The sequence below is a fragment of the Balaenoptera ricei genome, chromosome 3 (assembly GCF_028023285.1).
Source record: "Balaenoptera ricei isolate mBalRic1 chromosome 3, mBalRic1.hap2, whole genome shotgun sequence".
In the NCBI taxonomy this organism is placed as follows: Eukaryota; Metazoa; Chordata; class Mammalia; order Artiodactyla; family Balaenopteridae; genus Balaenoptera; species Balaenoptera ricei.
This window is the reverse complement of record NC_082641.1, coordinates 127,728,721-127,788,751: the sequence shown is the minus strand read 5'-3', so window position 1 is coordinate 127,788,751 and position 60,031 is coordinate 127,728,721. Positions and strand designations below refer to the sequence as shown.

The 60,031-nt window shown below is 53.0% G+C and overlaps 2 protein-coding genes across 5 annotated transcripts; both read right to left on the bottom strand.

Moving 5' to 3' along the window:
- Positions 1 to 2,609: 2,609 nt before the first annotated feature.
- On the bottom strand, positions 2,610 to 16,222 carry MYOZ3 (myozenin 3). Of its 2 annotated transcripts, none has more exons than XM_059917518.1 (7): positions 15,670 to 16,222; positions 14,176 to 14,251; positions 8,138 to 8,292; positions 7,113 to 7,166; positions 6,870 to 7,008; positions 6,251 to 6,413; positions 2,610 to 3,219 (listed from the first exon to the last, which is right to left on the bottom strand). In XM_059917518.1, the coding sequence occupies exons 2-7, from the start codon at positions 14,234 to 14,236 to the stop codon at positions 3,051 to 3,053; spliced, it is 741 nt and encodes a 246-aa protein (XP_059773501.1). In that variant the 5' UTR covers positions 14,237 to 14,251; positions 15,670 to 16,222; the 3' UTR covers positions 2,610 to 3,050. The 2 variants fall into 2 exon arrangements, with proteins under 2 accessions (XP_059773501.1, XP_059773500.1); XM_059917517.1 differs by having other exon boundaries at positions 14,176 to 14,237; positions 15,670 to 16,221.
- Positions 16,223 to 17,889: 1,667 nt separating this feature from the next.
- On the bottom strand, positions 17,890 to 54,366 carry SYNPO (synaptopodin). Of its 3 annotated transcripts, none has more exons than XM_059917513.1 (3): positions 53,955 to 54,366; positions 25,687 to 28,043; positions 17,890 to 20,664 (listed from the first exon to the last, which is right to left on the bottom strand). In XM_059917513.1, exons 1-3 carry the CDS (start codon positions 54,349 to 54,351, stop codon positions 19,954 to 19,956), a joined length of 3,465 nt encoding a protein of 1,154 aa, XP_059773496.1. In that variant the 5' UTR covers positions 54,352 to 54,366; the 3' UTR covers positions 17,890 to 19,953. The 3 variants fall into 3 exon arrangements, with proteins under 3 accessions (XP_059773496.1, XP_059773498.1, XP_059773497.1); XM_059917515.1 differs by lacking the exon at positions 53,955 to 54,366 and adding an exon at positions 48,413 to 48,515; XM_059917514.1 differs by lacking the exon at positions 53,955 to 54,366 and adding an exon at positions 33,679 to 33,842.
- Positions 54,367 to 60,031: the final 5,665 nt, after the last annotated feature.

Genomic DNA, 60,031 nt, shown 5'->3' with positions numbered 1-60,031 from the left:
GCAGATCTAGAAATAGAAATTGTCCAGCTTTCCCCAGAAGCATTTTATTAAGTCCCTTCACAATCACAAACCTTTCTTCCTCCAAAGCACCACCATCCTGACTTTTATATTCAACACTTCCTTGCATCAGTAAACATATGTTTGTATATGTGCCTTCCTTTGCTCACCATTTTGTTTCTGAGATGCATCCATATTGTTGTATGTAACTGTAGTTCATTCATGTTCACTGCTGCCATGTCTAGTGTCAGGTTTCCCAATGTTTGGGCTATTCTCAGCCCTTTTCATTTCCATGTCACGGTCTGATTTCATTCATGTAAAGAACAAAAACAGGCCAAAGCATAGAGTTTATATGAAGGGCCTACTAGGCCCCCAAATTACATGAATGGCTAATGACTTGCTTTTTCAGGATCAAAATTTTACTTGTTGAATAAAGAAGCAAAATACAGAACAACAAATACTGTATGATCCCATTAAAAGAAAGACGTATCTTTGTATTTATGCATCTATATACATGTAAATGTTTATTCAAATAAGTCTAGAATTCTAGAGCGACCAAACTATTACCACTGGTTACCTCTGGTATACGGGAATGGGGCAGAATGCAGGAGAGTGGGAAGGTCTATGTATGTGCATGGGAGGAGCTATGTGGGCAGATACCTTCACATTTTACTTCTTCATTTATTTATTTTTACAGTAGGCTTTTTTTTTTTTTTTTTTTTTAAACAACATCAGCAAAAGTCACATCAGAATAAGGAAGGAATGAGAATTTACTTTGGGGTGCAGCAGGCTCCTTACCAGTCTCTCCTCTTCTGTCCCTGGTGGCTGCCGTTACCCGCAGAGCGCAGCAGAGCCAACCTAAGGCGGACCAAATCCTCTCTTCTGTGTTTCAGACACTCTAATGGTTGGCTTTCAGCTCTCGGAAACATGACTTTAAATGGCAGCTCCCAAATTCAAGCCAACACATCAACTGCAAGCAAATCTGAGTCAGCTGTTGGCCCCTTGAAACTGTGTGGGGCAGAGTGAAACTCCAGAGCAAAAGGAAAATGCAACCACTATCCCGTGCACCTGGGAACCAGCTAGATTCCCGGCCTTCTCATCTCCCCAGGAGAGGGCGCCAGGGCGGAGACAGAGGGAAGCAGCGGGGAAGGAGGTGAGTCATGTCCAACAGAGCCCTGCAGTGATCAGAGGCTTTCCTTCAGGTTTCAGCTTTACTGACCCACAGTGACATTTCCATGAGCCTGCTTCTCAAGGTGCACTCACTGCAGGAACATCTTACCAGCCAAGAGTAGTAGCTGCATGGAATCTGATAATGATTGAGTGCTTATTAGGTATGTGTCCGTCACTATGCCCACAAAACTTTATGCAGGGGCTTCTACTCTCGTCCTCATCTTACAGGTGGAGAATTAGAGGCCCACAGGTGAGAAATGACTTGAGTTCCCACAGCCAGCAGTGGCATTAGAACCCACCCCATCCAGTCTGACCCCCAGCCTGTACTCTTGACCTCTAAACTCTAAAGCAGGGCACCATGACTAGGTGATTCCAGAGTGAATGGGCTTGGCCGCCCAGTGGGGTGATAGGAAACATCCACTGGAATCGGACAGATGCCCACTTGTCCCTGGACAAGTCACTTCCCCCTTTTGAGCCTGGATATCCACATCTGTAAAACGGGACAATACCTTTGTCTCAAGGTTGTACTGAAAATTAGAAATGGGATATGGAGAGAACCTACTACCAGCCCAAGCACTGAGGCACCCAATAAAAAGCAGCCATAATCATCATCATCACCACCACCTGCAGTGAGGCGTTCCTTTCCCTTCTCTTCCTAACGAGCCAGCATACAGGCCGGAAAACGCCCAGTGGGGACTAGGACAAGATCCACCCTGGCGCCTGCTCTAAACGGTGAGTGGAAGGGGCTGGAAAGGAGTCGTCCTTGTAAGCACCCTACTCTGCACCTGTCCTGTGAGGTGCCGAGCACTGCCCCTTCTTTCTGACCCCATGGCCGCCTCCCTAGTCCAGGCCTTGTTCCTTCAAGGATCCTGGCGTCCAGCTGTACTCCTCTCCAGTCTGTGCTCCACACAGCAACCAGCGAGACCCCTCGCTCTCCAGCCTAAGAACCTCCCCATCTCCTTAGTGCAGCCCACCCCACTCTGGCCCCCTGAGGAGTCACCAACTCCTCTGACATTGCCATCTCCCTTCTCCACAACACCTGCCCCCATGACAGTTCTGCACCTTTGCACTCGCTGTGCGCTTGCCAGGAATGCCCTCCCCATCACACTCTCCCCATCACGCCCCCTTCCCTTGTTGGACTGTCACTCCTCTGAGGCCCCACTCGAATCCTCTGGGAAGCTTCCCAGAATCCCACCCCACACCCAGGGTTAGAGAACCCCTCCTCTGCTTCACTGGCCCTTTGTTCCTCAGTTGTCAATTAGCGTGCTTTAGGGAAAATTAAGATGACTTCCTGCTTTACAAATCTGTCTTCTCTACTGTGTTTTCCTCCCTAGGCTAGGGCCTGGGCTTACTTAGCACACCCTCTCCCTGGAGCTGGCACAGCGGCTAGCACACAGTTGCTGCTTAGTAAATCTTAACAGCATAAATAAAGACCATCTGTGTCTCAGTAAAAGGAAAATCTAATTATCAGAGTGATTCACAGGTAAATAGGCGGCTAGTGAGCTCCCTGTCATTGGGGCAGTGTAAGCTAGACTACAGGAGCAGGAAAGAGTGGAGGCTTGGACGTGAACTCATTGGTGGTTTGAATTCCTAAAGATACAAACCGGGGACGAGTTTTCCTGGAATCAGCTGGGAGTACTAGTTACTAATAGAGACCCTCCACTCAGGAGATTCTGATGCTGCAGGTTTGGGACAGGCCAGAAATCTGTATTAAAACACCTCCAGGTAATTTTGAAGCACACCACATTTGGGAACTGCTGAACTTTGTGACCTTGGAGGCCATTTGTGTGTGATGGCCCTTCGTAAACTGTGAAGTGCTGTCCACAAGTCTTGGCTCCAGGTGTTACCCGCCCTCTGCGATGGGGGAATTGAAGGGGCTGGGGCTACAGCTCCTCAGACTCTGGGAGGTTGCAGACCCAGCCCTGGGCCACTCTGTTGAAGCTGGGTCTGAGGCGGAGGAGTTCCAAGCCACTGGTGAGCTCCGGGACGAAGAGGGTGCCTGCCCTCGAAATGGTTTCCCCCACCAGGCGTCCTCCAAAGGGCACTGGTGTCCTGGGGAGAGAAGAGCAGCAGGAGAGGAAGGCAGTGTGGGAAAGGGTGGCAGAACAGACCTGTGGGTCACCACGTGCAGCCCCCTCCCCTCCTCTCTCTGGGCCTCAGTTTCCCTGCTACTCAGCAAGGTTCTGTACTGTCTTTAACAGGTTTCTCCAGCTCTGCCCATTCTCAAATCTGCCCCTAGTGGGGATGGCTTCTTGCTTTGAAATAGGAGTGAGGTTTTCAGTGAGAACTGGCTTGTCCTGGCAAAACTCTACGTTCCTGTTAAGGAAGGTCTAGAAGGGAGTAGAATTGGAATAGAGTTTTTCCCTCCTCTTGTCATCTCCCCTTAAAACAATATATCAAGACTGGAGAGAGGAAGGAGGGTTAGAAAGAACACTGAGAATCAGAGACTACAGATTACCACAGAGACATGCCATTTCTCACTCATAAGACTGGCAAGGATAAATGATTTGGTAATGGGGCAAAGTTAGTGAGGCGGTGGGGCGAAGTCTCACTCATATACTGCTGGTTGGAGAGTAAATTGGTGTCGCTCCCTTAGAGGGCAATGTGGCAGGATCTTTTAAACCTGAAAATGTGCAAATTCTGTCAACCAGCAACTCTACCTGTAAGCATATGGCTTAGGGAAGTGCATGCACAAGGAAGCAGGTATGAGCAGCGATTAGTGACAGCCCAGAAACAAGCCATATGCCCACTGGCAGAGGAATGGATAAGATAAATATAGTATATTCACATGGCAGAGTACTATATAGCAACTTAAAAGGAATGAAAAGAGATATAGGTATTAGAAAGAGGAGACTGCAAAAGCATAATAACGTTGAGTGAAAAAAGCAAGCAAGTTACAGGATGAAATACAAAGTAGCAAAACACACACACACACATGCACACCAAACAATGCTACATCCCCATAGGTATGTAGCTGCTTGTAGAGAATATTCTCTTGTAGAGAATGTTCTGAAAACATACATACCAACCTGACAACAGTGTTACCTTTGGGAAGAGAGCTGGGATTGGAGGATGGGGAACAAAGGGGCCCTACCTTTATTTGAAGTCGCCTAGGGTTTTCTTTAAAGATAATATAAATACATGATTTTCAAACTATTTTTTAATTTTAAGAGAATAAAAAGCATTGCTCATGTAGTGTTTTCCCTGCAGCCTGGGACCAATGGAGAGAGGGGAACGCCTGCTCTGGGGTAAAAAGGCAAGGCCAGGGCCTGGGTTCCAGCCAGGACAGTGTTTCTGCCTGGACCACCACAGCTGCGATGGCAACAGCCAGGCCCCGCAGGAACAGGCTGGGCTGTTTCCAAGTCAAGCAGGCCTCACCGTTGGGCCCTTGATCAGGAGCCCAGAGTCCTGGATCCTGAGCACAGCTTGGCCACCAACGCTACAGTTCCTTCTCTCTCTGCCTCAGTTGCCTCTTCTGTCCCAGGAGGGGTCTGGGCTCAGGGGTCCCTAAGACCCTCCTCATTTTGGTGGGAACATGCCTCAGCCTGTCAGAGCTGAGGCATGAAATGGATGGGGCTGCGACCTGCAATGGCCAGCCTGGAAGCTGGCTGCTAGCACTGAATGTCAGCTGAGGGTTTTAAATAGCTGGACAGGCAGGGTCTGAGGGCCCCAGGAGGAGAAACAGCACAGTCCTGCCTGGCAGGAAACCCCAAAATGTCTGCCAGTGGCTTGTGATTCACATGAGGCCTGTTGGGCCCATTCTTCCCATCATGGTCCTGCCTGGCTCTCAGCTGTTTGAGGGCAGTCACATCCCTCCTGAGCAGTCTCTTCTCAAGGCCCATCACCCCCAGTTCCTTCAGCCCTTCCTCAGAGGGCTTGGTCTCCAGGCCTAGCAAGACAGACACAGTCTCCACGTGTGGTCTGAGCAGGTGCCAGAAGAGCTGGACTGTGGCCTCCTCTCTGTGGACCCTCCACTTTCTCACTTAATCCAGCCCAAGCCAGAGGAGCATTTTTCACAAATAGCAGCAGAGTAAGGAAGCCAACTGAAATGCAGTTGAAATGCATCCCCCAGCCCAAAGCCTTCCTTCCTGCCAAGCTCCTGTCCTGACTGCTGTGATTTGTTTTCAGGCCCCCAGGGCAGGATGTTAAATCTATCCCTTTTAAGTTCTCCCCTGTTGGCTTTTTCAGCCATCATTTCAACCTGTAAGTAATAATAATAATAATAATAATAATAATAATGGCAGCTACCATTTATTGAGAGCTTATCACTTGCCAGAAATTTTGCCTAAGGCCTCTCATGCCATCCTCACGACCATCTTATGAAGCAGGTACTATAACAGTCTCATTTTACAGGTGGGGAAAGGGAGGCCCAGCGAGGTTAAGCCACTTGCCCAAGGTCACACAGCCAGGGGTGGAGATTGCATTAAGCCCTTGTCGAGGGCCCACGTGCTAAACACTATGCGCCACTCCTTTGTGGCTCTCACCTCTGGTGTCCAACATTTCACTGCCACTCCCCACAGTGGTACAGCCTCAAGATCACTTTCTAGGCCTCTTCCAGACCACTGATGAAAGTGAGGAAAACGCTGAGCTGGCCTAGGACTGGTGAGATCTGGGGCCCCCACCCAGGGAAGGACTCGCACCTTGATGTCCATCAAGCAGATGGCACACAGCAGTGATGGAGAATAAGCAACTGGACTCCGGAGTCAGACAAAACCAGACTTGAATCCCAGCCCTGCCACTGCTTCCTTGCTTTGTGATTTTGGGCAGATTGTTGATAATCCTCTTCTCCAGCAGAATAGGAAAAACTGTAGCACCTGCCCCACCCTGTTGTGGAGGAGTATCCAGCAAGATGTGTGCCACATTCACCCATTTACTCCCTATACATTTATTGAGCACTAGTTAGTTGTGTTAAGGCAAGAGCTCTACTGAGTTTTAGCAGGGGCTCAATAAATGTATATACGGCGTTGGGGGTAGAGCCTGGCATGTAGCAAGTGCTCAGGAGATGCAGCTGCTGCCGTGGTTGTGACTGGCTCCAGTGCATCCTCCCTCCAGGTCTTTCCCCAAGCAGCCCGCCTGCTCTTACGTGTTGAAATTTCGATACTCCAACAGGCTGTCGGTGTGACTTCCGCCTTCGCCCAGGTCGTCCCGGTAGCTGACGAACTCCTTCCACGGGCAGCTGTAGCCCTTGGGGATGGCCGTGTGGTTGAACTTCTCGGGAGGGACGCCCTTCAGTGGCTCAGCATAGCCTAGGGGTGGAGCATGGCACGTGGGAGGTGGGAGAGCAGGACGCCTGGGTTCCTTTTAACCTTGCCCCCCACGCCCCGCTGCAGACACTGTTTTGGGGGGCTAGGAAAGGGGAGTTGGGGGAGGGGTGGAATGTGGTGCTAAAGTTGCTCCAGCAAAGAGGACCCTTCCCCATCCCTGGAAACAAGGAGGATGGAGCACTGGAATTGCGAGTTGGGGCGCAGACTCTAGTCTTGCCTCGGACGCTGACTCGCTCTGTGACCTTGGCACATTGCTGCGCTACTCTGGGCTTGTGTTGGGTCTTTGGAGTGGGGTGAGTGTGTGTGTGTGTGTGTGTGTGTGTGTGTGTTGGGAAGGAGGTGGAGATATAGGACACTCTCTGGATGCTCTTCCTGCCCCACCGTGGAGCTCGCCCATGCTACGGTCCCCTGGTCCTGGGACGCGGGCAGGCCACTTACCTGGTGCCAGGGCACTGGGGCTGTGGGCACTCACTGGCCGGGCGGCTGTGGGCTGGGCACCCTCAGGGCCCCCAGGCCCTGAGGTCGGGAAGATGTGGAGCTCAGAGTGGTAGTTCTGCCCCTCAGAGCTGTTAGCAACCTAGGCACAGGGGCGGGAGCTCAGAGGTGGTGGACCGGGGAATCTGAGCTGCCTGGCCCCTTCCCGCAGGCTTCCGCCACTTCGGGGTCTCTGTGCACGCTCACCGTCCCAGGTTCCGCTGTTCCAGTCACCTTCTCCTTGGCGCTTCCTGCCACGAGCTGGGGGGAGGCGAGGGGCAAATAAACTGCAGGAAGGCCCAACGGGGCAAGAGGCCAGGGTTCTCCCTCCACTACAAAAAGGCAGGGGGTGGTGGGAGGTCATAATCCTAGAGCCCGCCTCCCAGGGATGTTTCGGGGAGGGGAGGATGAGTTAATAGAGCGCTAAACCCTGGAACAGAGAAGTGCTCTTATATACGTTAGTTGCTATTATAGTATTGACCCTGGGCATATAATACTTAACCTCTCTGAGCCACAGTTTCCTTCTCTGTAAAGTGAAGATGATGATAATAATATCATTCTCTGATCATTAACTGAGAGGATGCATGCAAACTGCTTAGCTAGTACCGTCATAAGCACATAGCAAAGGTAGGTGTTTTGTCATTTTTATTATTCTGCCACATCGATCCCTCTCATCATCTCCTGTTTCATCCAGAAATTGAGTGGAGTAGGATGAAAGGCCCCTGAGTTCATTAGAAGTACCTGAAACTGCCTGCCACCTTTTTGAAGCTGGAGGACAAGCCATTCTTGCCTTCTTTCTCTACCAGCTGACTGTCTCGTGGCCTTTGCCTTCTTCCAGTGGGAAGAAGAGGACGGCATTCTGCATTTTCCATCTTAGATCAAGCTCAAGTCTAATCTAAATCCTACTTGCTGCAAATTCAGCCCAGAGCACCTGACTATTCTTCTGCACTTTTTGTAGGAGCCAGAGTCCCTTCACTCCATGGGTCATCCTGTCCAATCCACTTTATGTATTGTATCTGGGGAAAGGTGCCTAAAGAGCTAACCCTTTTCTAGGATCACCTAGCAAGGCAGAGGTCAATCTGATGGCGATATCACAGCCGTCCCCAGCTGGAACTTGAGGGACCCCCCCATAGAGGGCAGAGGTCCTATCTGGCTCATTGTTTGGCTCTAGGCTAACGATTGGCCCTCTCTGGCCCTCAGTTTCCCTGTGAACACAATGGAGGCTTACTCACCGCACGCGGGCTGGATGCAAACTCAAAGGTGAATTTCTGCACGCGGCGCTGTCTCTTATGGAAGAGGAGGGATCCTCGGTTGTTACGCAGTGATAGCTCTTCCAGCATCAAGTCCTGGGGCACCTTCAGCTTCTTGCCCAGGTCTAGCAAAGGCACTGCCCAGAGAGGCCAGAGGGAGCTCTTACTACCAAACCCTCAGGGCACTCTGGGTTGCTGCCTCTAAGGGGACCTCTACACAGCACCGTCTGCTGTGTATGAGAGTGCCGATTTCTCCCCCACTTGCTGACCCTGGGTGTCATTATTCTTAGGAATCTTTGCCCACCCAATGGGCAGAAATGACTCCTCCGAGTTTAATTAGCATGTGTTTGACACTCAGTGAAATTGAGCATCATTTCAGATGTTCTTTGGCCGGGTATATTTATTCCATGCGTTTCCCACGCAGCTCTTTGCCCATAATGGTGGAGGTAGTGAGTAATGATCAGATTCTAGGTATCTTTTAAAGGTAGGCCACGGGTGTGGGATGTGAGAGACAGAGAGAGAGAGAGAGACAGAGAGACAGAGAGACAGAGAGAGAGACAGAGAGAGAGAGACAGAGAGACAGAGAGACAGAGAGACAGAGAGAGAGAGAGAGAGAGAGAGAGAGGTGTGGGAGGTAAAGGCAAGGTTTCTGGCCTGAGCCGCTGGGAGGATGGAGTAGCCGCTCTCTGAGATGGGAAGGCTGGAGGAGGAGGAGGTGTGAGGAAAGACCAGGCATTCTGTTCTAGACATGTCTTCTTTTAATGTTAAAATAGCCTTTTATTATTATAAAAACAGCATATATGTGCATTGAAGAAAGTTAGAAAATATAGACATAAAAGAAAAGAAAAACACCATTTTCTACCATCCAGAGGTTGCCACTACTAACACCTTAGTGTATATCCTTTCCTGTCTTTTTCATTGACTGTGTATTCATATGTGACTTTTTAACCAAAATGAAATCACAGCACAGCTGCTTTGTAACTCGCTTTTATCAGTTAAAGATCCCCACCTTTCCAAGTGAATGAATTTTTTTTTTTTAATATAATGCCTAGTCCATATTCAAACTCCCCTAATTGTCTCCAAAACTGAGCATAACGTTTGAAGAGCCTTGTAGGCATCCCAGCGGAGATGCCGAGGAGGGCGCTGGATATATGAGTCTAGTGTTCATGGGAGAAAACTGACCTGGACATAAAAACTGGGGCATCAGGAAGTAGAAATGGTATTTGCTGTTGTTGTTTTTTAATGAAGGCTGTCCCATTTATTTCTTTTCTCATAGTTAGGACCAGTCATTATAGCCATGTAGACGGATTCCAGGGCTGATGACCGTCCTTAGTAGTTTGGTGGCCCATCCACATCCTTGGCACTTTCCCCGCCAGCAAAACACGTACTTTTATGTTGGCGCCGCAAGGGAAGACTTTTGGAAGAGAGGAGTGTCAGTGTGGTGAAGACGTTGGTAGGAGAGGGATACGTATGGGCAGCACAGGCAGAGTTGTCATCTCTACAATCAGACACACGTAGGTTCATATTCCAGCTCTCTAAATGGTATTTGGAGCCTGGAGGCTAGGTGAGATCACCAAGGATATGAGAATGGATAAAGAGATCCAAAGACCGAGCCCCGGCGCCTCCAACATTTAGACTGAGGAGATGAGCCCCAGCCCTGGAGCCTGGGAGAAAACACCCGGCAAGTTAGGAGGAAATCTAAAGACTGTGGTGTCCTAGAACCAAATGATGAAAGTGTATCAAGGAGAATGGACTGATCAACGGAGTCAAATGTTGCTGATGTGTCAAGTAAGAGGAGGGCTGAAAACTGACCATTGTATTTAGTAACATGGTGTTATTATTGGCAATCTCCTCAAAAGCAGTTCCTGTGGAGTATTTGGGTGTGAAAGCCTTATTGGACAGAGTTCAAGAGAAGAGGACAGAGTTAAACCACATCACGAGGAAGCAATGAGCCAAATCTAGGATGTGGGACGTTCTAGAGGGCAGGTGGCCTGGTGTCTTCAAAGGAGTGAATGACATGGAAAAAAAGGAGGGGGGCGGGCAGTGTTTTAGATTAAAGGAGATTTAAGAGACATAGCTACCAAATAAAAACAAGGGCCCTTGAGGGTACAGTTATTATGCTAAGTGAAATAAGTCAGATAGAGAAAGACAAATGCCATATGATTTCACTTATATGCAGAATATAAAAACAAACAAACATAAACCAAAATAAATGATCAAACCAAACCAAACATCAACAAACATGTAGATACAGAGAACAGAGTAGTGGTTCCCAGAAGGGAATGGGGGTCGCAGGGGAGGGTGAAATGGGTAAAGGGGATCAACTGTATGATGAAGGATAGAAACTAAATTTTTGGTGGTAAGCATGCTGTAGTGTATACAGAAGTAGAAACATAATTTTGTACACATGAAACTATCAATATATAACGTTAAATATGAACCAATGCTACCTCAGTTAAAAAGTGGCTCTTATTTGGATCCCCATTAACAAACTAGAAAATTGGAGGAATTATAGGAAATTTATAGGACTGGTTATTAGATAGTATTAAATCAACATTTAATTTTGTTCAGTGTGTTAATATCTTTGTGGCATGTAAGGAAATGTCCTTTTTATTACTTTCTGTGAAGTATTTGGGGGATGAAATGACATGCTCTTTGGGATTTGCTCCGGACCCCAAGAATAAAAGGAGGGCCACAGGGATTTGCACTCTCAACTTTTGTGTGTGTGTGTGTGTGTGTGTAAGTTGGTTTAATAAAATGTGAAAAAGAGAGAAAGAGAGGAAGTATAGACAGAGGCTTTGAGGAGGTGTGCTCTGAAGGACCATGGCTGGGGGCAGCTGTGGAAGCAAGAGCGGTTTGCTTGCTTGTTGGTTTGCTTACTTGCTTGCTTGTTTTTAAAGAGGGAGGAACAATAGCATGTTTGTTAGCTGATGAGAAAATCTGACGATGCAATAAGGAGAGGGGAGAATTACTGAAGGAATGGCTTGAGCAGGAGACAGGGCAGGGAGGGTGTTCAGTGCCCAGCAAGAAAGGTTGGCTTCACACAGGGCAAGGAGAGTTCATCTATCATATCAGGAAGGAAAACCAAGAACAGGGACACAGATGCAAACAAGTGGACAGATGTGGAGGCGGGAGCTTGCAGAAGTTCTCTTTTGGCCACTTCACTTTTCTCGGTGAAATAAGAAGCAAGGTCATTAGCTGAGAATGAAGGTGGGGGAGGAGGTATTGGAGGTTTGAGAAGAGAGGTTGCTAAAGTTATCTCAGAGAACAGCAGGGGAGAGTGAATGGGTCAGGGATGGGTGATGTGGTCACCAGGCAACACTGAGGGCCATTCAGGTGCTGTGATTCTTCCCATTCAATGGAATCCTAAACGGCCTTTTAAAAAAGGAGGCTGATGTTTCTTTCATTCTTTCAGCAAATATAGAGACAGCACCTTCTACATGTTAGGATCAGAAAGAAATCCACTGTAGATTAAAAGGGGGGAAAAAAGGAAATTTCAGAAGAATCTGTATTCTAAGATCCCACTCATATATTTTAAAAAATAAGCACATGTTTATGTATGCATTGAAAAATCTGCAAGGAGATATGCCAAATATTGGCAGTAACAATTTGGGGACCTCGGAAGGAGGAGGGCTGGAAATTGTTTGCTTTGTTTCTGTTTTTGAACAAGAAAATGTACTGCATACTTAAACAGATGAAAGACCATTTATACCTAAATACATAATAAAAGTCCCCTGGCATCATATTCTCAAATGCTGTTCAGATGAACTGAGCTTAATATTTAAAAAAAAAAAAAAAAAAAAAAGCTATAGGTAAAACCTATTTGACTAAGCAATTCCACTTCTAGGCATTCGTCCTCGGGCAGAAAAGTTGAATGAACATGCCTGAAGATATACATACAAGGATGTTTACTGCAGTGAGTTTTCGAATTGTGAAAACTGGGAATCAGTCTTGTGGTGCATGCTGCCCAGATGCCCTTTATCAGTGACTAACAGCTCACAACTGTCACCTCCACAGAGAACTGCCCCGGTGAGTAGAGGCTGCAACAGCCCCCTTGCTGAAGATGAGATGAATTCTGTAGGGCAATTAATTTATGCTTTGGAGCCCACGTCCTTACTTAGCAGTTTCCTCTGCTGGATTGTGCTTTTGTCAGTTCCCTTCTCCTAGGAGTGCGAGCTCAACAAGTCACTTGTTTGGGAATCCTCAGGCTCTACTCCTAAGGGTCCCAACCTGGGCTGAGGCTTCATGGCCTCCCTTAGGGGATGTGTGTGTATAAATATATATAATATCTTATATGCTGGGGGAGCGAGGGGAGGGGAGGGGTGAGATAAGTCATACTAGGATGGAAAGAAGCCTGTGGTGTGCCGCTAAGTGAAAAAACTTTAAGATGACGAACACAGTGTATAGTATTTCGCCCGTGTGTGTGTTTATATAAATACGTTTATATATGAACGGAAGAAGGATTTACACAAAACTGTTAACAATGGTTCTCTCCAGATGGTTTTGTTATGAGGAACTTTCACATTCAAAGTCATTCATGTCTGCTTTGTCTGAATATTCTATAAAATGAATGTTTTATTTATATAACCATGTGGTAAAGGAGCAGTTTTGGAGACAGAGCTCTGGGGTCAAATCTCAGTTCTACCACCTACTATATATGTGACTTCCTAGCTTCTCTGACCCCTGTTTTCTCATCTGCAAGATGGGTGTGATCGTATCTAATTTACAGAGTTGTTGTGAGGGTTATATATATAACGAAAGGTACAAATGCTCTTAGCACAGTATCTGAGACATAGTGAGCACACAATAACGGTAAGTGTTTTATTATTATTATTATTTTACAATGGCTATCTTTCGGTGGTGACACCATGAGATTTTTTCCTTTCTGCTTTTCTTTAGTTCCAAAATTGTCCTTAATTAATACCCTAGCAATCGTCAACAATTCATGTATTTCCAGTCTGGCATAAATGTTGTGCGTCAGTATTTGGGGGTCTGTAACTAATTAATTACTTAGACAAGAGAAAAGAAAATGCATTGCCTGATTCTTCTAGTTAGAGCATCGGTACCTCACAAAGCTTGTGTATTTCAGCACAGAAAATCATGGAATAAAAAAAAAAATGACACCAACAAAAGGAGGCAAGAACACACAAAACAAGTTAAAAGTACGACTTACACATAAAGTCATACACATGATTAAATACTTCCTAGAAAACTGAAGGAGGTAAAACTGCAGCAATGCCCTTAGACATGGGTTTATCAGAGCTTGGTTCACTTCCCATCTGCATCAGAATCACCTGGGTACTTGTCTAAAAGGCTAATGTATGGCCTCCTCCCCAGGTCCCCTGAATCAGAATTCCTGGGGGTTGATGCTGGGAATCTGTATTTTTAACCAACGCCATGTCACTGCGATTCACAGTAAAGTTTGAGAGTCCTGCCTTAGCTAAATTTGTTTTTAAAATATTTGAAATGCTCTAAAGTAGGCCAAATCAACAGACTCCAAAATTATGCCAAGAGGTCTTATAAAGTTGATAATCATGTATTTTAGATGATTTATGCATTGGATGAATGTGCTTTTAAGTGAAATGGTTTGAGGCAGATTGGGCAGCCTATTCCTGCCCCCCTGACCCGCTCTCCCCTGACCCCTTGTCTCTTGCCATGGGGGCTCGGGGACACCGCCCAGTTAAAACAAGCAGGGGCAATCTGTGGGACGCTTGGGCCATTGTTAGGGTTGAATCTGGGACCAGAGCTCTCAGAGCTCCATTTGGGGCTGAGGTAAGGACTTAGGTGGGGGCAGAGCCCAATCTAGGGCACTCAACCTCAGCTCTTGGGGGTGCAGGCATCAGGGCAAGGCCCCTGCCAGTGCTTTGGGAAGCTTCCAAGCCCAGGCAGCAGATTCCACAGGCTGGCCTCGAACTCACACCTGTTTGCCCAGACCTGGGACCAGCAGGCCTGAGTGGCTGCAGCCTGGGAGCAAGAAAGCATGGGATCTGAGGAATGCTCAAGGACTGGGTCAACCTTACCTGGTTCAGTGAGGTCCCCCATGGTAGTCATTACTGGCCCCTTCTGCTCCTTGGGGATCATCCTGTGGAGGAGAGACTGCCACAAATGGTCCAGGCTACCTCCGTTCCTCCCCAGACCTCCCAATCCTTGGTCTACCCAACCCCAGGCCTGCGCAGCCTTGGCCCACCCCAAAGCCTCAAGCAAGGGCTGTCTGAGCTGGAAAGAGGAGGCTGAGGTCCATGGAAGAAAAAGGAGATGCTCAAGGTCACACAAATCTGCTTCCTTGATGCTAGAGAAGCACACACTCATTGGGGGTAGTTTCTGGGACATTAGGAGATGGGGAGGCGAGGGTCTCTGACTGTTGTTGTCCACTGACTCAAGTGAGCGCCAATCAGAGGCTGAAAGAGGTTGGAGGTTGAAGTCAGGGGGAGAGGAGCGTGGGTGGTTAGGCTGAAGCTGCACTGGGGTCTGCAAGGTGCGCCCCTCCTGTCCTCAGGACTCGGCTCTGAGGCTTGAGGGCGCAGGCTGATCCAAGGACACTAAAAACAACCATCAGCCCCCTTCCTATCCCCCCCTCCTTCAGCTCACTTGCATGGTGTTCTTTTCTCCCTCGCTCCTTCTCTCCCTCTTCCTCCATCCCCCCATTTGCATCTTATGGCGTGTCCCAGGAATCTTGGAGGTGATTTACAAATAAAATGAGGTCCAAAGCCCCAGAGAAGCCCTGTGGGCCCCAAATCCAGATCCCCTAACTCGCCCCCCAGGAGAGAAGGCAAAGTCCTTGAGCCTCCTGACGGCCTTACCAACCCTTGTGCCCCTCTGCTTTGCTTCCAGGTTTTTCTATATTTCTTCTTTTAGAAAAACAATCTGCCTCCATCTGTGCCCCCCACGCCCATACCCAGCCCCGGGTCAGTGGGCGCTGAGCTGGGCGGCCTGGATTCTAATCGGTGTCCCTGACTCCCTCGGTAACTGTGAGCAAGTAGCTCTCCTGTAACCTAAGGAGACTGGGCTAGATCATGGGTATCCATGGATGTGCTTCAGGGCATACACGAACCCCCTAAAACTGCATGCGAACATGAGCACACATGCATGCATTTGGGGTGATGCCCACGAGCTGGTGGACAGCGCTCCAACTGGGACCACTTAGGATTCCACAGTCCCCGGAGCTGTTTCTTGACAAACACTCTCCTTATAGAAATTCACAGACATTGGGAAGGACCCCTCATTTTATAGACAGGGACCCTGCTTCCCTCTATTGCTGAAAGATCTTAGAGTCCTGAGCAGAGCCATTACCTACCCCAACCTTGAATCCTAGCCACCCCCTCTCCATTTAACCCAGAGTAACCCAGAGCTTAGAATCCCTCCCTTCCCAACTCAGGGTCCAGGCTTCCACGAGGCCCCACCCTCCCCGGACCCCCTTGGGCCCTTCCTCTGCTTGGGGGAAGGGGCTCTGGGAATTGGCTCCTCCCCACTGCCCACTCCCCACAGCGCCTCGAGCTCCCCTTGAATCCTGGTACCTGGGAGATGGAACCACAGTGGGCAGGAGGGAGTGTCAGACCCTCAGATTAACACCTCTGTCGGGAAGCTGAGAGTTGAGTGGTCGGTGTCTGTGCAGGCGGTCGTCAGTGAGCTGGGTATGCCTTGCCGCCAGCTCTGGCCTCAGCTGATGAGAGTTGTCCTTGCCTTGTCGTGGCTCACAGCCTTATTTTGGGCTGCAACAGGATCCAGGGACAGATGCTAGAAGCACCAGGCCCCAGGGAAGACAGGTGCATGGGCAGCAGGCCCTTGCAAACAGAAGGCCTTGCACATGTACAATACACATACATATGCACACACCAAAGTCACCTGGAAATGCTGAGTGAATCACTGGTCCCCTGAGCTTGCAAATTGTATCCTTAGGGCCTAGATCAGGGCCTGGTAGGAACTCAGTAGATATTTGTTGAATGAATGATTGAATGGGTAGATTGATGAATGAATGAATTGTCCCCCAGTAACTTTGCTTGACTTGTTCATTCCTCCTTTCCTTTCTTCCTCTGCTTCCTTCCTTCCTCCCTTCTTCCCTCTCTCCCTCCCTCCCTCCTTCCACCTTCTCACATTCTCTGAGCCTCTCTCTATGGACTGAAAATAAATAAGGCAGGGCTCTGTCCTCAAGGAGCTCAGCCAGGCCTGTGTCAGACCTGTAAACAGCCTTTGCGACGCATCATGGGAAATGCTCTGGGAGGGCCAGGGAAGGGGGCCACCAGATCGGCCTGGGGGTGGGGAAGGCCTCCCAGAGGAGGAGACATTTGAGCTGGGCCTTGAAGTCTGAGTGGGAGCTCACAGGCAGAGAGGGGCACGGGCATTGCAGGCTGAGGCCATGGCACACATAGGATGTGAGGGGTCAGCGAGGAGAGCTAGAACTGGGGGCTGGGGTGGTGCTGAGAGATGAGGCCAGACAGGTGGGCAAGGGCCAGATCACAGCAGGCTTTTCAAAAGTATAGTGTGTCTTATAAAGGGCTGTTGGAGTTTAAGGCAGTGGAATGGAGCAGTCACATGGTCATTTTCCAAAGATATCTCTGGCTGCCCTGTGGAAAGTGGGTTGGCAGGAGTTAGTCTGGAGGCAGGACGATTTCACTGTGGTCAGGTGAGACCTGGGGGTGGCTGGACCAGCGAGGTGACAGAGGGCATGGAGAGGAGGAGAGGGGCTTGAGGGGTATTTGAAGAATCACCAGGTCCCAGTTAGAGACTGGATGTGGGAGGTGAGGGAAGGGCCGCTCCCGTTTCTGGATTGAGTCATTCAAGGAAAATAATGGTGAGGAGTAGCGGGGGCAGCTTGGGGTTGGGGGCAGAGACTGAGTTCAGTTTGGAGTGAAACTGGTTTGGCGTGTCTGGGCACCAGGATCACCAGTAGGCAGGGGGATACTGTGCTCAGGAGAGGTTCCTGCTGAAGATAAAGATTGAGTCAGAGGTGCACTAAGCACTACCAGGGAAGGGTGGGACCAGCAGGGATGCGCCGGGTCCAGGGCAGGGAGCTCCTGTACCTGTGTGCTGGACAGACTGTCCAAGGGCATATCTCTTAAGAAGAAGCCTGGACTCTGCTGTGGACCACCTGAACTCAGCTTCCTGCCCGTCAGAGTCCTTTGCCCCGCCTCTGCTGGGCCTGAGCTTTTAGAGAGGAAGGTGAGGGATCTTGGTCTCACCTGGGAGTGGGGCCCCAATCCCCTTCTCTGGGCAAAGGACGCCCCCATCAGGAGAGGAGCACTCCTGATGGTCTGGATCCTGAGTTCTCTAGGGTTGCCTGGACTCTGACGTTACCTCTCATAGGGGCTCCTCCTCCTGTCTGAAGCCCCGACCTGCCATCAGGAAGCAGCCCCAGAGCACTGGGCCCTGATGCAGCTTGGCCCTGGCCACTCCAGTGACAGTGTTCTGTGGTCAGGGCCTGGGCAATACCACCTTGAGACATCATCTCACCAACTCACTCATTACACAGATAGGGAAGCTGAGGCCTGGAGAAGGAGTGGGTTTACCCAGGGTCACCCAGCTAGTAGATGATAGGACCAGAACTTCAACCCAGGGACTTCTTCTATGGCCCAGAGTGTTTTCGTTGTTCCCCATCTCTGCTCATGATTGCTACTTCCCAAGCTCCCATCCCATGTGTATCAAACATTCTCATCCACCCAGCATCCCATGGACTGTTCCATGGTTGGGGAAAAGGGAAGGGCTTTAGACATAGCTGAAAATGACACAGGAGACAGAAAGATGCAGGAAGCATTTATTGAGGGCCAGAGCTGAATTCTACAGGAGGCAAAAGGCAGGACACAGGAAATTTCTAGTGGGTTAGAGGAGAGGACTGGGGGAGAAGGCAGTTACAGGGAGAGAACAGCCAGACAGAACTGCAGCTTCCCAAGGCTGCCTCCTGCTGGCTCTTTGGGGGAAATGCAGGTAGAAGTGGATTTTCTCTGCCACTGCATCAACCAGTGGCCTGATAGTGTCTTTTCTCTGAAAGAAGCCCTTAGCCCCAGCCTCCCACACTACAAGGGTCCCTGAAGCAGGTGGGGACTTCAGTAATGTGATCACTCATCACTGACAAGTTGGAGCACCCTCTCATCTTCCTACCAACAGGGCCTATGTTCCCAATCTTTAGGCCCTGGGAATCCTTTGGGATCAGTCCTTTATTCCAAAGCACCCCACCCTCACCCTGACTCCCATCCTAACCCCAGCTTGCCCTAGCCTCACTTAGGGGTTCCAGGTCTAAATCACCCTGAGGGATGGGTAAGTCTCCTCTTAACCCCAAAATCACCCTCTGTCCCTCACCTTTAGCAACATCCTGGTATCCTTTCACTTACATACATACCTTTGATCCTCAGCCAATTCCAGCCCCCCCCACCCCCCCACCCCCTAACTTAGTTTCCTGAAACTGATATTCTGAACCTCTAGAGGGCACCACCAGCCAACTCTGGAAACTATAGGACTGAGGTACATTCCTCCCTATGTTCCTCCTGGGGATTGGAATCAGAGTCACTACAAGCCTAAGGGACAGGCTAGAGCCTGCAGCCAGGCTCCCCAAGGTCACTGGGCACCAGACACTGGCTAGGCCGGAGTGTGATGGGAAAGAGATGAGGCAGAACAGGGCCCCCTCGTCTGGGCACAGTATGGATGCTGGGGCCTGAAACTGAAGAGTGGAGTACTTCCTAAGGAACCAGAAACACAGGCAGACTCTGGTCTAACCCCTCACTCACCCACCCAAGCTCATCTCCCCAGCCAATCCTCCAGCACTACTCTCCCTCCCTCCCTAATACTGCGGAATGCATTTCAGGACTGGAAGAGCCCCCAGAGGTCATCTGAGCCAATCCATTCCCTACTAGAATCTCCTCTATGCATCCTGGCCACTGCTTGCATACCACCCATAACAAAGAACTCTTTGCCTCCCTCTTTCCAAATGGGCAACCTCAAACTCAGGGCTACCAGGTAAAGCCAGAGGATAGCAGATAGCTCCGTATCAACTCTTCTCTGCCCGGCTCAGCTTTGAGCGCAGAGCCTGCCGTGAAAGGGCCCGGAAGGGATAGATGGGTTGGAGACACCTATAGCCTAATTCCTGGAGACCCTGGGAAGCCTGAATTGGGATGGAGAAAAGCCTGAGAGGGATCTGAGAGGAGGAATCTTCCCTCCTCTTCTCTCCAGAGAGAGAGACTCTCCAGAGAAGCCAGCAGGGCACCTTTAGCTGGCCTGGGAGACCCTCTCTAAAGGTCACCATGGTAAAAACAGAGCTTGTCTGGGAAGGGATGGAAAACAGCTGCTCCTGCCTGGGACTTGGTGCCAGGGAGGCGGAGGGTCAAGCCAGGGCCTGGACAAGGAACTCAGGCGTAGGATCCTCTGAACACACCCCTCATTTACCAGACTCCAGAGATCAGAGCCGGGAAGGGGGGGAAAGAGTATGGAACCCTGCAATGCAGCAAGTCTAGGGGTCCATACATACAACACCCTGCCTCTTCCAAGGCACTAGTGTGTGTGTACTGATAGAAGGGGTAATTTCGAAGTTTGGAGATTGCCTTGGCCAAAGCTCTATTAAACAGATGGGAAAGCTGAGGAGCAGAGGAAGGGTCTTTCCCACAATGACTGAATGACAGAGAAAGGGCTAGAACCCAAGCTTGGATCACCACCCCACCCCCAAGCCCAGAGCTCTCCTCCCCTGACCCCTTATCTCTGGGGCTATCGAAGAGGTCAGACCCTTGGGGACATGGTGCTGGGATCTCCCAAGCCCAACGACACTTCTTCTGGCTCGGCTCTCCCGGGGCAGGGATGGGGTGTGGGCGGGGAAGCCTTTAGGTGGTGCAGGAGGCCTCCGTGGGTAGGCTGCCACGCTTGAGCCTCAGGCTGCCGTTCCACCCGCGGGGACAGATGTTGTAGCCGAGGATGCCGGGCGACTTAGCCCCAGAGTCCTCGGAGTCGAGGGACACATCGGAGTCCGTGGGCGAGCGGCGGTAGGGGAAGGGCCTGGGCGGCGCGGGCAGCGGGCTCCGGGGACTGGCGCAGGGCGAGGGCCCGGCGGGCAGTGGGCTCCGGGGGATGGGAGCGAACGTTGCCCCGGGGTCCGCGGCCTGGCCGGGTCGGACCGGCAGGGGCGAGCGCATGCGCGGCGGCGGCGGCGGCGGTGGCGGCGGTGGCGGCGGTGGCGGCGGTGGCAGCGCTCTTGGCGGGGAGAAGGGCCGAAGGCTCTCAGCTCCCGCCGGCCGCGGGGAGGCGCTCTTGCGCCGGGCCGCGTTGATGATGTTTCGCGCCAGGAGCGCCTGCAGCTGGCGGCTGGGGGTCCGCGCCTCGGTCTCAGGTCGCAGAGGGGATACGGAGCGCTCGCTCCAAGAGGGGGACATGGGCGGCGGCGGCGGCGGCGGCGGCGGCAGCGGCGGGGGGCTGCTCAAGCTGCTCCCGCGGCCCGGCTCCCACGGCCCCGGGCTCACCCAGCCGTCCAGGCTGCTGGGGGGCCGGGACGCGCCCGGCGTCCAGGGCGGGGAGGTGGGCAGGTTCTCTCGGCGGTCCTGGGGAGAGAACAGAGAGGGTGGGGGCAGGCGTTAGTGCTGGGCTCCTCTATACCGGGGTTTCAGAAGGGACCGAGTCGGCTGTGTCCATTGTACAGAGTCGGGAACCCAGCGACCAAAGTCAGGTAGTGCCTGCAGAAAAACGCAGGTGCCCCAACTTTCATCTTTCAGGTGCTTGAACGAGCCCACGCTGCCTGCCCCTGCGCTTAACAGGGAGGCAGATGACTGGCGGTTTAAGAACGCTCGCTTTGGAGACAGACCTCTTTGTTTACTGAATGAACTTGGGCAAGTTGCTTCAGCAACAGAAGCAACTCGAAGCCCCTGGGCTGCAGTTTCCTCCTCTGTGAAATGGGAGTATAATATCAGCATGTACCCTATAGGATTGTTGTGAGGAGTAAATGAGATAACTTATGTAAAAGACTTATCACAGTATGAGAAGTTTCCCTAGAAGAGAGTAGGTGTGCAATAGATGTTAGTTACCTTAAAGACATACTAGAAGGATACACATGAAACTAACCAGAGTGCTTCTCTGTGAGGATATGGGGTGAACAGGGCAGGGAACACAGCCACAGGAGTATAAGGCTTTTAATGTATTATATACTTTTTATATAAGTTTAAGGTTTTGAACCATATGGTTATAATATCTATTCAAAAAATTACAAGCAAAAATATTGATCATTATTACTAAAGTTGGACTTAGGGAAAGGCCCTCTCTGTCTCAATCCCCCTGCCATGTTGCCATGGTCACCTCCTAATTGTTCCTTGGACACCTTGAACAGGGAGGAGGTTCCCACCGACAGATGGAAACATAAAAGGAAGTTGGGTCGTTCCTCACTAGGCAGCACACTCCCCTCACTGGACTTCTTGCCAGCATGGGGTGGGGAGTGTGGGTTCCGTGAGGCCAAGTTGGTGAACCTCTTTGAAGTTCTAAAGCACTGCTCTGCTATACACTGTCATACCTGCTTCCTACCTCCTTAGGAACTTTCCAGTCTACAAAGTTGGGTCTCATCCTTACTCTCTCATCATATCCTCACAACAGCCTGGAGAAGTAGCTGGTATTATCACACCCATTTTACAGTGATGAAAATGAAGTTCAGACGTGTAAATAACTATCTGGTGTGTTCTGCCCCACCAGGAAGTGTGTGTGACTATCTGTTGCTTAAAGGTGGGAGGCAGGCTTAAGCAGTTTGAACTGATTTGAAAGTACAGGGCTTGGGGATCCATGCCCAGCATGTATCTGCTAAACCATCCAGCTGTTCAGCCAATCAGATTCCAGCAACAAGCCAGTCCACTCAGTCTTCAATCCAATCCAAATTCACCAGCAGTCATCCCTCAGAGTCCAGAACTAGCCAGTCCATTCAGTGCCTCCTACCCAATCAAAATCTAGAACCTCTCGTAAGATCCATTCTCTCATCCAATCAGTAACTAGCCACAGCCAAGCCAGTCAGCTTCTCATCCAATCAGAATCTAATTTCTCCCAATCAAAAGGAAGCAATAAAGTACATGTATTCTCCAAACAATGCAGCAGCTACCAGATGAGCCCAGACTCAGAAATGGAGCCCTTTAACCTACAGAGGAACATACAGCAGTCTGAACAGATTTTTCATGGGATTGGGAATGTTAGGAACCTCCCGGGGACATCCAAGGCCCCAATCATCAAGTAGGAAAGTTATAGCTCAGCATGGGCTCCGCCTCTTTTACTCCCAGGGTCAGAGTTCTGTCTATGTGAGCCAGAGACACTGGGAGCTGCTGTCTGTGAGCCATCTCAGGAATCTTTCAGTGAGCCTGGCTGGGGGGAGCAGGGCCAAGGGTTCATGATCCAAGTCCATCAACAAGCACTGAGGCAGAGGAACCAGGGCTTTCAGCCAGGAGCAAAGCAGGCTGGGGCAAGAGGAGCTATGATAACTGTCTGAAATCTCCAAGGATGGTCTGCCTTTAGTGGCCACAAGGGGAAGGCTAGGGCCAGCAAGTGGAAGGAGTAATAGGATTTACTTCTCAGAATGCCTGGGTTGGAATACTGGGGGCAGTGGTGAGCAGCTCCTCATCCTTTGGAGGTGGGCCAGGGCCTGACCTCATCGAGACTGCCATGTCTGGGTACTGACTGTGTGTGTGTGTGTGTGTTGGGGGGCGGGGGAGCAGTGAATAATATAAAAAGGCTGCAGGGAATCAGAATTATTCACTTTCTGAAAAAGTTCTCAATGTACCATATACACCAGAACTCCTTGGAAATGCACATGGGTGAAAATTCAGAAAGGGGCACCAACTTAACCCAGCAGCAGACCCAAAGCAGGACACATGTGTGGGGTGAAGGCATGAGTAGAGCAGAGTCAGACAGGAACTATCAGATATCAAAGAGAGCTAGCTCCCAGACAGCTTCTGTAATCCTCTGGTTGCATGGAAGGGGAGACTGAGGCCCACGGGTTGTCTAAGGTCACACAAGGAGTTAGATGCAGATCTGGGCCTAGCACCCATGTTTCTGGCTCTTGATGGCAGTTTGCTCCTCTCCACGAGGGCAGAAACTCATTTTACGCACGAGCCCGGCAGTGATGACTGTGGAAAGTGGCCAGATTTAGATAATGGGGGCGACGGGGGGCAGCTGCTGAGGGAACCAGAAAGTATATATGCTCTGGCTAAAGGCACTTAAATACTACTTTTAAAGAATTCGAACAAACCTGGACCATAAGGGGCATGGGTTTTCCCCCATGCTCTACAGACTTTTTGGCCAAACTCTTAAGGAAGGAGAAAACAGAACATGATTTCCACAGGATTCTGGTTCCCTCAGTGCTGACCCAGGGAAGAGAGAGGGCAGCCCTCACTTTCAAGCCAGCACACATCTGTACCCATGGCAGATCCAGACACTCAGCAGATGCAGGCAGCACGTGGACACACACCACAGGCTCACACGCCGTAACTAAGCAGTCCCACCCCACTTCCCAGGCCAGAATTGGGGAGGAGGGAGAGGGCCCTGACCACCAGCCAGTGAGCGTGGAAGAAAGAAAGAAGCAAGACAGATTTGAGGCAGAGTGTATTGAGAACAGGAGAGAAAACAAAGTTGAGGGAAGAGCTCAGCCAGCCTGATCACAGGAGCTGCAGGATGGAGGGTGGGCTCTTCCATTGCTGGCCCTCAGGGGTGGAAGGGAGCAGGGGTCCGGAACATGGGCTTCACTCTGTCTTGGGAGGGGTGTGACGTGAAGGAGCCGAGCTCCCTCGCGACTCTCCCATGCATGCCCCCACGTTCTGGGCAGAATGAACTCACTGGGAAGGCACCCCCTGTTGCCATGGAGATGAGCCGAGAGCTCACGAAAACTGCAGGCTCAGCCCAGCATGGGCACTGCCTCCACCACCCCTCGCCCCTCTGGGGAGCCCAGAAATAGGGCTGGGAAAGAGAAAGTGGGTGGTGCTCACCCCCGGTCTTGGGAAGCTTCCATCTGAATTCTGTCTCTTGCGTCTATATTCTCTAACCCCCACAAAGTGTGGTTTTGGGGGGCTGCAGCACATCAAAGATGTCAGAGGTGGTGAGGATCTCAGACTACCTGACTCAAAACCCTCACAGTATGATGGGGAAACTGAGACCCAAAGCTACACATGGAGTCCATCTTTGAGAATCCAGATCTCCTAAGTCCCAGCCTTTTTTTCAAAACCTTAAGGTCTCCTTTGTCCCTTCCTTGAGCTGCTGTGCTCCTGCCCCAGCCCTTGCCGTGTTCCCACTGTCTCCAGGCGATCCTGAGCCTGAGCAGTCCCAGCCTAAACTTCTGATCTCCTGGCCTCCTGCTGCAGCTCATTCCAGCCACACCCTCCCGAGGACACCCTTACATCTACTCCCCATCTGTCCTATGGCAACTGTCCCATTTCCTTCCCCTCTCTTCCCAGGGGACTGTCTTATCACTTACAGGGCCTTTCTTCCAAAGCACCAGCCTTTCCTCTCATTCCTCACAGATTGTCCAGCTAGGAGGGCCCTCATTGTATAAATGAGAAAACTGAGGCACAAAAAGGGAAAGTGACTTGGCCAAAGTCGCACAGCAAACGGGAAGCTGAGGTGCCTCTCTCCTTGCGGCCCCTTCCACTGCACGTAGATGGCTGCTTTCAGTCGTGCAGATCTTGGCTGAGGTTGAAGGCAAAACAGCTGATGGATACACTGCTAGGGGCCTCTCTCCTAGCTGCACACCAACCTCTGCACAGCCTCCTACAGGGCTCTCTGTCTCTCAGGGGTCCCCTGGGACCTCCCACATCCCAGAACAGTGAGGGCAAGCTAGGGAGAACCAGGACTGAGGTCTGGGATGAACTGCGTTAGCTGTCTCGAAAGCGGAGCTGGATGTTTGGAGAGGGCATGAAGGCAGCTGAGCAGAGGGCCAGGAAGAAGAGTGTCAGGCAGCAGTGGTGGGCTGAGTCCTCATCCAGCAGAACCCAGGAGAAGAGAAAATGTGGAGGCCGAGGCAAAGGTCTCTGAAGCAGCGGAGAGGAAACAGTGTCCAGAAGGCAGAGGTGGGTGGAAGAGACAGACCTGTGGAGGTGAGAATCCAGCAAGAGGCAGAAAGATGCCAGAGCTGGGGCCCCAGTGAGGACGGCCCCACCGGGGTGGCTGAGGAGGCAGACCCTTGGCTGGCTGGTCCCACAGGCAAGGGCAGGCTCTGTTTGCTGCAGAAGCCCCTCAGCAAGACGCTGGCATCACTACAGCTCACCAAGGCCAGGTGAAGCCCCCCAGCTTCATTAGGGCCTGCCAAGGGAGTTCTCTCTCCGTGACCCTCCTCCCCCCGCAGTGGCAGACTTCAGATCCCTCAGACATGGAGTCGAACCACTCTGTGGTAGGGAAGGGGCGGCTGCAGCTCAGAGAGGGGAGGTGACTTGCCCGACGTCACAAAGCTAGCTGGTGGCAGCGTCAGCCCTTGAGACCTGAGTCCCCATACTCCTGACTCAGCCCTGTGCCACTTCCTGCTCTCCATCCAGCCCTCGGAGAGCGGGCTCTGACAGGCAGCGGGATCCCTGTGGGGTCCATTACTTGAAGCAGAAGGAAGGCTTCCACACCTGAGCCTCGATCCCGGCATTCCGGGTGGAGAAGGAGGGCCTGGGGGCTTGCTTGGCTCGGGGAGACCACGCCCTGGAGGGAGACACAGGCGAGACATCACTGCTGTAGGTAGGGCTCACGGCAGTGGGCCGGAGGCCATCCTGGCCAGGGGAGGTGTAGAGGCCTGGGGAGGAGCGGGAGGGCCGAGGCAGGGCAGGCGACGGTGGGAGGGCCGCCTTGGGCAGGCTGGGCGCCAGGTCCAGGGAGCTCGGCTTGGCAGGCGGGGCGGCCGTGGGCGAGGACTTGGCAGGTTCCTTGATGGGTGAGAGGACAAAGAGCGAGGGCCGCAGCTGGCAGGGTGGCCGCCTGGAGGGCTCTGGGCGCAGGACCCCGTTCTCAGGCAGGTAGCCATGATAGAGGGAGGCAGGTGGGGTCCGAGCCGGGCTTCGGGACGCCACTCGGAAGCCGCCAGGCGCGTTGGTGGGGTACTTCCAGCACGAAGGCAGGGACATAGTGGGTGAAGGGCAGCGGGCCCGTTCCGCGTGGCCCGAAGACTCGATGACGTACTTCTCCATGCGGGACTGGCGGCGGGCGTAGAGCTCAGCCCCCTTCCCAGAGGCCTCGGAGAGGTTCTGGTTGGGTTTGGGCTTGGGCTTGGCCTGGATGCGCGGTGACTTGAGGCATGAGGCCCACTCGGGGACAATCTCCTCGGCACCTGCGGGGCTGGCCCTGTCCCGGGGGGCGGGCTCCTGCTGGAAGTTAGAGGCCTCGGCCCCCAGCGCGAAGGGCTCCTCCTCCACGCCCATCTCCCCCTGGTCCCTCTGCCTCCGCTTCTCGTCTGCTGTCTGTACCAGATCCAGCAGGTCTGGATTCGGGGTCACCTTGGGCTTCTCCACGAAGGTGAACATGGATTTCCGGCTGCCCCTGCGGGCTATCGACTCCTCCAAAATGCCCGTCTTGCTGGCAGGAACTGCCTGGCCCTTTAGATGAGAAGGCTTGGGGTCGGAGCTGGGGTACAGGGCAGAGTAAGAGGGGGGAGACCTAACCCGGGAAGCCAGGGGGGCCGTGGACAAGGTCTCGGCATAGGTTGGGGGTGGGGTGAAGTTCCCCAAGGGGCGTCTCTCCAAGGCGGGGCTTCGCTGTGCCACGGGCCTCCTCTCCAGCATGGGGCTATGGGACATGACGTGCCTCTGTGGCCGAGGGCTCCTGTCTGCCACGCTGGGGGGCCGGGGAGCGGTACCCTTCTCTCCAAGATGTCGTCTCTCTACCATGGGGCTTCGTTCCATCTGGCTGGTGCCGCCTGGCGCCTGAATCCCAAAGGGCCTGGCCGTCCTGTTGACCACAGATGGGGGCTTGGCCAGCGTGAGGTGGACCTCGCTGTACAGTTTGATGGGCGTGGTGGCAGCTGCCCGCCCGGACATCTCTTGTTCCGTGGACACCACTGGGGCACCAAGCTGGACATCAATGAGCAGGGAGCTGGACATGAAATCTGGGGCTGGGGGCCTGGAGCTGGAGATGGGAGTAACTTCTCTGGAGAAGGTGCTGGTGGTGGTAGGTGGAGCTGATACCTTATCAATTAGTAGGGTGCTGGATCTCACCTCCGCAGCTGGCTCCTGGGGTTGCCCACCAGCACACGGGGTGCTGGGTTTGAAATCTGGCACTGCACCCTTCGGCGGGAGCTGTGCCTCTGAAGAATTCTGTTGGACGCTGGACAGTGGCAGGCTCTGCGGGGTGACAGTTGCGGGTGGGTTCTGATCGACATCCGTGGCTGGCGGGTTGTGGTTGCTGTTGGAAGGTGGATTGATGACCGTGGCGCCGGGCGAGGGAAGGTTTTGGCTGGCATCTGTGGCTGGGCTGTGGACCTCCGCCAGAGGTGGAGTTGGGGGGCTCTGCTGGGCTTCTCGGTTCTGGGACAGGTGGAGCCCATTGGCCGTCAGCAGGGCCGCGTTCTCCTTTAAATAAACCACCAGTGGTACCTCCTCTTCCTCACTGGCCACTTTCTCCAGGTGCCGCAGCAAGCTGGCTTCCTCTGAGGAGCCCTCCATGCTGTGACCAGGGACCCCTGTGTCAGCGCTCTGGCAGGCGGGGTTTCTCAGAGGGCCTGGTTCAGGGAGTGAGGTGGGACTCAGGCTGAGCCCTGGGACATGGCCTGTGGGGCTGGCGGGGGGCACCCTGAGGGACTCCTGGCTGGGCTTCTGTCCCCTCTGGCCGCGGCTCTCCAAGGTGAACTCGTTCACCCTCTGCCGGCGCCTGTTGAAGAGCTGGACACCGCGGGAGTTGGAGCTGGGAGGGGTGGTCAGCTGGGCTGCGATCTGCTGGCTCCTCGCCTTGGCCTCTTTTAGATCCTTCTCGGTGAGGCTAGTGCTCCGGCCCAGCGCTGCAGGAGGGACAGAGGCCGAGTCAGCAAACGGGATTGCAGAGCCACAGGGGTACACAGACAGACAGACAGATGGTCACCCATGCCCCCACTACAGACGGCTTTTTCCTCCGGAATTTGATCTTTACTCACCGTGTCCTAGAATCTCCTCATAAAGATCCCTGACCCAACCATCATGGCCCAACTCAAATACCCATGTAAAACCTTCCCTGATTACCCTTTTAGTGTTAACTGCCCCCTTGTTTGGATTCCGCCTGAAGGTTGTTGATGTGGCACTTTACCAAACTCAGCAAGAACACCTCGCCCTAGCAGTCAAGGCCCCACTACATCTCGGACTCATCTTGTGCCACCTTTCTCTCTCACTGGCGTCTTCCTGGCTGGCTTTCTGTTCCTTGAAAATGCCAAGTTTGTTCCTGCCCCAGGGCCTTTGCACTTGCTGTTCTCTCTGCTTGGAATGATCTTTTCCCAGGTGGCATTCCATGTTGGTTCCTTATCGCTCAGGACTCACGTGAATGTCACCTCTCTGGAGGGGCCTTCCTCTATAATCAGCATACCCCCCCCCACCCATCTCTTTGTTTTGTTTTCTTCATAGCATTCAACACAATTCAGTATTATCTTCCTTACACGTTTCCTTGTCTATTATCTATCTCCCTCACCTAGAACGCAAGCTCTAAGGGGGAAATGAACTTGCTTGACTTGTTCATCCCTCTAACCCTAGCCCCTGGAACAGTGCCTGGCAAAAAGTGGGCACTCGGTAAGCATTACTGAGTGCATGAATGAACCTGCAGGATATTCACATGCCTAAGTGCATATCTTAGGGCCCTTTACACTTTCAAACTCATAGTGTAGTCATTTCTTAACACTGACACTTCCTCTTTTTAGAATAGGTAATACATTTACGTGGACTAAAATTTTTTTAAAAATTTAAAAACATAAAAAAGTATACAGTAAAAAATGTCTCTCTACCTCTGAGTGCTCCACACCACAAATCAGGTAACAACTGTTAATAGTTTCTTCCAAGTCCTTGCAGAATTTCTTACCATTTTCATTTAAACAATCATTGAAAAATTCTCATACTTTAATATTATAAAAGTAATAAATTGGGCTAATTTCAGTGACTCTACTAGAACATTGCATTACCTCATTTTATCCTGACAAGAACACTAGGATACAAGCATTACTTGCCCCTATTTTACAGAAGTGGAAAATGAGGTCTAGAGACTTGTAAGTAACTCACCCAAGATCACACAGCAAAGGGTGGCAAGGCTGGAGTCAGAACCAGTTCTCGCTGGGTCCACAGTGCATGCTCAAGCTGCCTGCTTGTCCCAAAGGTCCCTTTGGGACATATAGGGGACAGAGTCGGTGGGAGTCGGGGTTCAGTCTGGGGCTGCAGGCTAGGACCGGAGTCTGGGGCCTGAGGTCAGGGATCAGGCTGGGGGTCAGGCCCTATTAATATGTAAGTTCACTACAGGCAACCATTTCTTTTTATATCACCAGTGCCCGGCTGGCACAGAGTCAGTGTTTAATTTGTGCTTATTGAATAAGGAATGAAGAAATGGATGCATGAACAAATGAACCTATGGACAGATGGATGGGACAGCCTGTGGCCGGGCTAGCAGCTCAGTCGGTGGCTGGGAAAATTCCTCCCTTTGTCACCCCACCCCCACCGAGGGAAGCTAATTAGTTCTTGAGGAATCTGACCCTGCCCTTCCTCCTATCTTGCCCTCATTAGCACTGGCCATGACATGCTGAGTGGGTCTCCAGGGACAGTTTTTCTAGGCATCTTGCCAGCGAGGCTCAGAATTCATGGACTCTCAGAGCTGGGAGGGCCCTTATAGAGGAGCTATTTCACTACCACCCCCATTTTATAGATGAAGAAACCAAGGTTCGGAGAGTGGTGCAGGGTAGAGCTCACACTAGGGTCAGTGGGGAGGCCCTGTGACACAGGACAGAGTGGCTGCCGACAGCTGCTTCACTGGGACCAGGCCCAGCAGCCACAGGCTCTCTGGCTCCAACCTCCTTCTTCCCTCCTCCCATCACGACCTGGCTCCCCACCACACACACCTGTGCCCACAGGTCCAGAACGGTGACAGCACACAGCCTGCCCCATGCGCCCCTGACGCCTGCTTCCTCCTGGTGGGGCTCCTCTCCTGCCTGGATCACCCCATGATGACGGCTTTGGGGGTTGGGCCAGGCTGCTCCCCTGGGGGGAACTTAGGTAGGGGACAAGCCAGCAACACAGGAGGGGTTGCTCAGCTCACGCGATGTCCATCTCCTCAGGTCTGCTTAGAAACCAAGCCTCCCGGCCCAAATCCAGGCTCTGCTATTTGCTAGCTGTGTGACCTTGGCAACTTACTGCACCTCTCGGAGCCAGTTTCCTTAGCTGAGAAGAAGGTAATAAAAGCACTGACATTAGGGTTTGGAGGCTACAGTGAGATCGTGGATGCCAGGGGGGTTACTGTCATTCAGCCCAAGTAGAGAGGACTGAGGGCTCATGCTACCCTGGGATGGAGTTGATGGTGACCCCATGTGACACCCTGGAAGGGGTCAGAGCTTCTTCTAGCAAAGGAGATTCACCCTACAGATCATGGTCCTGAGAGGGGTGACTGTCTTAAGGTCACACGGCAGGGGATTCTAGAGTTATTGGGAGGCAGGGATCATTGCCCCAAATCACAGAACCTCAGAATCTTAGAGATGGCTGTCACCGGGTCCAATTCCCCACACAATTCCTGCGTCCCTAAAACCATGTCCCTGAGTGTACAAGCCTCTGTTTATACCCTCAACTGACAGGGAGCTCACTACCCTGAAGATATGCCTTCTGCTAATTAACATTCTTTCTTTAGCTATAAAGTCGCCCTTATATTCACTCCCACCTCTTGACATGACTCTGCCCCTCACTGCCACACAGATAAAGAGCTTTCTCTTTCCAACCTGAGAGACCTGCAGAGACTCAGTCACAAATCACATCCCCACGGGGCATGGTCAGGATAAACATCCCTAGTCCCACCAGTGGCTCTTATGACACAACTGCAGCCATCGTAGCTCACATTGATTGGGCTCTTACTGTGTACCCGGCTAGCGGATTCCCACAGTGCCAGGCTCCTAGAAAGGGCTTCAGTGTTTGTGTAATTCAGACCTCCCAAATCCCTGCACTTTTCTCTTTTTTCTCTTCACCTCTGCTTCAGTCCTATCCCAAGGCTGGTTCTAAGGGCCATGGGGCTAGAAAATGCTCCAGTGTCAGAGAGTGAAGGGCCCTCAGGGATAAGCTGGCCTGGGAGGGAAGGGGTTGCAGAGGAGGCCATGGGCCAAGACCTGGTCTGCTGACCCCCAGCCAGGCTGTGAACCTTCCCCACGCTGTTGTTCTGGGACAAGAGGAATCCAGCAGAAAAGGCCAGCGGGTGAGAGAGCCCTTCCTCCGAGGGAGCTCCCGTGCCCCCCATCCCAGCCTGCAATGACTCCACGGAAAAGGAATTTGGCAGGAGGCTTGGACCAGACCCAGCCAGCAATCCAGACGACTTTTGCCACCCTGCACAAACAAAGCTGGGAGAAGGGGGGCTGGGCCAAGTACGGGCATCCCAGAGTCCCCCACTGCAGGGCACCGGGGGTGGCAGCTCCATTCAAAATTCCCCAGACTAGGGAACTGCCACCTCTAGTGATGCCCCAGCCAGGTGGGTCCAAGATCGTGGTCCCTGGTGTCAGAGAGGCAAGAGGTGGCCAAGGCCCACAGGGGACAGACCCCTTGCTGAGCCCCCAATCTGCTTGGCTGCAGCCTGCACCTGTACAAGTCCTAACAACCCCTCTTCCCTCAGCCTCTTCAGGGTTGGCCCTTGAAAGCCCCACCCTGGACAGTGGATGAGGAGCTCTGAAGACCAGCCTTCTGGAGATGGAGGGGTGAGGGCAGACTCAAGGAAGAGCTGCCCAGGGTCAGGAGACCTGGGTCCAACAGGGTTGAATCCCTAAGTGGGGAAGGGGGACAAGAAGCCCTGAGTACAGCCATTAGAATGAAGATCGCAGTGGGTGCTATAATTAGTGAGCCCTCACTACTGCCCAGTGTAAAGTGCTGTGCCATGCACTTTAGACCCATCATCTTGTTCGATCCTCCCAATGACCCCAAGAGATAAGTACTAGCATTCTTCCCAGTTTGCAGATGAAACCAGAGCTCAGAAAGACCTGCCCAGGGTCATATGACTTTTAAGTAGCAGAGCTGGGATTCAAAACTCAAAATCTGGTTGCTGAATCTCATTTCTTAACCACCCTGCCTTCTGGACCCTGACTCTGGTGGGAGGGGCACCAACAGAGACTCTGGTGCTCCTGGATGCTGGTCTGCAGACCCCTCTGTTTCCACATCTCGTGACCAGTGCCCGCAGCAGTGCCCTCTCCTCTTCATATTCAGCTGCCCAGAGCAACTCATGCTTTGTCGCCCTTCTTTCTCTCAGGAGAAGAGCTGATAAACTCATTGTGACTAAGGTAGAAATGACTTCTAGGACATAAAAAACTAGTGGAGTAGGGCCTCCCTGGTGGAGCAGTGGTTGAGAATCTGCCTGCTGATGCAGGGGACACGGGTTCGAGCCCTGGTCTGGGAAGATCCCACATGCCGCGGAGCAACTAGGCCCGTGAGCCACAACTACTAAGCCTGCGCGTCTGGAGCCTGTGCTCTGCAACAAGACAGGCCGCGATAGTGAGAGGCCCGCGCACCGCGATGAAGAGTGGCCCCCGCTCGCCACAACTAGAGAAAGCCCTCGCACAGAAAAGAAGACCCAACACAGCCAAAAAAAAACCTAGTGGAGTAGAAAGAGCACGGTGTGGGGAGTCAGGAGACTTGAGTTCAAGTTGTGCTCAGGCAGGGATAAGCCCTTTCTCCCACCCCATTACTTCTGTAGGCAGCTGCCTCTTCTGCCAGCCATCAGGCCTTTTGGACAGAGGATCCAGAGGAGGGAGGCAGGGCAGGGGAACGGAGGCCAGAGCAGAAGGTCAGGACAGGGAGAGAATTCAAGGAAATTCTTCTTCACACGGCTGCCGTCAATGGGAGTGCCCAGGGCCCGGGTAGGGTGGGGTGGGACAGGGAGCCAGAGGTAGGAAGAGAGACTGGCTGGAGACGGCCCATTGTGGCTGCCTGGGAGTCTTGGCAACGGGACAGGTAAACAGGCTGGGTTAACTGCCCCCCTGGTGGGGTCAGGAAGGAACCAATGGCTGGCTGCTGCACAACCTCGGCCTCAGCCGGGGGCAGGAAGATGAACTGGACCTGAGTAATGGCCTGACTACCTTGCCAGCCCCTGCCCCGCATCCTCCCTGCTGAAAGGAGGAAATGACACAGCCTCCTTTCCCTGGGGAGTTCTCCATCCATGCCAAAGTCCTGGTGAGTGCAAACTGCCTGAGTCCCAGCAGACTTGCCAGGCTTCCTTGCAGAGAATAATTCATACTAAGGTGGGAAGGACTGCCAGACACGGGAGATGCATAGGAATGGAAGGGAAGAGCCCCAGACCTAGCTCCAGCCTGGCCACCAACCGGCCGGCAGAAGTCATGGCATGCCTCTCCCTTAATGCCCAGGGGGAACTGAGACCAGAGAAGGTTGCTGTATGCCCTAAGTCACGCACCCCAAACCACAAAGGCACCTCTGGGTGCTCGCTTTACTCACTCCGGCTGGGTCCTCCCTGCGGCCCAGCTTCCCTCTGGATGCCGAGCCGGCCTTGCTTCTCAAAGCCTCCGCGAAAGGCAGCCAATCGACTAGCTGACAAAGAGGAAAATCCCACGTTGACGGCAACGCGGAGGAGCTGGATATGACTTCTCTCCTCCACAGATGACTCAGCCTAGCTCTTTATCAGGAAAACCGATTTCGCAACAGCCTTTTAAATGGTCTCTCCGCCCCCAGTCTCTCCCCCGCCAATCTACCCACCCCACGCTGCCAGATCCATCTTCCTCCCGCCTGGCTCCACTCGTGTCGGGCCGCTCTCCTCCTCTCCGGGACATGGGGGATCAAGCAGCAAGTCCTCATCCTGGCATTCAGGGTCCCTGACGTCAGGGTCTGCCCGAGAGCTCGCTCACCTGCTCCCTGCGCACTCAGCAACGGTCAGAGGGAGTCCAGTGGCTCGTGGTGCCACACCTGCCCTGCGAGTTCCAGCCTCCGCTGTGGGTTTGCGCAGACCCTTCCACCCGGAACCCGTCTCTGTCTCCTATCCTTTCTACATGCTCAATCCCCAGATCATCAGTGTTTTATCTGCACCGCTTAATAACCTCATCACTTGGCATATTATTTGTTTTAGTCAGAGTTTTCGTCCAGGGCGTGCTTACCACATGCCCCATGCCAGGCCCTGGCTCCATTAACAGCAGCGGGGAGGTCAGCAGTCCCCTTATCTCCATGTTAGGGGAGAAACGGGCTCAGAGAGGTGAAGTGACTTAGGTGGTACAGCTAGCCAGAGGCAGAGTTGGGATTCGAACCCAGGGTGGCCCAGCACCCAGCCCAGCACCCATCACATGGGCCATGCTGCCTCCTCCCAACATCTTGCTTTGCAGCAGTCAGGGTCTGGGTCTTATTTTCCCCCAGAGAGTGCAAGAGCCGGGGGACAGGGGCCTCAACTGCTTCCGCCTTGTCCCCTACACCTTCCCCGGGGGCTTGCAGAAAGGATGAAGTCAATGAGGATGACAACAGCCAACACGTGAGGCGCTCCAGATGCTGCCAAGCTAAGGGTTTAGCATATATCTTCTCATTGAATCCTCACAGCAACTCATACAGGAGGCCCCCTTACCTCTGTTTTATTGATGAGGAAAACAAGACCCAGAGAATTAGCCAACTCACCCCAGGTCTTACAGCCAGCAAGGGACAGGCAGAGCAGAGCTGGAGCCGGGAGTCTGACTGATCCCAAGCCTGGGCCCCTCCTTCTGAAGAGCTCTGCCCACAAAGCACACTCACTTTCCCCACCTACTGTCCCAGGCTCAGCCCAAATGCCACTTCCTCCAGGAAGCTTTCATCAATCCATCCAGACTCCTCGATCAGTGCTCCTCCCCTATTCGACCTGGCCCAGGGGCCTCGGAGCAGGAGCAGGGCTTGGAGGAAACAACAGGTTGAGAAAGCTCAGGAACCAAGGCCCAAGGGAAAGGAGGCTGGGACTGGCCCAACTCCTGGTATCTCCCTGACAGGGGTTCGGGATCATGCAGGGCAGGATGGGTGGGCTAAGTCGAGGGCTCCCAGGTCAGGTCGGCATGGGTGTTGGCTAGCAGATATCCCTGTAGGCCACAGGCACTGCTCACTGCTGGCTGACGAGGGCCCTGCTATGCGGTCCTCCTCTCCCAAAGGCCAGGAGCCACCACCTTCTTCCTGCCTGCTCTACTAGCCTAAACACTAATCTACAGTTAGATTTTCAGGGACTTGGAAACGGTGACCCAGAGAGAGGCAGGCTCAGTTCCAGGTGCACAACAAACTGGAAAGGGCTGGTTCACAGGGAGCCAAGCTCAGACCCAGGCTCCCACCTCCCCCAGTCCAGCCCTGGTAAGCCAGGCCTCCCCCCGACCCCCAAGCCCTCTCCTGCTGCATCAGCCTCCATCATCCCAGCCCTGGGAGCCTTGAGAGTACAGAAAGGACTACCACACCCTACCCTTCCAGAGAAAACACTTAATCCAGGAGGCGAAAAGGTGGTGAGCCAGGGCGGGAGAGAGAGAATTTCCCCTAAACTATGCCTCTGCCAGGAGCAGGGCTGAGCCTAGTCTATCTCTGCGTCCCCAGCACCCAGCCCAAGTCTCTCGACAAAGATACAGCCCTTGCTCTTGTCCCTGTGGCAGCCTGGGGCCGGAGCTGGTCCCATTCTCTCTAAATTCCCCAGACTCAGCAGAGGCCGTCACCCAGGAGGGGTTCACTAAGTGTTGACTAAACAAATGACTGAAGGATGAGCACTCCCACAGTCCAAATCTACCTTCACATTTTACTCCACCATTCACCCCAGGAGACGAATTCTCGATTTGTCTAGATCCCAGAGTCATGGAGATTCTAGGTCAGAGATCTAGAGGGTGGTTCCTCGAGGAAGGGGAGAGAGGAAGGAAGGAGGTAGCAACAAGCCTTTGGGTGAAGAGGGAGATGAAACCTCAAATGGCAGTGTTAGATCCAAGAGGCAGAATATTCCATTGAGTTCCAGGAGAATATAGAGCTTAAGAGAGAGATGAATGAAGATGAAGAAATCTGGGAAGTCTTCCTGGAGGAGGCAGCATATGCCCTAGGTCTTGAAAGATGGAGATGTGGAAGCATTTCAAGCAATGGGACAGTGCAGTGGAGGCTGGAAGGCTCAAGGTGATCCCCACCCCATCCTCTACCCTCCTCCACTCACACTTCCAGTCAAGACAGCTGGAGAGGAAGGCACCTCTGACAGAGGAACACGTCCACCATTGGGCTTGCCCAGAGGCTAAGGGTGACTGGGGTGGTCCAGGTAGTTTTCCAAGGGAGCTATGTACATGGGAAGGCACGTGCCTAGAGCTCAGAAGCACCGTGGTATCGGCCCTGGGTCTCCGGGTGGGTTACATAACCGCCCCACCGCCGGGGCCACAGATTCAGCCGGGACCCTCCTCCGCCTCCACCTCCCCAGCCATCTGTCTCTGCTGCTTCCCTCTCATAGAAGAGGCCGCTGCACTGCCCAAAGCAAGGCCAGCGCCCTGTGGTAAATTCCCCACATTCCTTCCTCACAGAAAAATAAATAACGGGGAGAAAAAATGCTGGAGGAATGATAATGACGGCCCCAGCACGCTGCAGTCCCAGCTCGCCTCCCCACCCTGTAGAGGAGAGACAGTCCTGGGCTGGGGCGGGGATGGGGACGCTGCTACTTCTCCCCGAGGCGTCCTCACTGCCAGGCCCTGGAATAGACGAGCCTCCCGCAGCCCCTCACCACTCCCCCAGGCCTGCCAACCCTCTTTTGTTCTCAGGGTCACTCATATCTGCTGAAGAAGGTGCTGGGAAAGGTGCTGGGAATCTTTCAGTTGTGGCAGGTGACCACAGAGGGCAAACTTGCCAGAGGCTGGGCGCCCTTCACTTTTACTACTCAGGTTGCTGTTTACTGAGCACTTCTTATGTTCCAGGCATTATTATCATTATTTCATTATGTTTTGTTTTATCTTTGCAAGCTGTGAACTGGAAGTACTGTCATACCCATTTTACAGATGAGGAAACTGAGGCTCAGAAAGGTTTTATGATTTGCGAAGGTAGTTTGGCCAGTCAGTGGTCTACCCTCTCCACTCCTGCCTCTTACTCCCATATCTATTCAGCCTGCTTGCCCTCCCCCAGACAGCCCTCCTTTACCAAATCCAACCAGAGGTGCAGCCTGTTCCCTTCCCACGTCCTGCTCAACAAAGCATCCTGTGAGGGCTACCTTTAGTAAGTCACCTCACCTCTGAGTCTCAACTTCCTCATCAGTAAACCAGGGATGATTATAGCTGCTTTGCAGAGTCACTGCTGAGCAAATGAGATGCACAAATTATTTCTATAGCATAAAACGTTGTGCATACCTGAGGGGGATTTAACTTCAGCTTTTTGCACAAACCTACCTTTGTATAACTGTACCAGGCTAGGGCGCTGTCTGTCTCCCTCCCTTCTCCAGCCCTCTCTGGGGCTGGTCTCCCTCTTCTGCTCACAGTCAGGCACAGCCCAACCTTCCCCTCCCCCTTCCAGCATCCTCTCAACAAGGGAACCCCAGTGTCAACCTCTAGCTAACTGTGCTGTAGCAGGAGATAACCAGGTTTGAATCCCAGGTCTGCCTCTTACTGGATGTGAGTGCCCAGACCCCCTTGGATGGCCCCAGACCCAAGACTCCTGGGAGGAACGGTATGGCCCAGGCTCCCACCACTCAGTACGTAGACCTGCAGCCAGGAGGGCGCTGTGGTCCTGAGTGGGCAGGAGGCTACCGATCCTGCCATCCCCTCATGCCATTCGCCGGTTACCAGGCATGTGTGGCTCCCCTCCAGCTGGAGGAGTCTCCAGCCAGAGGAGAGGCTGAACCATCCAGCCTCACCCTCCCCTTGTCCCTCAAACTGCAAAAGGAAAGCAGGCTGGAGGTCAGGAAATTTGGTTCCAGTCTGCTCTGTCACAATATGGGTGAGATGCTGGACTAGTTCCTGACCCTCTTTGGGTTTCAGTTTGTCCATGTGTTTCAGAGAAGGGATTGGCCTGCACCAGTGATTCCTAGAGCGTGGTACCCCCACACCTCTAGTGGGAGCAAAAGGATTTAAGTGGTACCCTGATACTTAATAACATCTTACTAGTTATGTAAATTTCACGTGTGTATTAGAAAAGGAGGATAATAAATCCATCAAAGGTATATTACTGCTTAGGGAGAGGTAAAAGTAGATATTTCAGCAACAAAAGTCAGACAATTTAAAGAAAACAAGTATAGGTGGTGTATGAACTCATTCATTCAACTGCTATTTATTGCACACCAACTAAGGGCCAGGCACTGTTCATAGCCATGAAGAGAAACAGATAAAGCCCTGCTTGCATTCTAGCACGGGAGCCAAATAATAAATAAGACTATTTCTATAATCTTGTTATATTATATATCTATAATCTTATTCTATTACTTCTATAATAAATTCTATAGAATTTACCATCTGACTTACAATTAAGTCAGATGGTAAATTCTATAGAGAAAAATAAAGCCAGGGTGGGAGATATACAGACTGCACAGGGTGGGGAGTGGTGTGCAAAGGTGAATAAGGTTATCAAAGGAGGCATCACTGAGAAATCACATCTGAGTGAAGAAGTGAAGAAGGTGAGGGAGTGAGGCTTGTGCATTTCTAGGGGAAGAAAGACCAGGCAGAGGGAACAGCTAGTGCTAAGGTCCCTAGGCAGGCTCGCACCTGGCAGGTTGAGGATGGTGCACGTAATGTGGAGGTGGGACATGAATAAGGAAACCAGGTTCTCTAGTGGCCTTTCTAGTGGCCTGCAGGGTCTCAGGGACCCCCCCTGCATTGCAACCATTTGTGCTTGTGCGTACACACACACACACACCCTGTAACACACACATTCTGGACAGCTCCCTAATGCTGGTGAGAGCCTAGCCAGCAATAGTATACCTTCCTCTGCACACACACCCACACACAAAGGTGCTGTTTGCGTGTGCACCCACAGAGGGGGCAGAACCTACACACCAGTGTGTGTGCACAGAGCACCCGTCGGTATGCATGTGAAGACACACAGGTATTCAGGTGGCAGACTGGCACAGGTGCACGTGCAGCAGGTACACACCTTATGGGCGGACATATGTGTCTCCCTCCTGCCAGCCTGCCTTGTCTCTGAGTTACCAGACCACCCTTGCCTGGAGGGCAAGTGCCCTGATGGCGTGGTTTCAAATTCACTTCTCCATATCTCTGCACCTCAGTCATGGTTTCCCATTTCCAGGGCTACATTAAAATCGGCCACCTGATGCTCAAATGTCCCAAGGGATCATGTTGCTGTGGAGAATGTCCCCTTTTCTACCCCTACTGCAGTTAAATAGAAAAGCCATGTAAAACGCCTAGCACAGCACTGTCAACAGGATCAGCCGCTACTGGCATCATCGCTCATCACAGTCATCCGCATCCCTGGCTTCATGCCTTTAGGCTGCTCAGGGGGCAGCTGAGGAGTAGAAGGAAAAGGCCAGACTGGGAGCTTCAGGCCTGGGTTTTAGTCGCAACCTCGTCTCCAACACATTGCGAGGCCTCAGGCAAGTCCTGTCCCCTCTCTGGCCCAGATCGGAAACCTGTGGGTGCTGCAGAATTTCTCCGGGAGTGTGTCCAACATGCCGATTCCTGGGCTCCGCCCCAGACCCAGGACCACAGGATATGCACATTAACAGTCTCCCTGAGGGGTTCTGAAGCACAGCTAGGTTGGGGACCCAGTGGGCTTTAGAGCTCATGATTCTATAAATGTGTTTATAAGTAAATGAACATATAGGGAAATGCTTGGAACATAGTCTGGCAAATAGACCCACGTCAACAAAAACTAAGTTTGAGAAAATATATTTACATAAGTAATTATATGTAGTAATCATACACCATCCTTGAGCGTGCACACACTTCTATAGTTTTCCTAGCAGCTTCACATCCATCAGAGAAAGAAGTAGAGCAGGGATTGTGATGCTATTTTAAAGACTAGAAAACTGAGGCAGAGAAAGGTCAAGGGGCCTGGCCAGGATCTCACAGAACACAGGTCTTTGGCTCCCAGCCAGAGTCCTCGGCTCAGCTTCGTGAGATGTGCCACCTCGGGGCCTTGTCACCTCATCCCATAACGTTTTGCCTCCCAGCCCACGGCGGGCGTATTGTGTACACAGCAAACACAGTCCTTCCACTCCGGGTGCACTGACTTCTCCAGTCACTTGGGGTTCACTGACAATGGGACAACCTCAGCCAGTTAATTTCCTTCCAGCTGAAACGCCCTTCTCACTGGGTAGGGCAGGGGGTTCCCAAAGCCCTAATGCTCCACGCTACCATTTGATCTGGAATGGTCTTTCTGTTCCAGCCAACCTGAGTCCAGATCCCACCTGAGCAGATCACTACCTTGTATACGCTAAGCCTCAGTTTCCTCCTCTGCGAAGGGGTCTCCTAATTCCTATCCTTCAGGGTGATTGTGAGGATAAGGTCTTTTGTGCGAAGTACCCAGCATCTGGCCTGCAATGCTGGAGCGCCACTAACTTGCAGGCTAAAGTGTGAGCTCCTGGAAGGCAGGAACCCACACAGTGGTCATCAGGGAGCCCACACCTACCACGTGTCGTATGCTTGATTAATATGCACCCGAATGGGTGAAAAATGAGATATCATCTCGAACTTCTTCCTGATCCCAGCTCATCATTGTCTTTCATGAGCCATTTCCCAGCGTGGGGGCTGGATGCACAGAGCAGAGATGCTCGGGGCCAGAGGGGTGGGTCACGGGTCCTGGGAAGGCACTGATGAAGGCCGCTGGGGAGGGCCGTGTTCTGGGAGACCTGAGTGCAATCCTGTTGACTCAGAGGCATAAATAATGCACTAGCACATTCTCTGCTCGCCATCCTGTCATGCTAAGAATAGCACCGGCTACCCTTTCAGGGATTTCTCAGGGAACAGAGGAGGACACCAAGATGGGGACAAGCAGGAAAAGGCATCGCTAGACTGTGGACCATCAAGCGCCCTTTCTTCAAGCCCACCTTTCCAAACCCATCAAACTGAGGACCCTGGAGGTCTGAGCTGAAAGGGCTCCTGGGGGAACCTGGTCAGGAGAGGCCTGAGGAGACGGGGCACCACCCACCCTCGCCCACTGGGACTGCTTCTTTTCCTCCTCCCTTCTGATGCCCATCCCAATAAAGCCCATGCCCCTAGCCCATACCCCACGATCCCCACCCCCACTCATGTGATGAACAGAGTGGGTGGTTCCCCTCTTAATGTGTTTTCATCTGTAAGACTTTGGAGAGAGAAGAAGATTCTATAGCTTTTAATTTAAAAAAATTTTTTTAACTTTAAAAATGACTGACTTAGTGCTTCTCGTACTTTAATGTACATAGTAATTACTCAGGGTTGTTGTTAAATTGCAGATTCTGATTCAGGAGGTCTGGGGTGCAGCCTCAGAGTCTGCATTTCTAAGAAGCTTCTGGGTGATGCTGATATTGCATACATGATTGCCATACAATGAGTACAGAAAAGCTAGAGCATTTCCCTATAAAATCGATGGAGAAACCGAGGCCCGGAAAGGAAAAGGGATGTCCCCAAAAGCATACAGCAGAGCTGGGCTTCGAACACAGGCCTCCTGAATCCTCTTGGGCTTGGTCCTAGAGGGGCTTTGGGGTTGAGTGGAGGTGCCTGGAGTGGGACAGGGTTCAGGCGGCAGTTCCAGGCAGCAGGAGTCGGTCCGGGGGCAGGCCTTCATTCAGCCGAAAGCTGAACCTCCTGGGAGCCACAGGCTCCCACAAGGCGTAAAAGGAAATAAGAATCCACCTGAACAGAGGCACTCAGCTGAAGCGACTGCAGCCTCCTGCTCAAGATCATGCCCTCATCAGCTTGCATCTGAGGCCTGAGGGACTGGCACCCTCCTGGAAGGCAGGGTGAAACAGGGGGCTATTAAAATGCAAACAAGATCCAGGCAGAGGAAGGTGAGGTCTGAGCACTGTGCATTCAGTCATACTGAGAAGTGGCTGGGGGAGTGCGTGGGGCCGGTGGTGGTGGTGGGGGGCCCACTGCACTAACAGGATGGGCATCGGAAGGAAAGCAGAAAAGAAAGGAGGCAAGATCAGCCTCTAAGACCAGCACTAGGAACAGCTCCTTTTTCCTAGGCTTGGCCTCAAACCCCTTTGCAGGCTCCAGGCCCTGCATGACTAGCCCCAGTGCCCCTCCATGCCATGCTGCAGCTCCCCTCATGGTGTTTGCCCTCCCTACACGCCAGCCACGCTGGCCTTCCTTCGAGCGCTCAGATGGGAACTAAGCACTTCGCACCTCAGGGCCTTTGCACTGGCTGCTGCTTTTGCCTAGAACCCTTTCCTCCCATACCCCTCAGTTGTCCCTTTCTGGCCATACTTCTCATCCTTCAGGTATGTTTACAGGTCTCAGGGAGGGTACGCCTGCCCTGGGAGGTCACATTCCTCTGCCACAGCACCCTCTACCTCTCCCCCAAACTCTCATGAGATTTGTAATTCCATCGTTATTTGTTTTAGTGTCAGTCTGCCCTGCCCCATGGTAAGGAGGCCCCGCAGGGCAGGGACCTTGGCTATCATTTCTCTGCTATGTTCCTGCCCCCGTGCCTAGGCCATAGCTGGGCTCAATAAACATTTCCTGACTGAATGAGGGAATAAATGAATAAAAACAGTGCTGACATCTACCTCCATGGTTCCCAGTGACCTCGCTCACCCTGGAGAAGTTGTAAAGGACCAGGACTTGCAAGATTATGTGGGTCTAACCCTCTGCTCTGCTATGCTCCAGCTGAGTGGCCTTCACAGGTCATATCACCTCTCTGAATGGGGAGCGCTGTTTGTCGGGTCTAAATGAGAGGTAGAATCTGGGAAAGGCTCTGAGAGCTAGAAAGAGCTTTAACTGGTAGCTCTACTCATCCGTGTTTGAGGCCCAGAGAGGGAAAGGGCCTCATTTAAGGCCACACAGCCAGTGTGTGGTGACGCCAGACCCCCCGTGGCACAGCTTAAAGCCAACAGGCCCACCCTGGCTCAGTGAGGGCACCATCTGGCTGGAGGCGGGGCAGGGGTGGAGGAGGAGAGGAGAGGAGGTGGCTGGGAGCATCCAGCCTCAGGCCCAGAGCCAGGGTTGGGGTGGGCGGGGCCCCCAGCAGGAGACCTGAGTGGGGCCTGGCAGCTGGGCATAGGGGAGCCAACTGGCTCAAGCTGGGTGGTGACAGGCCTGTTCCACATGCGCGTGACAGTCTATTTTTTAATCAGCACCCTCCCCATCCCCCAACTTCATGTGCCCTCCTAAAGGGTACATAGTAGGAATCATGTCCTGGCTGAGACCAGGGGCCACCTTGGAGATTGGTGGGAGGGTCCCCAAGTCCCATATCTTCACGAAGCCCACAAGTCCTAAGCAGCCCAGAAGGCAGTACAGGAGACTCAGGGAGGCTGTGTGGGCTTGGGCCTGTCCCTGGACTCTCTGACCTCAGTTTACCCTGTCTGTACAGTGATGAGAGTCATGCCAGACTCCATGGCAGTTTATTACAGCTCAGGCTCTTGGGATCCACTCAAGCTTCACTACGCTAATGACGCTCACTTGTCAGGCCCTGGCAGAGCCTCCTTTGCCCACAGCATTCCCAGGGCACACATGATCCTCCCTGACCTACTCCCAGGGGATGAGGGGAGAAGATAAGAGGCTGATCTGGCTCAAGGGTCAACCTCAGAGCCCCAGACCCCAGACCCAGTGAGGCTCCCCCTTCCAGCACCTGAGGGGCAGAGATGATGAGGATCAAAGGGGAAAGAGGTGCGTTATTAAGCACGTGGCTTGGCCCCTCTGAGCCTCTGGCACTCCACCTAAGGCAGGAGAAAGCATGTCGTGCAGGAGTTAAGCACGCGGGCTTTGAGGCCAGACTGCCTAGGTTTGAACCTGGCCAGTTACCAGCTGTGTGACCTTGGGAAGCTCACTTAACCTCTCTGTGCCTCAGTTTCCCATCTGTAAAATGTTGATAATAACAGGACCTACTTCATAGAGTTGGTGACATGTAAAGAACTTAAAACACCCTGGCACATAGTAAGTTACCATAAATGTTAACTATTTTTCAAGAACTTTGGCTTTTACCTATCGAACACTCTTCGTCTCCAAGAGATTTTATTCCAGAGGATTACATGCAAGAGTCTCACGTCAGCCCACTCTCCTGTCTCTGAGGCTCATCCAGCCTGCCCCTTCCTGACCCACCCTGGTGACCACCCTTCCTGCCAGCCCAGTGGCTTTCGTGTCTGTCGAGCTCTTTCACACTCACGATCCCCTTATATCCTTCTTAGTCCATTTCATAGTAGCTCAGAACCAAAGCCTGAGCCCCAGAGGAAGCAAATGATTTGTCCAAGACCACCAGCTCGTTGGCTAAGGCTGGAGGTTCAAGTATCCATTCCTGAAGCTCGATCCAGGCCCTTTTCCACCATACTGTGCCCATCCTCCCACTATCAAACCTGTTCCTGGCTAAACGTCAAAAAGTAACATATACTGAGATATGAGTCTTCAGCGAGTGTCCCTCTTCTCCAGGGCTTGCTATTTTAACAGAGATCAAAACATTATAATACTATTTAATAGGTAATAGTTATTTTTATCATCTCATTTAATTTTCAGAACAACAGTACAAGGTAGGGTCTGTTATTGTTTCTATTTTATAGATGAGGAAACAAAAGCCTAGAAAGGTTATATAACACGCTCAAGATCTCCCAGCAAGCTGGGGAGAGAATCCAGGGGTCCAACCACAGGATCTGTGTATTAGGCTCACAGGAAACAGCTAGTACAGGAGTAGACCGAATTTTGCTTCACTTGAAGAGGCCCTGGGAGGCTGGACAGGGTAGGGTAGGGTAGGGTAGGGTCAACACAGCACCATACTATACTGCCTCACTGAGTGGAAAAGATGAAGCTAGGACGGTGGAATTTCAGGCAGTGGCCAGTTGGTAAAGATTTCATTTCGGAGAGAGAGGGCTTTTGTGAGCCTCTGGAATTACAGGGCCCGGAGGCTGTCCCCACATTGACTTCTCTGGCCACACTGGGTAGCGATTGAGCCACAGTGTCCAGGGACAGTTCACAAAGGACTCTGAGCTCACACACACACACAGGCCTGGTAGAGCCCAGCTGCCCCTGTGACCAGATCACAGGCCTGGGTTCCTTTGGGTGGACAGCCTGAAGCCCTGAGGGATGAAGGCATTTTCATAACCTACAGCCAATGCCCACCCCACTTCCTGCCCCCAGCTCTTAGTTTAGACTCTTCACCAGCCTCTGAAACACCCTTCCTCCCAACCAAATCCCTCCCATTCTTCTAGACCCAAGTTCTGGACATGCCAACTCCACAAAAGGCAGCCATGACCACACCTTCAAATAACATTCAGGGTGCTGATCCAGTGTCACCTCCAGAGAGAGGCCTTCCCTAACCACCAAGACAAAGACCCCCTCTAAGTGTTCTTCATCTTAGCAATGGCTTTTTGTTTGTTTTTCATGCTACTTTTATCTATCTGAAACTATCTTGCTGAATTCTTTGCTTCCCTTTTTCTTGCCTATTTCCCCAATTAAAAAGCAATCTTGAGGGCAGGGACCGGTCTATGTTGTTCACTATTGTAACCCCAGTGCCTAAGGATCCACGTACCCCATTGCTAGACAGGGACACTGAGGTCCATAGAGGGCAAGGGATTCACCCAAGGTCATACAGCAAGCAAGTGGCAGAGGTTGGCCTAGCACCTGCAACTCTGCACTATGGCCCAGGGCACTTGGCCTGTCCCCATCCCCACCCCAGTTGACCCTCTGTTGGCCTATCTTTTCCCTGCCTTCACACTACAGTGGGGCCAGGGCCTGCCAGTCCTTGACAACAGTGTCCCTCCACTGCCCCAGGGGCCTTCGGTGCCCCAATCTGGGCAGCCCAGCCTGCTTCCCCCTCTGTCCCTCCCTTCCTGGCATCAGCATCTCCGATGAGCTCATGTCTGGAAGCCTGGGAGCTGCCCTGAAGGAAAAGGTGCCTCCCAGGCCGGGCCCCTAGGCCTGGAGGTGTGTTCAGCCTTGTGGGATGGCAGCCCTGGCCGGTGGAGAAAGTGTGATGACCCCTGCCCAGCCCAGCGCCCAGGGCTGTGCAGTGGGCTCAGGGAGACACGTGTCATCCAGGGAGATAGAGCATGACTAGGGGTAGAGAGGAGATGGAGAAAAGGCTCCTCCTGTGCTTCTCCCATCTCTCCAGGTGCTCCTCTGCCACACTGGCCCCTCCTGCTTGTCAAGGAGCTGCTCTGTCCCAAGGAAAGGGGGCTCTGCTGCCTTCTCCTCACAGAACCACCCTGAGCAAATCTCTTCCCCTCCCCGGCCTCAGTCTCCCCAACTCTAAAATGGGGAGATTAGATAAAATGCTGACTGAAGAGGCTAGGGATCAGTTGGGAACCAGGCACCAAATGCCACAGGATTTTTTTCTTTTTTCTTTATTTTATTTTTTACCTTAGGGGAAAGGCAGCAGACAACAAGGGAGGGAAAGAGTTCACAGGCCTTATTTTGATAATGTAAATGCTGATTCCAACCACAGTTTAATTTAGGTACTAGTCTGGGGGCGGGGAACAGGGGTGGGGGGTGGGGGGAGCTGTTCCAAGGCCTGCAAAGTGGCGATGGGGAGCCAAGGTGGCATAGCAGCAAACAATTTGCTTTTGGGAAGTTCTCTGAATATCAAACTAGAATTATCCTAGTCCATTCCCCTCGTTGTACAGATAAGGAAAGAGAGGAAGAGGAACCAACCCAAGATCCCACAGGGAGACAGAGGCAGGTGTTCCCCCACCTCCCAAGCAAACGAAGCATTTTCGCCTCCCTTGAGGTCCCATTCCACTGCCTGAGATAATACAGCAAGCACTGGAGGAGCAAGAGGCCATCAGTTTGCTTGTGGTGCTGTCCCCCAACACAGGGTGGGGGTCCGGCCTGGCCTTGGTGACAGTCAGGCTGGCACCAGCAAGGCTTACAGTGCCCTACCCCAGCGTACCCTAGTCCCTCTAATCAGCATCCTGCCTCATCCTAATCGTGCAACATGACAGGGGTGGGGCAACCTCCGACTGCCCCTACAGCCACTACCAGTGCTGCTGTCTCCAATGCAGTTAGCCCCGCAGGGGCCACCCACCCACCCTCTCACTGGGAGCCAGAGAGGGCAGGAGGCTTGCCCCAAGATCACAGAGCAAGGTGGTTTACTCCAGTGCCACCTGCCACTCAGGGTAGGACGGGGACTGGGGCGCATGCCGCTTCCCCACTGGCTCTTGTCCCTGTGAACAACCCAGACATGGAACATGGGAGGTCCTGTCCCCATCCAGAGTTAGCCTATAACTTGGGGTGGAGGTGGGGAGGAGGGAGACCTTTTCTCCCGAGTTCTCAGAAAGGTCCTGTCCGGGCTCTGGATGGAGCCCCCTGATTCCACGGTGTAATGGTTAGATAGGAGCCCCGCCCTTCACCTCTAGGGCCTCCGCGCTCACCTTGGGGCAAACTGTGAGAATGCGGTGAAGAGCCCTTAGGACAGTTACCCCTCTCCCCCACAGGCACGCAGGAAAGGCCTCGATTTCCCCAGGTGGGGCTCACGCCGGTGTTCCCCGCGGTCTGCGGGTTCCGCGTCCTGCGTGCCTCGCCCTCACAGCCGGACCCGGGCGCCCCGCCCGCGGGAAGGGGTGAGGGCGCGGGCCCAGCACACGCCGTTCCCGCTGCCCCACAGGCGCCCATGTTGGTCAACCCCCCGGGAGAGCCCAACCCGCCACTTCCCGGAGTCAAGCCGTTCCCCCCCTTCCCCAGAGCGGGCCGGGGGGCGCAGACCCGCGGGCCCGCGGCTGCCCCGGCCGCGATCTGCTTGCGGGCTGGGGCTCGAGGGCTGGAGCTCCCACGCAGCCCGGCTTCGGGGCGTCCTCCCGCTGCTGAGCTGCCGCGGAGCTTCGAGATTTCCCCAGGTCCCCGCCTCCACCCCACCGTACAGGTGGGGAAACTGAGGCCCAGAGTGTAGCAGCGACTCGGCCAAGGTCACCCTGCGTGTGGGGACTGGAGCCCAGACGTGCCATCTCCACGGGCGGCACCTAGACCGGCACAGGTGGGAAGGGGCGAGGCTCGCTCGGCACCGTCACCCCTGCCCGGCCGGCGCCCCTCACTCACCTCCAGCCTCCGCGCGCGGTCCCCGAGCTCACCGGCGCCGCCACCTCCGCGCACCTGGCCACGTCCGTCAGCGCGCCCCGCCCCGATCGAGACCCCCGCCGCCCCCCCCGCGCCGGGCGCCCCCTCCGAACCTCCGCCACAGCCCACTCCACCGCCTAGCAGGCTGCTCCGGGACCGGGAGCCCGGAGAGCTGGGCGGGCTGGCGAGCCACGCTCCTGCCGCCCGCTCCCCGGGGCCCTAGCGCCGCCCTTCCCTCCCGCCCCGCCCCGCCCAGCCCAGCCCAGCCCTCGGAGGTGCGACTCCCTCCGCCACGGGCTAGGCCTCCCGTCTCCCCTCGGGTCCCGTCTCTCTCCCTCTTTCCTCTCCCTGGCCTCACTCTCTGCTGCCTGATTGTCTCTCTGTTTCCTCCTCAATTTTTGTGTCTCTCGATGGGTCCCTGAATCCTTCTGCTTTCTCTTTCACTCAGTTTCTTCATGTCTCTCCCATCTATTTCATCCCCCCCTCTTTCCTCTATCCTTCCCACTAACCCCATTTTAAGTCTGTCTTTGTGAGTCCCCATAACTGACACCACCTCCCATCTCCCCAGCCCGTTTCCTTTCAGACCCAGATGCAGTACCCTCTTAGGCCCATCCTCTCCCTCCTCAGCCCCAGTAACTAGAATCACTGTCTAGGACTTAGGCAGGTAGGACTGCCTAAGTAGGCCTTGGCAAATGGAGGTTGAGGAAGGTTGTCACCTCCCAGGCAGTCTGGGGCCATCCACTGTCTTAACTAGTGGGCCAGCAACAACAAGGGCAGTGACGTTCAGAGCCCCATGGCAAGGGTCATTGTGCATCAGAATCTAGTGGGGATGCTGTGAAAAGTCAAGATTTCCACAATCAGGTGCCCCCTCCCAGTGGTGGAGGGGCTAGCAATGGGCTTGGAAACTGGGCTGATGAGAAGCACCCTTCACGCCCCCAACAATTCTGAAACAAAGCACTTGGAAAAACGCTGTCCTGGGTTTTCACCGAAGTTTCCCTGGGTTCCAAGTACCCCACCCCTTTAACCAGGGTGGTTCCACTTCTGTGTCCTTTATGTCAAGGTTCTGTGTTTAGATTTCTGCCAGAGGAAGTTGGAAATGTGCTGATATAAGCCCACTCACCCAAGGTTCTGTGAAATGCCGAGGTGCAAGTGGCCTGGTTTTGAGACGTCCCCTGTCACCAGTGGGTGGGCTTAGAGTGCATGGGGTCAGGTGACAGAAGGGACAAACCCCTTCCCTGGCTGCTGACCCTCTGCTTGGCTTCATGGCTTCAGAGAATCCCTCTGACCCGGTGGCTGCTCTTGTGCTGGGGCTGTCCCAGGTGACAGTGGGGGGTGGGGTGGAGGTGGGCACTGAAGGGGTCCTGGGGATTCGCATCAGGCAGGGTATTGCCTGCTCTGTGAGTGCATGTGCTATAGCCCAGCCTGTGAGAAACCAGGAAACAAACTGTGTGGGAGAGAGAAAGAGAGAGAGAGAGGGAGGGAGGCTAGGATTACTGTGTGGGTGGGTATGAAAGTGAAAGAGATGGGAGAAAGGAAGGACAGAAAGTGGTTCCGTCTGTATGTGGGTATGTGACAGTGGGTGTGCAGAGTGGATATGCCTGTAGGAGAGAGTGTGTGCATGCAAGAGAGATTGCACAGTGTAGGTGTGTGAGCAAAAGAAAATGGAGAAAGGAACATGCTTTTAACCTGTATCTAAGGGAGGGAATACGTGTGCTTGTATATTTTCAGGTGGGACTGCTATGTATGCAAATCTGACACATGTGTCCACATGTGAAAGTTAAGCATGCATGGGTGAGGGGGGTGTCTGTGGGAGGGTGTGTGCCAATGTCTACCCCATGCACGGGTGTGTTGGTGTCTGAGAGCATGCATATGTGTGCAGTTGTGAATATATACACATGAGCGTTTGCATAAGAACATGGTGTGTAGACATCATTGTACATACACATGTGTTTGTAGGGAGTGTGAGCGAGTATGTGTGGGTACACGTGTGAGGTCTATGAGAACCTGTGAGCCCTGCTCCTACACCATCACCCTTATTAGAGTCACCGTGTTCGGGGAGGGGAGGGAGAGTGGGCAGCACCTTGCCGCTCTGTCTGCCCTCTTTTCCACGGGCCTGAGGAGCAGGGGCCTTGTCCTTGGCCCAGGGATCAGCTCTCATCATGGGCGCTGACTCCTCTTCTTCAACACGATAGACATGGCCAGGGGCAGGGCTCCTCTGACAACCCAGATCCACACCCCCATCTCCACCCCAAAGGCTTGGAGCAGTGTCCACTGGAGTTGGAAAGGTCTCCAAATTCTCCAGATAACCTGGACCCCCAGAACAATGGTCTGGAGAGGAGGGAAGGTGGGAATTCCAAAGCCACGGGCAGAGGAGGGGCTGGATTGGCAGTGGATCCCATGTCTCCCTGCGTGTCTCCAAGGAGGAGGGGGTATGGCTTGTCCACCATCCCTCAGAGTCTGAACAACCTTTCCCCAGCCCCAGGTGGGTAGAAGAACACAGCCTGCTGCCTTGTCTCCATGGAGACAAGGCAGCACAGAGGGTGGTTGAAAGCATGGGCCAGACCTCCCAGGGTTCAAATCTCAGCTCCTCCACCCTCTGGCCTGATACTTTGACAAGTCACCTAAACTTGTTATGCCTTAGTTTCCTCATCTGTCAAACAGATAAGAAAATTATGAACTTCAGAGGGTTGTTTAGAGGATGAAAAGAAATAACCCATGCAAAGCATTTAACACAGGGCCTGGCAGCTGAATTGAGGGGCAGAAACCCTGGGTTCCAGCTATAGCTTTGCCACCAGCTTACTGTGTGACCTTGGACAATTCACTTGCCATCTCTGGACTTAGGAATCTCCACAAGATTATCTATAGGATAATCTCAATAAGCCCTGCCAGTTATGACCACCTGAGACTTTGTGGGAAGTACAGCCTGGGTCTCTCTTGGTGAGCTATGGACTAACCAGCGCTGATGAGGAGCCCTATGGGACACTTTCCTTCCCACGTATCTTCTCTCAAGTTGGCAGCAGCTGATAGGAGGAAACTTGAGCTGCAGGCTGCTGCCCACCTCATCTCTTTGCATCCCCTGACCCTTCAGCCTGCCAAGGACCCCATTCTGCCCTGCTCAGCTGGTACTCAGGCCTTAGCAAAATGTCACTGGAACCCACCCCCCCCCCCAAGTGGTGAATACCCAAGGCAGAAGATGCCGTGACCCATAGTTAAAACTGTCAGGGAGCACTCAAGAGAGGCAGGTATAATTGCGGAAGGATGGGTGTAACTGTCTGAAGATGCTTATAATCCTTTGGCAGTAATGGGAGGAAGTTTTAAAAGGACGCCTTAATCTGCTAATAACCTGGCAGCTCCACAGGCCTCTTCCCTCTGCGTAGAGAGAAGGGACTCTGGCCACTCCCTTTCTCAAGGGAGCAGAAAGGCCAGTGTAGGCTCTGACCCAAGACCACCCAGGTTTCTACTCTCTTGCAAGACCCAGCTTCCTTTCTGCCTCCACTTCTGAGAAGTCTCCCCTGCCCACTCCATCCTCCTGAGGTTACTCCTACCTCTTCTGTCCCTAGAAATGTTCAGGACAGAACTAGATAACCATCTGGCTAGATGTTAAAGAGAGGAATGAACCAGACTGTGAGCAAGAAGAACAAGACCATAGTCTCAGCTCCAGCGCTGACTGTGACCTTGGGCAAGGGACGTAAGTCTCTGAGCCTCAGTTGCCTCACCTGTACAATGGGGAGAATAATAGCTGCCTTGAAAGGCTAGAGTAAGATCAACAAGAATGAGATACCATGAAATGGGCCAGCTCTGTGTGAGAGGCCAGCAGGAGTCAGTACTGGTAGTTTCTCCATATATGGTCTCTTCCCCTCAAGGGTGTCAGCAGTCAGCACTTGCCCGTGTAGATCCAGAGCACAGTGGTAGCCAAGAGCAAAGCCCCACATTCAAAACACTGTGATTGAATCATGGCTTTGCAGCTTGCTGGCCATGAGTCTTGGACAAGTCACTTATATTCTCTGAGCCTCAGTCTTCTCTTCTGTATAATGGAGATAGTAACAGTATGTCCCTTATGGGGATTGTTATGTGATTAAATGAAGTGATATGTGTAGAGCTCTTAGCACAGTGGACTTGGCACATGAGGGCTCAACAAAGAATAGCTCTTGTATTGTTGCGCTGACGATGATCATTTTAGTTATTATCAACATCCCTTACCTGCTTATCTAGATTACCCTACAACCTCCCGATAGCTCTATGAGGTAGATAGGGCTCATATTTTTATTTTATTTTCACAGATGAAGAAACTGGGAAGGGATTTTTGGGGAAATCCCCAAATAGTTGCATCAGGTCCAGAACCAGCACCCATGTCTCCTGACCCCCAGCCATGGTCTGTGAGAGGGAAGGGAGCAGGTCCTGAGGCTTCCGGCTCTAGGGAACCTGGATTTGGGTCGACTCTGGTGTGGAGGCCTGTCTCCAAGTTCAAGGCTGCTGGATCCTCCTGGGATCCTCCTCCTTCCTACCCCAAATGCATTGAAGGCCCCTCCTTGTTCCTGCCTGGTTCCCTGTGTGACCCAAGCCTGGGGGCCAGGGGGATGGGGAATGGTGCCCGTGGGGGGTGGTCAGAGCCTGGAGAGAATTATTTCGGAAAAGAGAGTGGGTGGGAGGCTGGTGAGACGCCAGGCTGGGTGTCAGCGACGCCTGCACAGAAATGAAGTGCTCCTTCAGTTTCCTGACGCACAAGCCCTCCCAGGCCTGTGTCCCCCGCACGCCCTGCGCCCCCGGGATCTGCTGGCAGCGGCTCCCACCTGAGCGAGCATGGCCCGGCTCATGTCCTCCCCATCTGGACCCACTTCAGCGTTGCCATGGACCCAGCGGTGGAGGTGATTCAGTGTGGGTTTCCCTGTCCCGCCCTGCTCTGCCAACTCTTGCCGCCTGTGGGAAATTGATCTTCCTTCCTTCCTTCCTTCTGTGCCATGCACACCGAGCTCTCCCCTACACAATGTCATTGAGTCATCAGTGCAGCCCAGGTGATGTGCCTCTGTCGCCTCTAACAGATGGGAAACCAAGGCCTGGATGAGGAATGTGGGCTCGACTCAGCCACCGACAGGCCGAGTGACCTGGAGCAGTCTCTTCCTCACTCTGGGCCTCAGTTTTCCCACCTGTAAAATTAGGAGGTCGGTTTAGATCAAAGGCTCAGTCTCTACCTCAAAAGCACCATGAGGGCAGGGACCACATCTGTTTCACCCCGTGCTGCACCCCCAGCACCCGCAAGTAGTTGGCACTTAGTATGTTCAGCAAGGTGGTCCTGCCTCATCAGTTGCTCAGACTCTAAGGTCATTTGTTACCACGAATGATCAAAGGGCAGACAAGAGTGAGCGATGGGCTTTTTTTAACCAAGCCCTTTCTGCTTGGCTCCCGTGGCTTTCTCTTGCTGCCTTCTCACGTGCCCTCTTTGGCAGAGAAAAGAGTGGACTTAGATGTGGTACAGCTGGAATGACACGTATGGCACAGCCTCCCCTGTCTCTCCACAGCTGTTAATCTGGGCAGGCCCGTGGGACTCTGATGGTCTCTTGTGTACCACGGGAAAATATGGTCAGGAGTGCCTGTGTTAAGGACCTGTGGGGTCCCCCATGACTCTGGCAGTCCAGGGGGAAAGGGCCATGAGCTTACCTGGTTTCTGGGCAACCCTGGGCCCAGGGCTGGGGCTGAGGCTGGCTGTCATCACCTGCTGGGCCTTCACCGTGTCCCAGTCCTGGCTGGCTCTGTTGTCATGCTGGGAACCCCCTCGTACCTCCCTGGAGCACCTGGGTGACTGGATGCTCCGGGCTCTGGGAAGCTGTGGTGCCCCTTGGGTGGCTCTGCAGGCGTTGCCCTCACTCCCTCTGGCCACTTCGTTTTCCTCCAAGTCCGTGAGCCCCGCCTCTCCCTGTAGGCCCTCCTCGCCGCCGCTCTCCTCGGCTTCCAAGGCCAGACACCTGTAGCTCCCGTCAGGAAGCCCAAATGTGCAGGGGGAGGACTTGCCTTCGCTGGGCCCCAGGGGCGGGGGTGGGAGGTGAGGGCCCAGCATGGTGCTGCCTCTCCTCAGGAGCACAGAGAAGCTGGCGCCTGGGCTGAGGCCCGGACTGGAGGCTCCGAGTAAGCCCTGGTGTCTGCTCTTCTCGGGGCCTTCTCTGGCTCTCTGCAGCCCTGCCTTCCTCAGCCGACTCACAGAGCTGGAATGGGGTCCAACTGCTAGACTTCCTGGATGGGGTGGGTGGTGGACCCCCAAGCCCTCCTCCTTAACCCGTCTCTCGTCTGTGAGGCCTCCCCTTCAAGATGATCTGTCTGCAGAGGGAGAAAAGAAACAGTGCATGAGACGGTTCGCTGCGTGTTCCAGGCTGAGTCTCTGAGACCGCTTTAGGGGAACCCTGAGAACTGAACTGACTGGGGTTTGGGGTACGGGTCTCAACGTGTCCATAGGAAAGTCCCAAGCTTCAGTCATTTGACATCCCAAATTTTTGCCCCAATTTTTGCCATATACTTATGCCACTTACACTTTATTTGCTTAATATCCTTCCATAAATCAACTTTAAATAACTTACTTCTATTACTTTAGACTTATCTTAAGCAATAATTGCAGAGAAACCACAAATATGTTGTGCTAAGTCATTTTCCCCCTTAATACACATTAAATAAATACCTAGTTATTTAAAAATATTTATCTGGGCACCTCCTAGAAAAAATTCTCTCATGTGTCACCAAAGGTACATATGCCACAAGGAATCACAGCAATGGTGGTGCAGAGGGTGCAAGACTGGGGCCAGGACCCCCTGAGGAGGCTGTGCACCAAGGGATGTGGTGCAGTGATGTGCTTACATGCCCAGGCTTTGAGCTAGAATCCCACCTCTGCCCCCTGTGTTGTGGGCAACAAGTCCCATGACCTTTGTGGACCTCAGCTTCCCCATCTGTAAAATGGGAACTGTAATATTTCCATCATAGTGTTGCAATGAGGATTAGGTGAGAAAATGCATGCAGAGGACTTAGGACAGTTTCTGAGACATAACTTAATACATGTTGACTATTCTTTCATTCCACCAAAAACTTTTGAGCTCCTGTTTACATTTTAGACACCATAAAATGTACTGGGGCTACAGTGGGACTAAAGAAGACGTGGTACTCTGGTTTGTGAAGCCTTCAAATCTGGTGGGGAGAGCTGTGAATGACAACAGGGACAATAATAATAACAGTATGATTATTTAGAAATGTTAAAAATGATGGCAATCCAGGAGAGAGGAGATGGAGTCTTTCTATAGGGATGTGCGGAGGGGATAGATGGGAGAGAAACTTGGGTGGAAGAATTGGCTGGGCGGGGAGGCAGATGGAGAGTGGGTGTGAAGGAAGAGGGAGGAGGCTAGGATGCAGCCCAGTTCGTCACTCTGGTGACAGCGTGATTTCGTTAATAGAGATCAGGAATAAATGGTAAGGAGCAGGTGTTCAGGGGAGCAGGGAGATGAGTTTGATTTGGGATTTCCGGGGGAGATGAGCACGGTCAGCTCCACATGGAGGCCTGAAGAGCAGGGGAGAGTTGCAGGTTGGAGACAAAGATTTAAAAATCATTTGTGGAGGTCCCAGGCAGAGGTGGGCAAGATGCCCCAGGATGGGCAGGTAGAGCTTAAGTCAGGGTCAGTGACCAATTGCACTCGGGAGGAAACCTTGAAGTTTATAGACATTGGTAAACAGATCTGGGATTCCACCACTGCTTAGCTGTGTGAACTCTGAAGAATCTGAACTCTGAATGTCACTTATCCTGTTATAAAACAGAAAGAGAAGAATCCCCCCACCTCCTACTGGCTGCCCCATGGGCGGTGAGAATCCTGAGAATTGTTAAAGGCTGTGGATGTTGGTGACCTCAGGGCCTGGGCTGACTTCTGCTGCTGTGGTACCTGGAGGCCATGCCTCTGCCCCCAGGCAGGGTCAGGCATCCCCCACCCCAGTAGGCTCCTATGATGGAGGTACTGTTATTATCCCATTTTGGAGGTGGAGAAATTGAGTATTAGAGAGGCGAAGTGACTTCTGGCCTAAGTCACACAGCTAGTAAGCAATAAGGCTGGTCTCTGAACCCAGGTCTGGCACCTTGACCGTGATGGTGGACACAGAGAAGAGAGGTTCCAGGGCCTCATTCATCTCCAGATTCCTTCTCACTCGCCAGCTGCTGCCAGATTTCTGCCATTAGAGTTTCAAAGAATCTTAGAATCTCACGAAGGGCCAGTAGAATTCTGAAGAGACCTAAGTGGCTGTTTGACCTTGGGCAGGGGCCTTCTGCACTCGAGTCGGTTTGCCCAAAGGCACCATGGTGGGCTCGAGCCAGATGATGCTGGAGGGTCCAGCCAGCCCTGGCATTGCAGGATGCCATGATTCTAAGCCTTTGGAGCCCTCCATCGCCATCGCCACCGCCACCCGCCCCACCATGAAGCCAGATGGCAGGAGGCAGGAGTGGGTGTGGGGGGCAGGGCTCCCTGGGACGCCCCACGGGGCCTCGCCTCACTCTATGCCTGCTTCTGTTTTGCTGTATTTGACGGTGGCCACGGTTTCCAGGAAAGAAGACAGAGGCGGAAAAGTTAACTTTCCGCCACCCACACAAATATTTTTGGCCGGCGTTGTCTTCGCACTGCCAAGCCGGGAGGGAGGAGTTGGCAGGAGCGCTCCAATTCAAGTCTCCCTCCCAAGGAGGGAAGGCTCCCAGCCCAGCTGGGGGGTCTGGGCAGGCCCCATTGTGGGCCCAAGCCCTGGAACACCCACCCTGCTCAGGAGCCCGGGGCAGGGGCGGGGGTGTCAGGACCCGGAACAGTAATGGCAACTGCCACTTACTGAGCATCTGCTGGTGCTTGGCCAAGGCTTTGACCTAACGCTCCTGTGGGACAGCCACGTGAGTGCTGTCTACAGATGAGGAAACTGAGGCATGGAGAGAGAAATTCTGCATCCAGGGTCACAGGGGGCTGAGTGGTAGAGCTGCTGGGCCCCGTGCTCTCACCTGCGCTCTCAGTGGCTGCAGACTTGACTCCAGGGACCCCGCACAGCCCCTGAGGTTGCGCGCTCAGACACAGCCCACCTGTCTGTGTGGGCACGGCTCCGCCGTGGGCAGGAGAGAGCCTGCTCCGGCCTCCACAGAAACGGGAGGGGGAGTCCTCTAATACCAGCTTCCCCAAGTCCACAGCCCTCCTCTGGCCACAGGCCCAAGGTTCTAGGCCATCCAGCCTCAGCTGATAGGGCTGACAGAGTCCAGCAAACCCACCGCGCTCACCTCAGAGAGGGGAGCTCTGAGCCCAGAACAGGGAAGGGATCACCCAGGTTGTACAGAAGGTTCAGACACAGGCCTGGCATTAGAGACCAGGTGTCAAGACACCTGCCTCCAGCCTCTCGCACAAGCCCTGCTCCCTCCTGAGCGGTCAGCCTCCTGTCCTCCCTCCCCTCGCCTCCCATGAATCCAAGCAGGGCCCCCAGGACCAGAGGCCTAGCTGAGCATCAGATCTCTACAGCCCCTGTCCGTGCAGCTCTGAGGGTCTGCCGAGATCTCCAAAGGCTCCTTCAGTGGTTGGCTTCTGCCATGAGTAGGCCCAGGGGACGTGGCCTTGGGAGCCTCACGTCCCTGTGTGGTGGAGGAAGGGAACTGGCTTTGGAATCAGATCTGGGTTTGAATTCTGACTCCCCTGTTCAGTGGCTGCCTGACTCTGCGCAAGTCTCTCTGTCTTTGTGAGCTTCAGTTTCCCCTTCTGTAAAACAGATTAAAACAGAGCCTACTTCACAGGGTTGTTGAGGGATTAATTGAAAAATACAGGCTCGTTCCTTTACTTGGCAGGGGATGAGGGAGCAGGGCTGGGTGCTGCTCCCCTATGGGGCTCTGGGGATGCTTGGCTCACAGGCCAGGTGAACATAAAGCACAGTCTGGCCTCCCCTGATTCTTCATCGTCTTCAGCGCCCTCAGCCTGCTTTGTAGCTGCAGAGGAAATCAAGGGAGTGAGGAATGCTGAGTATCAGGGCTTAAGTAGACACGTTGCAGGGTCAGGCATGGGCTCCTAGTTTTGACTTTCCCCCTGACTTATTGAGTCAATGCTGGGGAAATCACAGGATCTGATTTTGTAAGGGGGAGACTAGAGTAGACAGAGAGGGGATAAGCAGCCCAGGAAGCTTAAACCCTTATTCCTCTGAAGGACTCCATACCTGGCCTCCCTACCTGCAATCTCTCCCTGTCTCCATCCTCTACAGGATCTGGTCCATTCTTCTAAAGTGTACCTCTGAGTGTGTTGCTCAGCTGCTCAGGAACCCTCCGTGGCTCCCCATCGCTCATGGAATAAAGAAAAGTTGCAAACAAAGGGAAATGCAGATTCAAAGGCAGATCTCATGATTCTTGGCTGAGGGGAAGGAAGGAGGGCTTCCTGGGGATGATGGATGATGCTTCAGTTGAATTTGAAGGATTTTGGCAGGAAGTGTTTGGCATTCTGATGAATGGAGGGTACTCCACCCATCAAGGCCCAGTGGAGGCAAGAAGGCAGGACCATTTGAGGATGAATCTGGAGAACCACAAGGGCCTGGATAGGCTGAGGCTAGGGCACGTGTGGCAGGGCAGAGGGAGGTGAGGCTGGGAGAGAAGGTGGCCAAATTGTGACAGGCTTCAGCTGCCTGGACTCTCTCCTGCTGGCTTGAGAGGTAATGTAGAGGGTAGCCCTATAGGGCTGCGGGAGCCATGGCAAGGCCCAGCTTTGGGGGTGGAAGTGGAGGCTGAAACAAGGGCTGGCGTGCAGACACCTCTGTGAGAGGAGCATTTTGAAGCAATTTCCTCAGCACTTGGCACAACGCCAGGCACATAATCACAATGACAAAGATGATGGCTGAAGTTTATGAAGTGTTTACTACATCAGGTGTTATTCCAGACACTTAGTGTACATTGACTCATGTTATCCTCATCACAACCCTATAAGGAAGATACTATTATTATCCCCATTTTACAGATAAGGAAATTGAACTTATGTGGCTTGCCAAGTTCACACAGCTAGTGAGTGGCTGAGTCGGGGGTCATGTCCTGATAGTCCAGCTCCAAATATCCCTCTTATCCATAGGCTGTACTGCCTTAATAGTTTAAGTAGTTACTAAATGAATGAATGAATGAGGAGGAAGAATGGAAAGATGGGAGGATGGGAGGATGGAAGGGAGAGAGGGGAAGATTATCTGCAATGCTTGGTACACTGCCTGGCACATAGGAGTCACTAAATAAATATTTATCAAGTGGAATAATGGACCTGGAGTAACTGAGGTACTAACTGTATGTATAGCCTAGGGACAAAATTGGAGTCACCCTGGGGAAAGGGGTAACCCAGAACTGGTCCAGATGGCTCAGGGTGCACCTACCCACCCCACCCCTGTCTGGCAGCACCCTGGCGTTAGGAGTGGGGTGGAGGGTGGTGTCTGGACTGTCGAGAGCTGAGTTCTCTTGGCCACTAGGAAGAGAGCTTTTGTTGCCCTCAAGAGTCTGAGCTGAGAGTATGTTCCTGCCTTAGTGCTTTTCTCTCAAGGAGGGGATGGGAGCCAAGGTGGGTGGGGGTCTCTTCCCCATGGCTCCAAAGGGGGAGTCTCAATCCCCTCCAACCTCCAGAACTGGTGAGCATGAGGAAGCCTGCCATTTGGAATTATCTTGCTATGTGTTCTGAAAGAGTCACTTCCTTTCAATGGGCCTCAGTTTCCCCAGCTAAAAAAGGCCTTGGGCAGAGTGGTTG

What these genes read in the sequence shown, in the direction of transcription:
- MYOZ3 (XM_059917518.1), bottom strand. Translation starts at nt 14,236, where the DNA reads ATGATCCCCAAGGAGCAGAAGGGGCCAGTAATGACTACCATGGGGGAC. An exon ending in GAACAGCGGAACCTGGGACG is followed by an intron (nt 7,009 to 7,112) that starts GTGAGCGTGCAC and finishes CCCTGTGCCTAG; the next exon opens with GTTGCTAACAGCTCTGAGGG. An exon ending in CCCCAGTGCCCTGGCACCAG is followed by an intron (nt 6,414 to 6,869) that starts GTAAGTGGCCTG and finishes CTCCACCCCTAG; the next exon opens with GCTATGCTGAGCCACTGAAG.
- SYNPO (XM_059917513.1), bottom strand. Translation starts at nt 54,351, where the DNA reads ATGCTGGGCCCTCACCTCCCACCCCCGCCCCTGGGGCCCAGCGAAGGC. An exon ending in CAGGGTTGCCCAGAAACCAG is followed by an intron (nt 28,044 to 53,954) that starts GTAAGCTCATGG and finishes TCCCTCCTGCAG; the next exon opens with CGCTGGGCCGGAGCACTAGC. An exon ending in ATGCCGGGATCGAGGCTCAG is followed by an intron (nt 20,665 to 25,686) that starts GTGTGGAAGCCT and finishes TTCTCTCCCCAG; the next exon opens with GACCGCCGAGAGAACCTGCC.